Here is a 72,089-nt window from a genome sequence, read left to right as displayed (position 1 = left end):
TGGTTTCATTTTTTCACCATTAAGTATAATGTTGGCTGTAGGTTTGTCATATATAGCTTTTATAATGTTGGGATACTTTCCTTCTATTCCTAGTTTTCTTAGAGCTTTTATCATGAAATGGTGTTGGATCTTATCAAAGGCTCTTTCTGCATCTATTGAGATAATCAAGTGGTTTTTGTCTTTGCTTCAGTTAATGTGGTTTATTACATTTTTGATTTTCATATGTTGAACTACCCCTGCATTCCTGGGATGAAGCCTACTTGGTCTTCGTGAATGATCTTTTTGATGTGTTGTTGAATTTGGTTTGCCATTATTTTATTGAGGATTTTTGCATCAATGTTCGTTAAGGAGATTGGCCCATAGTTCTCCTTTTAGGAGGTGTCTTTTCCTGATTTTGGGATAAGTGTAATACTGGCTTCATAAAATGTGCCCTTCCCTTTCTATTTCATGGAACAGTTTAAGGAGGGTTGGTATTAGGTTCTTCTTGAAAAGTCTGATAGAATTCAGCAGAGAATCCATCAGGTCCTGTGTTATAGATGTATTCAGGTGATTAATGTTCTCTTGGTTCAGTTTTGGAGACCATAAGTATCTAGAAATCTGTCCATTTCTTTAAGATTTTCGAATTTATTTGAATATAGCTTCTTAAAGTAGTCTCTGATGAATTCCTGGACTTCCATGGTGTTTGATGTTAACTCCTCTTTTGCATTCCTGATTTTACTAATTTGGGTTTTTTCTCCTCTCCTTTTAGTTAGGTTTGCCAGTGGTCTATCAATCTTGTTTATTTTTTTCAAATAACCAACTTTTTGGTTTCTATTTCATTGATTTCAGCTCTTCTTTTTATTACTTTGTCCTTCTATTTATTTTGGAATTTGCTTGTTCTTGTTTTTCTAGGAGTTTGAGATGTATCATAAGGTCATTGATTTGGGATCTTTCAGTCTTTTTAATATATGCACTCATGGCTAAAAGCATTTCTCTCAGGACTGCCTTTGCTGTGTCTCATAGGTCCTGGTAGGTTGTGTTTTCATTTTCATTGACTTCCAGGAACTTTTTTATTTCCTCTTTTATTTCATCAATGACCCATTGTTCATTAAGCAATGAGTTATTCAGTTTCCAGGTGTTTGCATGTTTTTTGTCTTTATTTTTGTTGTTGGGTTCTAGTTTTATTGCAATGTGATCAGATAGAATGCATGGTATAATTTGTATTTTCTTATATTTTCTGAGGCCTGCTTTGCTCCATAGAATATGACCTATTTTGGAGAAGGTTCCATGGGCTGCTGAGAAGAATGTGAATTGTGTAGAAGTTGGATGAAATGTTCTGTAGACATCAACTAGGTCCATTTGGTCTATGGTATATTTTAGATCTAGGATTTCTTTATGGATTTTTTGTTTAGATGACCTATCTATTGATGATAATGGGGTGTTAAAGTCTCCAACGAATTAATATATGCTTTTAGGTCCTTCAGCGTATGTTTGATGAAATTGGGTGCATTGACCTTGGGTGCATATAGGTTGAGGATTGTTATTTCCTTTTGGTCTATTTCCCCTTTTATTAGTATGGAATGTCCTTCTTTATCTTGTTTGATCAAGGTAGGTTTGAAGTCTACTTTGTCAGAGATGAGTATTGTTACTCCTGCCTGTTTTCGGGGGCTGCTGGCTTGGTAAATCTTCTTCCAGTATTTATCCTAAGCCTATGCTTATTTCTGTAGGTGAGATGGTTCTCCTCCTTTTTAATCCACTTCGTCAAACAGTGCCTTTTGATGGGGGAATTAAGACCATTAACATTAAGTGTTAGTACTGACAGGTATGTGGTGATTCCTGTCATTTAGTTGTCTTAGTTGTTTGAAGGTTTGATTGTGTGTACCTAAGTTGAGGTTACTTGCTACTTTCTTGCTTTTTCTTTTCCTATTTTTGGTGCTCCCTGCCCTTTCATGGTTATGTTGGCTTTCACTTTCTGTGTGCAGAATCCATTGAAGAATCTTTTATAGTGGTGGCCTTGTGGTCACATATTGTTTTAGTTTCTGCTTATCATGGAAGACTTTTATTGCTCCATCTATTTTGAATGATTGTTTTGCTGGGTAGAGTATCTTAAGGTTGAAGTTATTTACATCGGTGCCCAGAAAACCTCACCCCAAGCTCTTCTTGCTTTTAATATTTCTGTTGAGATGTCTCTTCTGATTTTGATAGGTTTACCTTTGAATGAATTTTGGTTTTTTCTCTCTTACAGCCTTCAATATTCTTTCTCGAGTCTCTGCACTTGTTGTTTTAATGATAATATGGTGTGTGGTGGTTCTATTTTGGTCAGGTCTGTTTGATGTTCTGGAGACCTCTTGCATCAGTATGGGCATAGATTTCTCTAGATTTGGGAAATTTTCAGTTATTATTTTGTTGAATATATTACTCATTCTCTTTTTTTGCACCTCTTCTTCTTCTTTAATGTCCATGATTCTCAGGTATCATCTTTTGATGGAGACAGTAAGTTCTTGCATTTTCTTTTCACAGGTCTTGAGTTGTTTAACTAATAGTTCTTCAGTTTTCCTTTAATTACCATTTCATCTTTGGGCTATGAGATTCTGTCTTTTGCTTGTTCTCTTCTGCTGGATTGCCTTCCATTTTGTTTTTCATTTCTATTTCATTCTTTTTTCTGAGGTTTTCCATATCCTGAGTGCTTTCCTCTTTAATATTGTCTATTTTCATCCTGAGTACATTTATCTCTTTATTTATCATGTTCTGTGTTTCACCTTGGTGTTTATAGAATCACTGTGTAAACACAGTGATTCTATAGTTTCTTTTATTTGTTTTTGGGCTTTCTCAAATTCTCTATTTTTGTTGTCTGGAATTTCTTGAATGTCTCTTGTACATTTTGGTTGACCATATCCAGTATCATCTCTATAAAATTCTCATTGATTACTTGCAGGATTTCTTCTTTCAGGTTGTTCTTTTTGGCTTCATTGGATTCTTTGGCATAGTTTATCTCCATTTTGTTGGAGTCTGGATCTGGGTATCTGCTTTTTTCTGTTCCCTCTGGTTCCTGTACTAATTTATTACTGGGGGCAAAACTAGTTTCCCCCTTTTTTCCATTTTCCCATCATTGCTCTTGCTATTGTTAATGTCCCTGTATTGTGTGCAATTAAGTATTTTCTAGCTTGTAATAATAACAATGGTGATATCTCAAATGGGAGGGTAAGAGGAGAGGGAAAGCAAAGGAAGTAAAGGAAAGGGAAAAACAAACAAACAAAGAAACCACTAAACAAACAAACAACAACAAATCAGTGCCAATGAAATAAACAGGTAGAGATAGTATACTAATCAACATGAAGCTAAACAAGCATTAGAGAGACAGAGAGAGGATTAAAAAAAATCCCCAAGTTCAAATGCAATAGAGTTTCAGTCTTAATAATTTTGTTGTTAATCCCTCAGCCTACAATTCTAGAGATGGTGTCTCAGAAGTAGTTCTGTTGTTATCTCATCAAAGGGTGAAAACAAAAAACAAAAAACAAAACAAACAAAAACCCCAAACCAAACCAAAACAAAATATCCCAAGTTCAAATGCAATACAGTTTCAGTTAGACCTTCAGCATGCAGTTCTAGTTCAGTCATTGCCTCATCAAAGGAAGTGAGAAAAAAAAAAGTAAAAGGGTCTGGAGACAGTTCTGTGAATGTCTATCTGAGGCTTCGGCTCACTTGCTTGCTACTGTCAGCCAGATGTTGCTTGAGGCTTTATTGATTTCCAGTCTCAGGAATGAGCTTATCACTCACCTAGTCCCACAGGCTTTGTTTATCTAGAGTTCTCTTAGGCATGACAGCCACTGCTACAAGGTTTCCCCTCTCCAAGCACACTGGGTAGGTGGTGCTACACCTGCATTCTCTGGCCCAATTGTTTATTTACAGTTCTGTGAGGGATTGCCCCTGCCCCCTCTTCAGTGCTCAGGGTGCCCTGCACTCTTTGCTATGTGTCTTTTTTGTTGTTGTTATTGTTTATTCAGTTTGTTTTTTGTCTCGCTTTTCCCTCTGTCTGGGTCAGTCTGTCCAGGGGGCTATGCTGATCTGGCCCAGGGTTGTTTGTGGGAGTACTGTGTGCCACTTAGCTCACCTGGTGGTCAGTTTCTCTCAAGCCAGTAGGAGCTGGCATCTGGCAGTGCAGGATTCCTCCTTGTTTCTCCATTTAATGTGGAGTGGGGATGCTATGGGCAGGTGGGGGAACTGGAGTTTTGCCTCTTCTTGGTTGTTTATCCTGCAAAGTGTTTCTCCAGCGTCTCTCCAAGATTTTACTTTACGAAGCACAATTTCTGCTTCCTCCCTGTAGTCACCATCTTGGAATCTCTATCCTGAATCAGTCTTGACTTGGTAGGAAGAAAGTTCGTGCTTTGTGTCCCTGTTTTCACTGAGTTCCATGCCTCTACCTGCAGCTCAAGTCCAGTAGAGAATGTGGATGTAACGTTTACTATGGTGGGAAGGAGAGTGTATGTAGCACCTTTTGTCCATAGACCAAATAGGAAAAGGAAGGAGAGGAAGTTGAGGAGGAGGAGGAGGCAGAGAAGGTAGGGGAGGAAGGGGGAGGTGGAAGGAGAGAAGAAGGAGAAGGAAAAGATTAGGGAACAAGAGGAGAAAATGAGAAGGAGACAGAGACAGAGGAGGAAGGAGGGAGGAATTGAGCTTTCTCCTGCTTGTATTTGCTTATGTATATGTGACTCCATCCCTAAACAAGTTTCTGTCTCCAGAACCTGTCTGGCATGAAGCTCTCCTCTAGGCATATGCTTCTGAGACTGGTTGGCATGATTCAGTCAGCAGTGGGGAGACCTTGGGTGGTGCATGTGCCCGAGTCAAATCATGTCAGGGACAGAAAGGCACCTGTCCCTGGCAGGCAATTCTCATTCATTCAGACAAAAGCATAGTCTGTCCCTTATTTCTTTTCCCAGAGCAGTAGTTAAGAAAGAATTTTCCCTCCCTCTCCCTTTCCCTTCCATTGTGTCCCTCTCCCCTTCCTTCCCTCTATTTCTCCTCTCTCCTCCCACCCATACACCCTCCCTTTTTCCTTCATTTACTTATGAGCACTTTCATTGAGCTCAAAAGATTCATGGGAAACCTTAAAAACAAATCTGTCAAGAATCTCTGGTTACATGGAGCTGAAAGTTCCACAGCAGTCATCAGAACAGGAAAAGTGTACCAGAGGTATTAAAGCCATGTATGCAAGGCTGTCATATGTGCTGGGTAGCAACAGCAGGGGAGTGTGTGCTGGGGTACCAGAGTTCAATGGGACCATGGGCAGAGTCCACCAGGCATGGGATTTTGTGCACCCCATAAGAAATTCTGGGCTCATCCTGTGAACTCCAGACACTGGCCTGGGGCTCTGGAGTCACTGTCTGTGGGTCTTTGCTGCCATGATTACCTTTGATCTTATGGTTTATTGCGGTTCTTCAGGGAGTCAAATGTGAGAATTGCCATTCAGTGTTTAGTACTGAGAAGAATGCACAGTGCTCATTCTAGGCCTATATGTAGATATTTAAGATGTGAGTAACACTTTTCTAAGTGCAACTTTGTATCGAGGTATAGAATGTGGCACATTGTTCCATTCTAAGAACAAACTCTGTTTTTAGTGGATCTTCATTGTACCTTCAAGTATTTTCTTTTTAGAAGCACATATTTCTTGAGCACAATGTGCACAAACATACCGTGACTGAAAGGCCTACAGAACTCCTGTCTCGAAAGCAGCCTTGTTAACAAGGTATAAAATGTGGCACAATGTCCCATTATAAAGTGGCATTCTGTTCTTGACAGATCTCAAATGTAACTTCTAGCATTTTACTCTTAAAAGAGGTTATATTTTATTATTCGCTGCAGGCATATATGCTGTCATTCAAAGAACAATGTAAATGATTTTGTAAATGCACTTTGGCAATAGGCTTAGAATGTGGCAAAATTTTCCATTCTAATAAAGAACTCTGCCACTGATGCATCTTCCAAGGGACATGGAGGTTTTGCTATCTTGGAGTAATGAATCATGTATCCTCATTTTAGGCCTATAATTCTAATGATGGAAGGCTATTCTAAAAGCAGCTCAGTAACAAGGTTTATAATATTGGTCAATGTTCCACTCTGTGAATGAATTCTGTATGCTATATCTTGATTGTAACTACAAGTGTTTTCCTTTTAGAAACACATATAACTTAGAGCTCATAACATTTAGTATGTAATAGAGAGGACTATGTAACTGCTACTGTGAAAGCAGTTGGTAAATAAGATTTAACGTTCAATTCTAAGAAATATGCTATGGTAGATAGACATTGATTGTACTTTCACACATTTTCCTTGAATTTTCACATATTTCTTATAGTCCCTTTTACACATATGCACTCTCATTGAAAGGAATATGTAACTGCCACTCTAAAAGAACCTTAGTAACAGAGTTTATAGGTGTCACAATCTTCCATTATTAGAGGAGCTCTCTCCTAAGTTCATGACTGTACCTTCCAGCATGTCCCTTTTAGAAGGACTTCTTCCTTGTTGTTCAGCTATAGGCCTGTATGGTGTTATTAAATGTACTATGTAGTGCTCTTCTGAAAGCAGTATAGTAGAATGGTGTAAAATGTAACTTACATAATTATAAAAGGAACTATGTAACTGCTGTGGTAAATCCAGCTTAGAAAAAAAGTTTATGCAAATAAGTGGCACACACTGCTCCTACAGCCATCCATGGGATAAACCTGTGTAGCCCCCTGGAATACTGATCCTGCTGGGCAAAAAATCCCCCAAAAAAATCATAAACAAGGACTGAAAAGGACACACAGCAGAGGGGGAGGGGTGTTCTGAGTGCACTGGAGAAGGGGGAAGGAGCAAGGAGCTGCTCTGTAAGTGAACTTTTAGTAAACAAAGTCTGCAATAGTAGCCAGCAGGCAAGCCACTCCACCAGAGAAGGGAGGAGAAGGCAAGGCAATGTTTTCCATGAGAACTGTCAGTAAATAAAGCCTGCAAAAGTAGATGGCTGACATTAGGCAGGAGGAGAGCCACTGCCTAAAATAGGGCAGATAGCGGTTCACAAAGTTGTCTCCAGACCCAATCACCTGGTGAGACAACAGAGTTACTGCTTAAATACCAACACCAGGACTGAATGCTGAAGGAGTAACACCAGAAATACCATGACTGAAACTTCACTGTTTCTGAACTTGGGATTTTTTTTTTCTTTTTCTTTTTTCTCTTTCTAAGTGCTTGCTTAGTTCACTGTTGCTTAGTACACCATCTCTCCCTGTTGATTTCTTTGCTTCTCTACTTTTTCCCTTTTCTTTCTTTTTCTTGTTTCTCTTTCTGTCTTGATCTCATTACTTTTAATATTGTAGGCTAGATAATACTAAATTACACACACACAGGGACAGAAAGAAAACAAAGGGGAATGATGGGAAGATGAAAAGGGATGGATACCAAGTTCCAGACTCTGATGGAATGCAACGAAGCCCACAAGAACACTCTGAAAGAAGAAATCCTGCAGGAAATCACAGAATTTCATGGAGATGTTACTAGACAATGTGAACCAAAACGTACAGGAGGCACTCAAGAAATTCCAAGACAATAAAATTAAAGACTATGAGAAGACACAAAAACATAAGTGAACTCATAGGAGCCCTAAATGAATACAAAAGTGAAACAGAGAACACCATAAGTAGAGAGATAAGTGAATTAAGGATGAAAATAGACAATATTGAGGAGGAAGTGACCCATGATATGGAAAACCTCAGAACAAAGTGAAACAGAAATACAAAACACAATGGAAGAGCACTCCAGCAGACTAGAACAAGGAGAAGACAGAATCTCAGAACTTAAAGATGAAATGGAAATTAAAGGAAAAAATGAAGAACTATTCCAAAAACAACTCAAAACCTGTGAAAAAAAATGCAAGACTCACTCACTCCATCAAAAGACCAAACCTGAGAATCATGGGCATTAAAGAAGAAGAGGTGCAAGCAAAAGTTATTTGTAAAATATTCAACAAAATAATAACAGAAAATTTCCCAAATCTAGAGAAAAGTATGCCCATTCAGGTACAAGAAGCCTCCAGGACACCAAAGAGACTTGACCAAAAAATAACTACCCCATGGTATATTTTCATTAAAACAGCAAGCACAGAGAATAAAGAAAGAATATTGAAGGCTGGAAGAGAAAAAAAATAACATATAAAGGTAAACCCATCAAAATCACAGCAGATTTCTCATCAGAAATATTAAAAGCAACAAGATCATAGAGTGAGGCATTCTGGGCACTGAATGAAAATACCTTCAACCTTAGGATACTCTACCCAGCAAAACTATCATTCAAAATAGTTGGAGCAATAACAAACTTCCATGATAAGCAGAAGCTTAAACAATATATGACCACAAAGCCACCACTACAAAAGATCCCTAAAGAATCCTGCACACAAAATATGAAAGCATACAAAACCATGGAAGAACAGGCAGTACCAAATGACAGAAGAAGAAAAGACCAGAAAGTAGAGAGTAACATTGATTCAGCTGCACACAATCAAACCCTTAAACAACAAAAACAACAAAATGACAGGAATCTCCACATACCTATCAATACTAACACTGAATGTTAATGGACTTAACTCCCCCATCAAGACACCATTTGACACACTGGATTAAAAAGGAAGATCCATCAATCTGTTGCTTACAGGAGACACATGTCATCAACAGAAACAAGCACTGGCTTAGGGTGAAAGGCTGGAAGAAGCTTTACCAAGGCAATGCCCATACCCCCTGAAAACAGGCAGGAGTAGCAATGCTTATCTCGAGCAAAGTAGACTTCAAACCTACATTGGTCAAAAGAGATAAAGAAGGACATCCTATAGTAATAAAAGGGGAAACACCAAAAGGAAGTAATTACTATCAACCTATATGCACCCAATGTCATTGCACCCAGTTTCATCTTACACACTGTGAGGGACCTAACAAAATATAGAAATTCCAACACAGTGGTAGTGAAGACTTTAATACCCCTGGTCACCAATAGATAGGTCGTCCAAACAAAAAATCCATAAAGAAATTCTAGAACTAAATTACACCATAGATCAAATGGACCTGGCCTATGTCTACAGAATATTTCATCCAACTTCTGCACAATATACATTCTTCTTAGCAGTCTATGGAACTTTCTCCAAAATTGATCCTATCTAGGGCACAAAGCAAACCTCAGCAAATAAAAGGAAAACGAAATAATCCCATGCATTCTATCTCATCACAATGCATTAATACTAGAACTCAACAACAAAAACAATAGTAAAAACATGCAAACAGTGGGAAGCCGAACAACACATTGCTGTATGATCAATGGGTCATTGATGAAATAAAAGAGGAAATTAAAAGGTTCCTGGAAGTTAATGAAAATGAAAACATGGCCTTCCAGAACATATGGGACACAGCAAAGGCAGTCCAAAGAGGAAAGTTTATAGTCACAAGTGCGTATATTAAAAGGACGGAAAGATTGCAAATCAATGACCTAATGCTACATCTCAAACTCCTAGAAAAACAAGAACATGCAAAACCGCAAAAAACAGAAAGAGAGAAATAATAAAGTTAAGAGCTGAAATAAATGAAATAGAAACAGACAAACAAGTACAAAGAATCAATGAAACAAAAAGTTCATTCTCTGATTAAATAAACAAGATTGACAGACCCCTGGCAAACCTGACTAAAATGAGGAGAGAAAAAACCCAAATCAGTAAAATCATGAGTGCAAAAGGGGAGATAACAACAAACACCACAGAAATCCAGGAAATCATCCGAAAACACATTGAGAACCTATATTCTAATAAATTTAAAAATCTTAAAGAAATGAACAGATTTCTAGATACTTATTATCATTCAAAATTGAACCAAGAGGACATAAAACACCTGAATAGATCTATAACACAAAATGAAATTGAAGCAGCAATAAAGAGTCTCCCAAAAAAGAAAAGTCCAGGAACTAATGGAGTCTCTGCTGAATTTTATCAGTCATTTAAAGAAGAACTAATACCAAGACTCTTTAAACTGTTCCCCAAAATAGAATGGGAAAGAAAACTGCCTAACTCATTCTATGAAACAAGTATGACACTCATCCCCAAACCAGACAAAGACACGTCCAAAAAGAAGTATAAGCTGATCTCCTTAATGAACATCGACACAAAAATCATCAATAAAAAATGGCAAACCAAATTCAACAACACATCAGAAAGATCATTCACCATGACCAAGTCGGCTTTATACCAGGAATGCAGGGATGGTTAAACATATTCAAATCTATAAATGTAATACAGCACATTAATAAAAGAAAGACAAAAACCACTTGATCATCTCAATACATGCAGAAAAATATTTCGACAAGATCCAACACCACTTCATGATAAATTCTCTAAGAAAAATTGGAACAGAAGGAAAGTACCTCAACATTGTAAAGGCTACAAATGACAAACCTATAGTCAACATTATACTTAATGGTGAAAAACTGAAACCATTTCCCATAAAATCAGGAATGAGACAAGGGTGCCCACTATCCCCACTCCTATTCAACATAGTTCTGTAATCCCTAGCCATATCAATGAGGCAAGAAGTGAAATAAAAGGAATACAATTAGATAAAGGAACTGTCAAAATATCCCTCTTTGCAGATGATATGATCTTATTCCTTAAAGACGTAAAAAGCTCTACCCAAAAATTCCTAGACAACATAAACAGCTACAGCAAGGTGGCAGGATACAAAATCAACTTACAGAAATCATTAATAAAAATGAAAAAACTGAGAAAGAATACATGGAAATAATTCCATTTACAACAGCCTCAAAAAAAATCAAACACTTAGGAGTAAACTTAACAAAGGATGTGAATAACCTCCAGAAGGAGAACTACAACTCCATGAAAAAAGAAATCAAGGAACACTACAGAAAGTGGAGATATCTCCCATGCTCATGGATTGTTAGAATCAACATAGTAAATATGGCTACACTCCCAAAAGTAATCTACATGTTTAGTTCAATTCCCATCAAAATCCCAATGACATTCCCCACAGATATTGAGAAATGTACCCTAAAATTCATTTGGAAACACAAGAGACCACAAATAGCCAAGGCAATACTCAGTAAAAAGAGCAATGCTGGAGGTATCACAATACCAGACTTCATAGTATATTACAAAGCAATAGCAATAAAAACAGCATTGTATTGACACAAACACAGACATGAAGGCCAGTCGAACAGAATAGTTGACCTGGATATGAGTCACACACCTATGCCCATCTTAATTTTGACAAAGGTGCTAAAATGACTCAATGGACAAATGACTGCCTCTTTAACAAATGTTGTTGGGAAAAGTGGTTATCTGTGTGCAAAACACTGAAGCTAGATCCATGTTTATCACGCTGTACTTGTATCAACTCAAAATGGATCAAGGATTTATTTTCAGACTCGATATTCTAAAGTTGGTACAGGAAAAAGCAGGAAACACTCTGGAACTAATAGGTATAGGCAAGGACTTCCTCAATAGGACCCCAGCAGCTCAGCAACTAAGAGAAAGAATGGACAAATGGGACTTCATAAAGTTAAAAAGCTTCTGCACAACAAAAGAAATGGTCTCTAAACTGAAGAGACCACCCACAGAGTGGGAGATAATATTTTCCAACTATACATCAGACAAAGGACTGATAACCACAATATACAGGGAGCTCAAGAAACTAAACTCTCCAAAATTAGTGAACCAATAAAGAAATGAGCAAGTGAACTAAACAGAAATTTCTCAAAAGAAGAAATTCAAATGGCCAAAAAACACATGAAAAAATGCTCACCATCTCTAGGTATAAAGGAAACGCAAATCAAAACCACACTAACATTCCACCTACCCCTGTTAGAATAGTCATCATTAAAAACAGCACTAGTAACAGGTGTTAGTGAGGATGTGGGGTAAAAAGGACCCTGTCCAATGCTGGTGGGAATGCAAACGAGTGTAACCACTCTCAAAAAAACATTTGGAGGCTTCTTAAAAATCTAAACATAGATGTGCCATATGATCCAGCAATCCAACTCCGGGGACATACCCAAAGGAATGTGGCACAGGTTACTCCAGAGGCACCTGCACGCCCATGTTTATTGCAGTGCTAGTCACAATAGCCAAGTGCCCCACTAGAGACAAATGAATTAAGAAAATGTGGTATTTATACACAATGGAATTTTACTCAGTCATGAAGAAAAATGAAATCTTATCATTTGCAGGTAAATGGATGGAACTGGAGAACATCATTCTGAGCCAGGTTAGCCAGGCTCAGAAGACCAAAAATTGTATATTCTTCTTCACATGCTGACTTTAGATCTAGGGCAAATACAGCAATGTGGTCCGACTTGGGTCACATGGTAAGGGGAGAGCACCTACGGGAAGTATTGGGATGGCTAAGAAACCCAAAACATGGTAGTATTTGATGTCCCCACTGAAGAGGTACTAATACAGAAACCTTAAAGTGACAGAGGTCAATATGAGAAGGGGATCAGGAACCAATGTAAAGATCTGTTAGAGACAAATCAACTTGGGATTTAACACATTTGTACATGGAATCAACACTCGTAATCTCTCTGTATAGCTATCCTTCTCTCAACTGGCAAAAACATTTTGCCTTTCTTATTATTGCTTACATTTTCTCTTCCACAAAATTAGAGATCAGGGCAGAACATTCTGCCTGGAAGCGAGTGGCAGGGTAGAGTAAGAGGTGGGAGTAGTGGGGAGAAATGGCCAAAACAATGTATGCGCATATGAATAAATGAATGAGAAAAAAGAAAAAAATTTAGAATTTGCCACAATTTCCCACTCTGAGAAACAACTTTTTGATTGATAGAAGTTAAATATAAGATTCTGGCATTTTCCTTTAAGAAGAACAAATTCTTAATTGTTCAGTATAGGTTTCTAGGCTGTTATTCAAAGAACTATGCAACTATTGTTCTTGAGCCACCCAAAAACAATATTTGAATGTGGCAGAACATTCCATGTTATGTAAGAACTCTGTGGTTGATATTTCTTGATTGCAACTTGAAGCATTTTGTTTTTAGAGGCAGAGCATGCCTGTCTTTCCAGATATTCAAAGAAGCCCATATGGGTAGACTGAGGTTCAGGCAGCTCAGGGATAAAGCCAATGTAAAATTCAAAGGGTATGGCACCAGAGGGGCAAACACCAGTCCTGGTGTTCAACTGCCAATGCTGCAAAAAAAAAATTAATAAAACCAATGAAATCTACTCAGGGAATGCAAAGCAGAGTGATCTACATATGGAACATCATACATTTAAGAAATTAGGCATAGTAAATACAAACAGTATGTACTCCCTTTTTCACAAACATTACAGCAACAGAGTATTTGTGACAAACTTGATTTCACGTTACTGTATTACTGAAACAGCAAAAGCATACAGCAATGAACTCCTTGCAAATCTTTCCAGGGCTCCACGTAGTGGTTAAATAGTGGAAGTAATTATAGGCTCAGACAAAATATACAAAATGCTTAGAGTTTCTGGAAACACAGGCACAAAGGAAAGCAGCGATGGAAGACTGGAGTAAATACCTAAAACATGAAAGTGTTATGAACTTTCAGGAAACTAGGACCTCACCTAGAACTCCAAACAAGGTGCCTATAACTGACCAGGAAGTATTTGGAAGGGTAGACAACTCAGAGTTAAAACAATTGTTTTAAGCAAAAACAATGAACTGGAAGAAAGCACAGTAGTTATTCAGTACCATACAGAGAAATACAAAGAAAAATTTAAAACATCAACAATAATTGGGAACTGAAAAATACATGCAGCAAAATTATATGAGCTCAGTGATCATTTCTTTTCATTTCTTTATAGTTCAAAATTGAATTCTTTGGTCAGCACACCAAATACTTTGATGTTACACTACAGTCATTGGACAATCATTCTTCACATGTCTCTGAAAATGTCATCGTAGACTTTAATTGTTTTCACTAGATTCTTATGAATTCATCATGACTGCATCTCTGTACTTATCTCAAACCACCATCATATCTCTCCAGAATGTCTCCATCAACATCTTTTGTGAGATCTGTAAAAATACTGTTGTATTTCTCCCATCTATTCTAAATATGAATGGTAAACTACTGTTTCTGAAATATAATTGGAATAGATCAATTTCTTGATAAAGTTTTCTGTCATTCCCTATTACTCTGTGAGTAAAAGTAACTATTCCTATAGGAATTCAAAGAACTAAGTCTCACCCTTCTTTCAAGTCTCATTTCACTTCCGCTGTACTTCAGACTGACTTATCTTATTTTCATTTTCAATGCACACCAAGATCTTTATCACCATATTCATTACACAGAGATCAATCTATTGCTTTACTCTTCTCAACATGTTAGCTGACTGTAATATTTTCTATTCCAGGGAAACTCCCACTTATCCTACAGATCTTGATCAGAATAGATTCAATATGTTATTATATTTTAGGGCCAAACTACTTTCTCTTTCCATGATATTTTGCAAATTGAAATAATAGTTCATGTATAATTTCCTATTGAAAGTGTCCGTCTCATTTCAATCGAGAGTCATGACATGAGACTACATTCACAAAAATACACTCAGGGACTGAAAGTGTAATTGAGACAAAAAGTCACTCTTTGGCTTGTTGTTTGTTGAGCAAATACACGACTAAGTGCATTTTGATTTCAAGCAAAAGTCAAAATAGCAAGCAAAAAGTTCTTGTAAAAGATGCTATTTCTGGGAGATGATAACAATAATCCTAAAGATTGTTTATAATTTTGGCATACTAGCATCAATTGGGTGGCTCCATTTCCTCTGCACTGAATCCTGGGTAGGATTGTCACTCTCTTCAGAACAACAGGTGATTAACTCAGCATAGATAAAAGAAGATGTCAATAGTGAAAAAAGTCATAGCTCAGACTGCAAATATACAACTTGATTTCTGCCTCTACCTTGTGCTATTGATTTGGAATTTCCTATGTCAACCTAATTATTGGTTGATTATTGTGAAACACATGTGTCTGTGGATGTCTCTGCACATGCAATAGATATGTGGAGACCTGCCTAAGTAATACAAGGAATATTAGGGGAATGCATGAACCTTGGGTGTGTGAAGCTGTCTCTCCTGTGTACTTGAATGGGAGGATGTGATGCCCCATTGACTTTGCTTAAGCCCTCACTGGGCAGAGCCATTTATTACTGAGTCACCTTGCACCTTCCATGGCATCCAATGAGGTAATTCAATTTCCACATCCCAAATATCTTTTCTGCACATCTTTTTTAGATGCATACTTCAGAAGAACTCTAAGAAAGGTTAGTTCGTCCCTGGGGCCTTACCATCTGTGGGCTTGGATGAAATTGTTACACCTGTGTTGGATAGTAGGATCCTCACACTTATTTTCCAACTCTTGTTTATCTCATGGATGCAGGACCTCAGATGCAGAGCCCAAGGCACAAATATTTCCAGATTCCTCCATGGGAATGGAAGCCACTGGGCTGAAAGAAATTGCGGAATTAGAATGGACTTTCCAGTTGACATAAACACATATATACAGAGGTACATAGGAAACATATATACTTGACTGACACTGTAGTCTAAGCCTCTACTCAGAATTGTACATTTCTAGACATGTTCCCCTTGATTTTTATTTTCCTTCTCGTCCAGCTTCTCCTCCATCTCAGTTCATTTACTAATCTAGACTGCTTTCCTGACTTTAAACCCAGTATATACAAAGATGGAGATGTAGTGATTGCAGGGTTTTTCCCACTTTATTCTTATGTTAAAGATGACAGAAACAATGATCCTGTCCTGCAAGGAATTTCTGCAAAGTAAGTTATCGCTTTATGTTACATTTTTGTATTTGATTTCTGGATGAATACTGCCCAAGTGATCTGTAATACATAGAGCAATGTTGATAATAACCCCTCCATGGCCCTTCCTCCCCTACCTTCCCAGAAACATCCCTAACTTATTTTGTGGAGCAAGTATACTCTTTTTTCTCTTTCTCTTTTCCCTAACAAGGCTGAATTCTATGCATTTGCTCCACCATCACTGGGACTCCTCCAGCCTGGGCTGAAAGCTAGCACCAAGAGATCATCCTTAGAAAAGCAATCCAAGTCATTTGCATGTGCTCTGGTCTGATACGATTTCTTTACTCACAAATGTACCTAATAATCTCCCTACAGAGAAGTTCTGTACTTGTGCCCCTGGTCATGAAAACTCTTATAACTGTAGACATCCAGTTACTGTTTCAAATAAGATGCATGTCATGCTGGGATGCTGTGTCAAATCTGGAAATGCACACATAGCCAGAAATAAATGGTAAACCCTGTGAGATTTTTCCCCTCTAATTTATTACTGCTTCACATAGACACATATCTGTGCTCAGTTTTGGTTATGAACAAATGCCAGGTCTGCAGCAGAATGTCTAATTAATAAATTGTTAAGGCACAATTCCATGGAATTCTAGCAATGTATTTACAGCCGTATTAGCAGTGAAAACTTAATTGGAAGTAGTGATTCCTTGCATCTCTTTTCAAGTGCTGTTGTAGTGAGTGTTACCTGTCGTATCTGCACACATTTGGGAGCAGGGTTGATGGAGTAGGACTTTGAGTTTCTTCCCTGCTGTGGAAGGTATCAGAACATTGCTCTTATTGCATGCGTAGATATTTGTCTGCTTATCTTTGTTAGTATTCAAATTTTCACCAGGCATACTTTTTTTCTCCCACAATTTTATAAATCATATTTGAATATAGTTACTTATGCTTTTGTCATACATTTGATGCTTTCCTTATAGTAGTCCTTTGCTACTTTAAAATTAGAAAAATTTGAAATCTGTATTCTAGGAATGTGGTCTGACTCTCCTAGACTTAGAGAAGAGAAATGTTAAGTGTGTTACTAGTTGAGGAGAGTAAGGAATATCTTATGCCATGAAGGTGTTGCATTGATACATGGACTACTGCAATTGTGTTTTTGCTGTGGGGGAGGGAGGTTGTAGTCAAGTTATATTGGATGTTATAACTTTATAACTTTTTGTATGGAAGCTTGTAGCTCTTCTAACTGAGGAGAATTTGTATCTCATCATGGTAATGATTTTAAATTCCCTGAGAGCAAGCTAAATTAGTCTGCACTAAATTCCTTGCACAAATATGTCTTCTTTACAGATAATTCGAACTGATCATTGCCTTTAAATTGAACTATTTGGGGGATTCTAACCGAGTTCATGACATATTCTTGATATGAGTTTCCTTTTAAATGAAAGATTGTGGAAAACGATTCCTCATTCTGTAGGTTGTCTCTTCTCTCTGTGATTTTTTCCTTTGCTCTGAAGTAACTTCTCCACTTAATATGATCCTTTTTCCTTTTCTTTGGATTTTTGTGTTTTAAACTTTTACCTGAAATTTGTTTTCTAATCCCTTGTCTTGAAAGGTTTCCTTATTTTTTTTCTGGTGGTTTCTTAATTTATGGTGTTGAAATATAGGGATTCAATTTTGTGTTTATTTTTGTATTAGGTGAGGGATGGGGTCCAGTTTCAAGTATTTAGTTTTCCCCACAGCACTGATTAAATATACTGTCATTTCTTCAAGTACATGTCATTTTGCCACATACTTGTGAATCAGTTGATTTTAAATGCATGGGATAGTTGGGGCATTTCAATCTTCCATTGATGTGTGTGTTTGCAATTAGGCAAATAACCTTTTTTTCTTTCCATACTATTGCTTGAACACAGGGCCTACAGTTTCAGTGACTCCACAATTTTTTCTAGATAGGGTCTCATTAACTCTTTGCCAGAGCTGAGTCAAACTGAGTACTAATGATTTCTGCCTCCTGAGTAGCTAGGATCACAGGTCTGAGCCACTGCCGCCTGGCTGTCATGCAGTTTTATCCCAATAATTTTACATTAATTCCTGGAATCTGGTAGTGAATTCTCAGTGTTCATCTTTTGCTCAAGATTGCTTGGGCTGCCAGGAATTCAGTGAATTCCGTGAACTTTCTGTGATTGTTTTGCTACTAATTTGAATAATGTCACATTTTTCATCTTTTACATATTTTCTTGATGTTATTGTGTAACTGATGTATAAAAGGTAAATTAGACATATTTAATGGGTACCATGTTATGTTTCAGTACATATAAATATTTCATACAATTTATGTTAGATTAAACATTACTTATCTTCAAAAAACTCCAACACTTCTTTAAGATGAAACTTACAAAAGCATTTGTGGTAGGTTTTTGGAATATCATTAGTTTTGAAGACATTACCATGAATCTATAAATCACTTATGTAGATGGACATTTTGACATCTTTGAGCAACTTTTCCTTTGAACAAGTTCCATTAATAAAACTTGTTCATAAACATTGAAATCTATAATTTTTAAAAAATAATTTGTTGTTCCTGGGTAAGGTTTTCTGGTTGGTTAGGAGCCAGTTATATTGTACTTGTGTCTATTGCTACAGTATTCCTATTTCCCCCTCAGGCTTAATGTGATTGCTTCTTCGAGTAATTGGCAATTGCACTTTTTCTCTTTGTTTGGCTGTGGTACCTCTGTATTGATTGTGCAACCTCTACATATATTCATTTGAATTTCCAAGTGAATACACTCATTTTCTGCAAAATAATGTGACCCACTTTTTACTTTTCATTCTTTCTTTACTACTAGTTTTTTGTATGTACAATAGACTAAGAAATTCTAGAAGGATATTAAATTCTGGTGTTATGTTAATGATAGTCTTTATTCTACTGCATGCTGTCTTTTGGCACTATGACTGTGTACTATATTTTTGAGTCAGATTTAATGTAGCTCTGCTAGTTTTGCTTCTCAAATGATTTGTTAATTACTATTTGTAATTTTTGGACAATTTTTGTGTCTATGTTTCAAGGATATTTTTGTATTATTTCCTTTTTTGTTTTGTCCTTTTCTGGTTTTGTTATCAGGTTAACACTGTATTGGTAGGATGTATTCAGTTCATTCTTTCCTTTTCAATTTACAAGATAGTTTGAGAACCATTGGTGTTGTTTCTTTTGTTTAAGTTCTGGGAGAATTTAGCAGTGAATCAATCTGGTCCAGGGTGTTACTTTGTTGGGAAGTTCTGTTAACACATCATATCATTGCACAGTATAAATCTGTTTGGGTGTTTTAGATTCTATATTTTCAATTAGTTTGGTCTTACATGCCTAGAAATTTATCCATTTTGTCAAATTTTCAAATTCATTTTAATACACCTTTCAAAATATCCCCTATTGATCCTCTGGATTTCAGTGGTATCCAAAATTCAAATATCCACTTTTTCACATTTCATTTTATTTACTCGATTCTTCTCTCTTTTATGGGGGTGCTAAGTATAAGTGAGGGATTGTCAATCTTGTTTATCTTGTAAAGTTCCAACTTTTTTCATTGATTATTTATATTGTTATTCTATATTCCACTTCATTACTTTCACATCTCTTTAATTCCCACTTATTCAACTTGGAGTCTTGTACTTTATGATATTCACCATCTGTGATTCTTCCTTCATTCTGATTTGATTGTATATTCTTCTCATGGGATTTAGTCTGTCCCTGACTCTATTGGTTTTGACCATATTTGTTCTTCATCTGTGATTGGGATTCCTGTGAGTGTCTTCTGCAATATTGGCTTAATGAACATGACAGATTTCTTTATTTATGGCTAATCATAATGTTATTTGAAATTCAAGACATTTCTTTTCTACATTTTATCATTATTTAATATGTGTATATGGAGTTTCAATGTGACATTTCCATATATGTGTACAATATACCCCAGTTTTGTTCATCCCCTCACTTATTCTTTCTGTGCCCTGTCCCCCTTCTTAAATTGACTTCATCACTTTCATTATTCCGTATTCATACATGTGCAGAATACACATCCACCATCTTCAACCTCCATTGCCTTTTTCATCTTTCTCTCCACCTCCCACTGTTACCCTACCCTTAACAATATGTTTACATTCCTGACCTTCACTGTCTAAGGGTCTTTTGATTGTAGAGGGGCATTTCCCTTGGTATTCTGTCTCTAAGCATATCACAATGTAATCAGTCTAGTCTCCTTATTACTTTTCCTTGTCCTTTATCCATAACCCTCTATTGTTCAGCAGTTTTCAGAGTGTGTTCCATTGTGTCTTTTTCCTACACAGATGCAAAATATTTTAATATTATTCACTCTCTGTCATGCTCTTCTCCTTTCCCTCCTCCCTAGTGTCTTTTAACACTCCCACATTTCAATGATGCTATATTTATATTGAATATACATACTGCTTGCTAGTATTTGTATTTGGACCTATGTTCCACATGTTAGAGAAAACATGTGACCTGTATCTTTCTGAATGTGGCTTACTTTGCATAACATTATGCTCTGCAGTTCCATACATTTACCTGCACAAAAAATGTTTTATTCTTCTGTATGACTGAAAAATATCCATGCTATATAATACCACATTTTCTTAATCATTTCCTCAGTTGTAGAGAACTGGGCTTGTTTCCATAGCTTGGCCATTGTGAATAACATTGCATTAAACATGGGTGTGCAAGTGTGTTTATTGTATCCTGATATACAGTAATTTGAATATATGCACAAGAGTGGTATTGCTGTATGTTATGATAGTTCTCTTATTAGTTTATTGAGTTACCTCCACACTGCTTTCCATATGGTTGTACTAATTTATACAACCAAGGAACAGTTTACAGTTCCTTTTCACATCCCATCCTCACCAACATTTGTTGTTTTGTGTTCTTGATGACAGCCATTCTAAGAGGAGTGAGGCAAATTCTTTTTTTTATTCATGTGTGCATACAATGTTTGGGTCATTTCTCCCCCCTTCCCCCACCCCCTCTATTAACCCCCTGACCCACTCCCTCTACCCACCCCCTGGTACCCGGCAGAAACTATTTTGCCCTTATCTCTAATTTTGTTGAAGAGAGAGTATAAGCAATAATAGGAAGGACCAAGGGTTTTTGCTAGTTGACATAAGGATAGCTATACAGGGAGTTGATTCGCATTGAATTCCTGTGCATGTGTGTTACCTTCTAAGTTAATTCTTCTTGAACTAACCTTTTCTCTAATTCCTGGTCCCCTTCTTCTATTGGCCTCAGTTGCTTTAAAGTATCTGCTTCAGTTTCTCTGCGTTCAGAGCAACAAATGCTAGCTAGTTTTTTAGGTGTCTTACCTATCCTCATTCCTCCCTTGTGTGCTCTTGCTTTATCATGTGATCAAAGTCCAATCCCCTTGTTGTGTTTGCCCTTGATCTAATGCCTGCATATGAGGGAGAACATATGATTTTTGGTCTTTTGGGCTAGGCTAACCTCACTCAGAATGATGTTCTCCAATGCCATCCATTTACCAGTGAATGATAACATTTCCTTGTTCTTCATGGCTGCATAACAATCCATTGTGTATAAATACCACATTTTCTTAATCCATTCTTCAGTACTGGGACAGCTTAGCTGTTTCCATAACTTGGCTATTGTGAATAGTGCTGCAATAAACATGGGTATGCAGGTGCCTCTGGAGTAACCTGTGTCACAGTCTTTTGGGTATATCCCCAAAAGTGGTATTGCCGGATCATATGGTAGATCAATGTTTAGCTTTTTAAGTAGCCTCCAAATTTTTTTTCAGAGTGGTTGTACTAGTTTACATTCCCACCAGCAGTGTAAGAGGGTTCCTTTTCTCCAATGCTTGGTGTTAATTGTGTTGCTAATGATGGCTATTCTAACAGGGGTGAGGTGGAATCTAAGTGTGGTTTTAATTTGCATTTCCTTTATTGCTAGAGATGCTGAGCATTTTTTCATGTGTTTTTTAGCCATTTGAACTTCTTCTTTTGAGAAAGTTCTGTTTATTTCACTTGCCCATTTCTTTATTGGTTCTTTAATTTTGGGAGAATTTAGTTTTTTAAGTTCCCTATATATTCTGGTTATCAGTCCTTTGTCTGATGTGTAGGTGGCAAATATTTTCTCCCTCTCTGTGGGTGTTCTCTTCAGTTTAGAGACCATTTCTTTTGTTGAGCAGAAGCTTTTTGATTTTATGAAGTCCCTATTATCTCTCTATCTCTTAATTGCTGTGCTGGTGGGGTTCCATTGAGAAAGTTCTTACCTATACCTACTAATTCCAGAGTATTTCCTATTCTTTCCTGTATCATCTTTAGAATTTGGGGTCTGATATTAAGATCCTTGATCTATTTTGAGTTAATATTGGTGTATGGTGATATATATGGATGTAGTTTCAGTGTTTTGCAGACTGCTAACCAGTTTTCCTAGCAGTTTTTGTTGAAGGGGCTGTCTTTTCTCCATCATATATTCTTAGCACTTTTGTCAAAGTTAAGTTGGTTATAGTTGTGTGGCTTCATATCTGGGTCCTCTATTCTGTTCCACTGGTCTTCATGTCTGTTTTTGTGCCTGTACTATGCTGTTTTTATTGCTATTGCTTTGTAATATAGTTTGAAGTCGAGTATTGTGATACCTCCTGCATTGTTCTTTTGACTGAGTATTGCCTTGGCTATTCATGGCCTCTTGTGTTTCCATATAAATTTCACGGTAGATTTTTCAATCTCTTTAATGAATGTCATTGGGATTTTGATGTGAAATGCATTAAACATGTAGATTACTTTTGGGAGTATAGACTTTTTTACTATGTTGACTGTAACAATCCATGAGCATGGGTGATCTCTCCACTTTGTATAGTTTTCCTCAATCTCTTTCTTCAGAAGTTTACAGTTTTCCTTGTAGAGGTCATCCACATCCTTTGTTAGGTTTACACATAGGTATTTGATTTTTTATGAGGCTATTATAAATGGAATTGTTTTCATATATTCTTTCTCAGTTTTTTCATTATTATTGTATAGAAATGCTAATGATTTTTCTAAGTTGATTTTATATCCTGGTACCTTGCTATAGCTATTGATGGTATCTAGGAGCTTTGGGGTAGAGTTTTTTGGGTCTTTAAGGTATAGAATCATGTCATCTGCAAATAGGGATATTTTGACCGTTTCTTTACCTATTTGTATTCCTTTTATTCCTTCTTCTTGCCAATTGCTCTGGCTAGGAATTCCAGTACTATGTTGAACAGGAGTGGAGAAAGTGGGCATGCTTGTCTCTTTCCTGATTTTGGAGGGAATGGTTTCAGTTTATCTGCATTAAGTATAATGCTGACTGTAAGTTTGTCATCTATAGCTTTATAGTTTTAAGGTAATTTCCTTCTATTCCTCATTTTCTTAGAGCTTTTATCATGAAATGGTGTTGGATCTTATCAAAGCTTGTTTCTGCATCTATTGAGATGATCAAGTGGTTTTTGTTTTGCTTGTGTTAATGTGGTTTATTATGTTTATTGATTTTTGTATGTTGAACCACCTTTGCATTCCTGGGATGAAGCTTACTTGGTCATGGTGAAAGATCTTTTTGATATGTTGTTCAATTCAGTTTGCCATTATTTTATTGAGGATTTTTGCCTCAATGTTCATTAAGGAGATTGGCCTATAATTCTCTTTTTTGGAGGTGTCTTTTCCCAATTTTGTGATAACTGTAATACTGGCTTCATAAAATGCGTTAGGCAGTTTTCCTTCCCTTTCTATTTCATGGAACAGTTTAAGGAGGGTTGGTATCAGTTCTTCTTTAAAGGTCTGATAGAATTCAGCAGAGAATCCATCAGGTACTGGACTTTTCTTTTTGGGGAGCCTCTTGATTGCTTCTTCAATTTCATTTTGTGTTATAGATCTCTTTAGGTGATTAATATACTCTTGGTTCAGTTTTGGATGATCATATGTATCCAGAAATCTGTCTATTTCTTTAAGATTTTCAAATTTGTTTGTATATAGGTTCTCAAAGTAATCTCTGATGATTTCCTGGACTTCCATGGTGTTTGTTGTTATCTCCACTTTTGCATTCCTGATTGTACTAATTTGGGTTTTTTCTCTCCTCATTTGAGTCAGGTTTGCCAGGGGTTGTCAATCTTGTTTAATTTTTCAAAGAACAAACTTTTTGTTTTATTAATTCTTTGTATGGTTGTTTTGGTTTCTATTTCATTGATTTCAGCATTTCTTTTTATTATTTCTGTCCTTCTATTTGTTTTGGGATTTGCTTGTTCTTGTTTTTCTAGGAGTTTGAGATGTAACATTAGGTCACTGACTTGGGATCTTTCAGTCTTTTTAATATATGCACTCATGGCTATTAACTTTCCTCTCAGGACTGCCTTTGCTGTGTCTCCTAGGTCCTGGTAGGTTGTGTTTTCATTTTTATTGACTTCCTGGAACTTTTTAACTTCCTCTTTTATTTCAACAATGACCCATTTTTCATTAAGTAATGAGTAATTCAGTTTCCAGCTGTTTGCATATTTTTTGTCTTTACTTTTGTTAATGAGTTCTAATTTTATTGCATTGTGATCAGATAGTATGTATGGTATAATTTGTATTTTCTTATATTTTCTGAGACATTCTTTGTGCCCTAGCATATGACCTATTTTGCAGAAGGTTCCTTGGGATGCTGAGACGAATGTATATTGTGTAGAAGTTGGATGAAATGTTCTGTAGACATCAAGTAGGTCCATTTGATCTTTATATTTTAGATCTATGATTTCTTTATTGAGTTTTTTTTTGGATGACCTATCTTTTGATAATGGAGTGTTAAAGTCTCCCATGACCACAGTGTTGTAGTTAATACATGCTTGTTGGTCCTTCAGGGTATGTTTGATGAAATTGGGTGCATGATATTGGCTACATATAGGTTGATAATTGTTATTTTCTTCTTGTTTATTTCCCCTTTTATTAGTATGGAATGTCCTTCTTTATCTCACTTGATCAATGTAAGTTTGAAGTCTACTTTATCAGAGGTAAGTATTGCTACTCCTGCCTGCTTTCAGGGTCCATTGTCTTGGTAAATCTTCTACCAGACTTTCATCATAATGTTTTGCTTATTTCGGTTAGTGCGATGGGTCTCCTGACAACAAATTATTGGGTCTTACTTTTTAATCAATTTCATCAAATGGTGCCTTTTGATGGGTGAATTAAGTCCATTAACATTAAGTGTTAGAACTAGGAGGTATGTGGTGATTCCTGTCATTTAGTTGTCTTAGTTGTTTGAAGGTTTGATTGTGTGTACCTAAGTTGAGATTACTCTCTACTTTCTTGCTCTTTCTTCTCCTGTGATTTGGGACTGCCTGCCCTGTCCTGGTTTTGTTTGCTTTCAGTTTCTGTGTGCAAATCCCTTGAAGAATATTTTGTAGTGGTGGCTTTGTGGTCACATATTGTTTTAGTTTCTGCTTATCGTGGAAGACTTTTATTGCTTCATCAATATTGAATGATAGTTTTGCTGGGTAGAGTATCCTGGGGTTGAAGTTATTTTCATTCAGTGCCCAGAAGACCTCACCCTAAGCTCTTCTTGCTTTTAATGTTTCTGTTGAGAAGTCTGCTGTGTTTTTGATGGGTTTACCTTTGCATGTTATTTCTTTTCTCTCTTACAGCCTTCAATATTCTTTCTCTAGTTTCTGTACTTGTTGTTTTAATGATGATATGCTGTGGGGTATTTCTATTTTGATCTGGTCTGTTTGGTGTCCTGGAGGCCTCTTGCATCTCTAGGGGACTAGATTTTTCTAGACTTAGGAAATTTTCAGTTATTGCTTTGTTGAATGTATTATGCATGTCGTTTGCTTGCATCTCTTCTCCTTCTTTGATGCCCATGATTCTCAGGTTTGGTCTTTTGATGGAATCAGTGAGTTCTTGCATAATCCTTTCAGAGGCATTAAGTTTTCTGAGTAATAGTTCTTCCGTTTTTACTTTAATTTCTATTTCATCTTCAAGTTCTGAGATTCAGTGTTCTTCTTGTTCTAGTCTGCTGGAGCTGCTTTCCATTTTGTTTTGTATTTCTGTTTCATTTTTTTTTGAGTTTTTTGTTATCATGTCTCACTTCCTCTTTAATATTGTTAATTTTTGTTCTTAATTCATTTATCTCTCTATTTACGGTGTTGTCTGTTTCACTTTGGTATTTATTTAGGGCTCCTATGACTTCATTTATTCATTTTTGTGTCTGCTCATATTCTTAATTTTTGTTGTCTTGGAATTTTTTGAGTGCCTCTGTGTACGCTTTGTTTGACCTTGTCTAGTAACATTTCCATGAAATTCTCAGTGATTACTTTCAAGATTTCTTCTTTCAGAATGTTCTTGTGGGCTTCGTTGGGTTCCTTGGGTTTGTTTATCTTTGTTTTGTTGGAGTCTGGAAGTGGGTATCCATTTTCTTCAATTCCCTCTGAATCCTGTATTAATTTATTTTTTGGGGGAGAAAGGTTTCCATGTCTTTTTTGTCTTCCCACCACTGCATTTGGTGCTGTTTCTGTCTTTGGTCTGTGTGTAATTTAGTATTAGCTAATTTACAATATTAGACCTAACAAAACAAAGAAAGAAAGAAAGTAAAAAGAAAAGGAAAAAAAAAGAGTACCCAAGAACTCAACTGGGACAGGTGGTGGACACACAAACAGGGAACAAAACAAACATACAAACACATAAATTAAATTCCAGGTTCAAGAACAATAGAATTTCAGTCTTAGTAATTCTGGTGTTACTCTTTCTGCATCCAGTCCTGGTTTTGGTATGTAAGCAGAAGCTCTGTCTAAGTTTCACCAGGTGGTTAGGGAGACTCACCAGTTTTTTTCCCCTGTCTTTCGGTGGCAGCTGCTTAGTTAGCTCCACCCTCAATGAAGTGTGGCTTGTCCTCAGATTCCAGAGATCAGCTCTGTGGACCACTAGCCATCCTGCTTTGGAGTTGGGTTTTCACTGTGTTTGTTTACTGGGGGCTTGTTTCTTTGCTTCACACCTTTTCTTTGGGGCAAGGTCAGAGATCCATCAGCTGGCTCTCTGCTGTCAGCATGTTATGCTGGTTTTCTGACTGTTTTCCAATTTTGAAATGTTGTTTGACTTTGGATGTTACTCACTGGTTCAGGAGATGAGCTTTGTGGATAGCTATCTGCCCTATTTCAGGCAGCGGCTTATCACCTGCCCACTGTTGGCCCTTCTGCATTTCCAGTCTTTGTTTACTGAACTTTCACATGGAGATCAGCTCCTTGCCCCTCCTCCATTCTCAGATGTGCTCAGAGCACCCTATCCCCTCTGCTGTGTGTTCCTTTTCAGTTCCTTGTTTATTATTCTTTTTTTTTTATTGTGGGGCAGAGTTCAGTCTGTCCGTGGGCTATGCTGGTTTATCTCAAGGGTAGCTGTGGGAATACCACGTGCCACTTATTTTCTCACCAGTTGTTTTTTTGTCTCCAAAGCAGGTTTGGAGCCGGCATCTGAGGTGTGGCAGCCATCCTGTTTTCTCATTGTAATGCATTGTAAACAAGCTTTGTACAGGCTGGGGGTCCAGGGTGTCAGAATTTAGATTCTTCTTGGTCAAATACCTTTAAATAATAGCAAATTAACATAAAAATTATACAAACATAGAAATAAACAAAAATGAGAGACTGGATAGTCATAAGAAATATAGGGGTAAAATACAACAAATATACATATAAATGTATCAGAATGTCATAATGAAAACCATTCTTTATATATATATATATATGAATATACATAAGTATATTTATATGTGTGGATACACAATATACAATAAATGCAGCGTGTATTTGTATATATATATATTTCCATGTGAAAATTTCACCATGGTATTTCTTATATAATGTCAGTGTTGATACATTCTGTCATATTTGTTTCCCTAGGGAAATCCTTATTCTTCCTTCATTGCAAATGAAGAGCTCTTTGTCTTACAGGTTTTTGTTTTTGCTGTTGTTCTTATTGTTGTTGTTGTTGTTCTTCTTCTTCTTCACTATTGTGAAATTCAACTAGCACTACTGCTTCTATGTTTGTGCTGAAAACCCATCTCAGGGCAGCAGTGTTAAACTTACATTTATTTTTTACTCTTCTTTTTAAGGCTTGAGAATCTTCTCTTTATCTTTCACCTGTGAGAACTTCATTATACTATGGCTTCAGGCAGACTTGGTTTTGCTTTCTTGTGAATGGTTAATTTTGATCATCCTGTACCTTGATATTTGTGTCTTTCTCTATGTTGGGGAGTTTTAACATTATAATTTATTTGAATAAACTTCTTACATTTTTGTCCTTCTCAACTGGTTCTTGAATTGCAATAGTGCAAATATTTGGTCTTTTATACTTTTTCAAAGAAGCAATAAGCCTTTGTCAACTTCTTCATTATTGTTCTCCTTCAATTGTGTATTTTAAATAGCCGGTCTCTACGAACATTCATCTTTCTTTTGTTGATCTACCTTGCTATTTTTCTCTTCTATCACATTTTTTGAGTTTGTTGAATGTATTTATCAGCTCAAGAAATTCTGTTTAATATTTTTTATTCTCTCTTTGTTTTAATTAAGTTTTTCAGTAGACTAATGAAATATTTCTCTCTTTTTTTAAATTCCAGTTCATGTATTTGTTTCCTTAAAATGGCTTGTTTAATTCTCTGACTTTTCTCCCCTAACAAATAGTTCCTGATTATACACTGTTGTCTCATCTGGAGAATGAGGTGAGGTTATAATTTCCTGAAAGGTTCGTGATGCTTTTTGACATGGGAAATCATTTGGGCTTTCAACTATCACGTATTTATTTACTTCAGTCTTCCTTCCTTTTCTGGCTTCTTTTCGGCCTGTGTTTCCAGAAATTCTAAGAATTTGGTATGTTTTGTCAGAGCCTGTTGTCAATTACACTATTTCTCTGGAAAGGTTTGTAGGGAACGATTTGGTGATATATTATTATTGTATCATTAATGAACACAAAGAAAAATCCAGTTTGTCACACATAATCTGTTGCTGTATTGAAAATGAAAACCTCAACAATGGAGTGCATAGAGAAGTATATAAACATATGAACCTCTCCCTGGGGATAGGGTAGGCCCAGATACCTCATCCACAGTTACTAGTCTGAGGTTGTAAACTGTGTGATGCTGCCTGTTTCTGAAACTAATTACTGTAGTTTGACCAGTTCCAAGTTTCGCTGTCATTCCTATGGCCACCAAAGCGATCAGGCTGTGTCACATAAAAATCCTTTACTCACCAAGACTAACACATCCTGAATTAAAACAAGGCCTACTCTTCTCTTCACTTCCTATTGTTGAAGTTGACCTAGACCCAAAACTGCTGCCACCAGCCACAGATGATGTGAAAGGGAGTAGTAAATGTGCAAGATATGGGCACTACATTTCTTCCAGATGCAGTACAGGTATTCTAGAAGCTCTACACTGCAGGGCTGTGTGATTTATATCAGCCCAGTGTTTGAAATCAACACACTAAGAATGAGTTCAAGAATCAAAATTATAATCTTACTATCTGGACTTACCCACAATAAACATTGTCTCACACCACATTATGAAGACTGAGTTTGAAGTAGTGGTTATAAAGAAGACCACTGGCCACCTAGGCTGATGTTAATGGATATGTTCAAGTCTGAAGGTCACAAGGATCTCTGATAGTGGTTAGGCAAGCAAAAACAAAATTTGTATTCCCAGGGAGTAGGTGAATGTTAAGAAGTTGTGATTTCTTATAATCACATAACAGATTGGGTCAATTTAACAACACATATACACTTTCACACATGTGGCACAGGAAAACCAAAGCATAATGTACCACAAATTTGCATTGAGATAACAAAGCATCTCCCCTTCATTCTCCCTCACTCTCCCTTCCCTCTCCCTCTCCATCTTCCCTCTTCCTGTCCCTCTACAGCCCTTTTACTCTTGCTTTCCCCTTCCTCCTCTCCCTACACTTTTCTGTCTCAACCCACTTTCTTTCTCTCTCCCTCTCCCTTCCTTTCCTTGTTCATACAAGTACTTGAATCTCATTTATGGAAGATTATTTTTATGACCTCAACTAAACTTAAATAAGAACCTACATTCTTAATGAATATGCATAGACACAGATTATGTGACATATTATTTTAGAGACACATGTGTTCAATGCACAGAAGTCATTGATTTGAATTTAAACATATCACATATTTATTATTCCTAATGGAGAAAACAATGGTCTCTATTTAGGCTTTCCTTAAGGAACTACCAGTTTGTACTTGCCATGGATTTTGCCATTGAGGAGATCAACAAGAACCCCCTTCTTCTACAGAACATGTCTCTGGGATTTGATATTTATAATGTCCTACACACTGAATGGAGGACATTAGAGCCACCCTTCATTTGGCTTTTTCTGTCCGACAAAGTTTTTCCTAATTACAACTGTAGAAGAGAGAGCAAATCTGTAGCAGCACTTACAGGACCTTCACGGATAACATCTGCCAATACTGGGACACTGCTGCAGCTCTACAAAATTCCACAGGTAAGGGTGTGGGTGGGATGGGAAGAGATGAAACCATGGCTTCTTTCGTGCAATTGACAGGTGTCACGAAGAAGAAAAGGAGGAGGCTGTTTTGATGAAGTTCTCCATTTTTAATGTCAAAGAGTTTTTGGAAGACCCATGTTCCTTTTGTTTGGAACACAGAAGAGGGAGAAATTGAAGCAGACACAGGGCTTTCTTAGATTTCTGAGACTGACGTATGGTTTTCCAGAGAGTTCTCATAGAGTGTAATGAGCAAGCCTTACTTTCTACCTCTTTTCCTCAGGCTTAGTATGTACCAGGCCTCAGCTTGTACTTCTTGACTGTCCTCTTTTTCATGTGGCTTCAATTTCCTTCTCCCTTTAGCTTACCTTTGGGCCTTTTGATCCTATCCTGAGTGATCATGACAAGTTCACATCTCTCTATCAGATGGCTCCCAAAGAAACATCTCTGGTCCTTGGCATGGTCTCCTTGATGCTTCATTTCAGATGGACCTGGGTGGGGCTCTTCATTTCAGAAGACTACAGAGGTTTTCAGATTCTCTCAGACCTGAGAGAAGAGATGGATAAGCACAGAATCTGTGTAGCCTTTGTGGAAATGATCCCAGTTTCTATAGTGTCCTTTTTCCCAAAAACCTGGTCAAAACATCACCATATTATAAAATCATCAGCAAATGTGATAATCCTTTATGGTGACAGTGATTTCCTGGAAGTTTTAATGAATACTTTGAGGGAGATTTTAATGACAGGCAAAGTCTGGATCCTGAATTCTCAATGGGATGTAATTAGAAGTCATATCCATCTCATTTTAGACTCATTCCATGGACAACTCATTTTTTCACACCACCATGGAGACATTTCTGGTTTCAGAAATTTCATCCAGTCAGCTAACCCTTCCAAATATCCAGATGACTTTTACCTGGTTAGTCTATTTTTAGTGTTTTTAAATTGCTCATTTTCTGAGTCTCAGTGTGGAACTTATAAGAAATGTCCACACAATGCCTCCTTGACCTGGTTGCCTGGGAATCGTTTTGAAACAGCCATGAGTGAAGAGAGTTACAATATTTACAATGCTGTGTATGCTGTGGCCCACACCCTTCATGAGATGCTACTTCATCAAATCCAAATGCCAACAGTTGGAAATGGAAAGTGGATGGTGTTTTCCCCTTCTCAGGTAAAAGCTTTTTCACTGGAAGGTACATGACATCAGGAACATCTCTTTGTGAACTGATTTCATAGACAAGCTAAGTAGTTTGTGATACATTTCAGAAAGCACAATAGAAAGTATACATTTTTCACTTCCTAGGAGATAACTAGACCTGGGCAGATGTATACTTGAATACCAGGGAGCCATGTGTCAAAAAGAAATATGTTTTAGTTCCACGTCAAGGTTTTCTGTTTTAAATGACTTCAACAACCTACATGGAAAATGATTTCAATAGGATAAAGCCAACATTGAACAAACAGTTTCTTAAATAACAAGAAAGAGAATGAGGTCTTCGAGTACCTAAGACCTGCTAGAGGCTGTAGTGGGTATTTTATATTAATGATTTTATTTAATTCCAGTTTAGGTGTTAATGAACCCATTTGATAGTTGAATCTCTAGATTCATTCATAAAATACCTGCAACTAGGTTTTTCCAGGAAGTTAAAAATGATCGAATTCCCCAGAATCACTCATTATAGTTAAGTGTGACATAGGTGTTTTGTGTTGAAACTGTAATTTTGATCCTCTGATGTGTGTCTAGCATTTGATATCATGATATTTTAGTTCTCTAGCTTTTCCTTTGTACTACATCATTTCTGTAATGCATTATGAACACAATTAGGAACTTTGCTCAGTTCAGATTTTCTGTCTTAACCATGGAATCCACTTCATCTTAGGATGATGCATCTCTTTTAGCTGCACCCCTTTATGAAGAGCATTCAGTTTAACAACTCTGCAGGAGACCAAGTGACTTTGGATGAGAAAAGGAAATTGGAGGCAGAGTATGACATTCTCAACTTTTGGAATTTTCCAGAAGGTCTTAGACATAAGGTGAAAGTAGGAAAGTTTTCCCCATATGGTCTACATGGTCAACAATTATCTCTACATGAGGATCTGATAGAGTGGAACTCGGGAACTTTAGAGGTGGGTTGGATCAAGTCATAAAGCTTTGAATTTCACACATCAATAAGCTATACTTGTTCACAGTTAATATTCCTAATATTGATTCATGATCCAGCAATTTAATAAGTTCCAATTTAAAGATTTTTCTTATTAATTCAATCATAGGTGAGAAAGGAACACATTTGTTTACCAATATGTTTCTGTGTTCATATTTTGCAATCCTAAAATACACACAATATCTGTTTTTCTTGGCTGTCCCTCACTGTGACAAAATGAATGAGAAAATCAACATCTAGGGATAAAGGGTTTATTCAGCTAAGAGTTGTGAAAGTGTCCGTCTTGAACTGGGCCTGGTCCTTTAAGGTCTATGGCAAGGCAGACCATTATGGTTGGAGCAGGTAGCATAGCAAGTACACACCTCATGGCAACAGAGGTACCAAGAGAGAGAGAGGATTGCCCCTGGGGTACCAATATCACTTATAACTGAATACTTGTAATTACCAAATTTCCTCCCACTAGTTTCAATGCGTAAAGGATCGATACTTTCTAAAAAAACAGCAGTCCTTGTGACCAAGACTTTTACACATAAGCCATTGTGTCATGTCATGGCTAGAGTCTAATAATGTACAATGAATTTGAAGTATTTTTGTAGAGAAAATTACTATTTCTTATTGATCCAATTCAATAAACACTGTAATTTTTGAAATACTATGGAAATGTCTGAGCAACCACCAATACATATCTGATTTTCCTCAGAATCCTCACTCTGTTTGCAGTGAGAGTTGTGGACCTGGATTTAGGAATTCCCCTCAGCAGGGAAAGGCTCCCTGTTGCTTTGATTGCATCCCTTGCCCTGACAATGAGATTTCTAATGGGACAGGTAAGTCTGTGACTTATGAAGAAACTCCCACCCGTCCTCAATAGTTTCTGATATTCCTTGAAGAGGGAAATGCCCTACAAGTGGAATGCATAGGCAAGAGCTTCCTACATCCATTGGCAAGTGAAATTATACAAAGGATCACAATGACCTTTGGAACAACACAGCCCCTATACCATGATTTGCAATTTGATTCATTGCTATATTAATTGTATGCATTACCTTCTCAAGAAAACACATTCCCCCACTTCTCTTTATGCAATTTTCTTCTCTGTCATGGAATTTGGGAGAACTATTATGGAAAAACATCTTCCTATTTATACCTCACAGTGAATACATGGTTCTTGCACATGTCTATTTTCTGAGTGCTTGTCAAAATGCCTGACAAAGACCAAGAGTTCAGAAAAATTTTGTTTGGTTTAAGGGATAGGTTTATGTATATTGTAAGAAATTTTTAAAAACTTCAGCTGGCAGACCTGGGTGCTGGTGTATTACACCTATAATCCTACCTTCTTGAGAGCTGAGATCAGAGGATTACAGTTCAAGAGCAGCCCAAGCAAACAGTGTGTGAGATCCCATAGCAAAAACAACCAGATGAAAATGGACTGGAGCTGTGACCAAGTGGTAGAGTGCTTGCTTTGCAAGTACAAAAACCTCAGTTTCAATCCCAGCCCCTCCAAGGAAAGCAAACCAACATTCCATATGTAAAAAGAAATACAACTCATAATGACATGAACTCAAACCAGCGTAACAGGTCTACAATGAATACACAAAGACCTACTGGAAAAGTGTCATAAATTTGTACAGAGATACATGCACACTAATAATATGTTAGATGAATGGGGGAAATGTCAACTAGATTTTTATGGTATGAATTCTTGTAACAATCACAAAACCTGAAAATGTTACCATCTGTCAGAAACCCACAGAAAGTTGAATGGAATGATGTAGAATAGAGATACCAATGGATAATGAACATTTCAGGATGCCACAGTTAGCATATTACATTTACAATGTCCAGATTTATGTTAAATAATACATGCTAGAAACACTTCTACATCACAGTTTTTCATTTCCTTAATGATTCATATGTACCTTAGTTAAGCAGCATAGTTGCATGATTTCAGTTTCACTTTAAAATATATTGAGATTGATACCACAGTGCAGATGCAATTAATTTGCATTTTTAATTCTTTATGACCACAGGGTTTAATATAGGTTCACTCTGCTCAGATAAGGAACTCTCTATAAACAATTCCACTATTTTCAAGTTCACATATTAACAAATACTTGTTTACACATATCACAGTTTAAAGAACACTTTAAATCAAGATTATAAAAAGTGAAAACATGAAAATATTATGAAAGGGCTTGAGGGGTAGGAATAAATACTCAGGAATAAAATCAGGAATGCCAGACATTGTTTATAACAAGCGCCTATCATAATACAGAAAAGGAAAAGCAACCTAAAGACAAAGAAACAAGAGACCCAATACAACAAGAAAATATATTTAGTAAATTAACACAACAAAGGAAAATCAAACTTAAGGGGTATTCTAATATAAATAAATGTGATAAAAAATCTTAATAAGACTGTTCACCAAGAAAGGAAAACTTTGTAACAGGACATCAGTTGTGAAATTCTGCAGCCCAAGATAATACTTTCAGTAACAGAAGTGAACACATAGTTTATGAATTGACTTATTGATTAATTGATTGATTAATGGCTCCAGGCTCTAAACTCGAAAACTTGGTCTTGCTAGGCAAGTGCTCTATCACTTGAACTATACTCCCAGTCTTTTTTTGCTTCAGTTAATTTGTAGACAGATACATGCTTTTTGCCTTGCAGTGTGATCAGTCTAAACTGGGAACACAGGTGCCAACATCACTCCAAGCTTATTTGTTGACATGGGATCTGAGTCTTTCCCCAGGCTGGCCTTGAAATGCAATCCACCCTGTCTTTACCTGTTGAGTGCTTGGATTTCAGCCTTGGTCCCGTGCACCAAGCATAAAATATTTTTCAGAAAAAGAACACATAACATGAATATGTTCATATGGTAGTGTTTTCCATGAAATTGAGGTAAATTGTGAAATTAATCATTGAATTTACTTATGATGTAATATGAGGCTAATATATATGAATGTATTATATTCTACATAGTAGTTGTAAGTCATAAGTGATTTTTTTAAACAATGACATTTACTATATCTTAATGTATATGCTCCCTAGGCCAAAAAATCATGCTTGTTTTGAAAGACTCTTGACATTAACAAAACACGTGTAGAATAATGACAAATAGACTGGAATTAGTGCAGGTCTAAATAGGATTATGAAAGGACAAACTCATAGTAGAAAGACCTTAGTACCCTACAAATAAATGTATTAATTCAGTGCAAATTTACTCTACCCTAGAACATGCATATGGTGAAAATTACATTGAGTTACAGGATGTTGAGACTTCTTCACCCAGTTAAAAAGTGTTATTGATTGCCTCTATTTTCTGGAAATTATTAATTATCTATCTCATAATAAAAGGGAACATAATTCTAAATAAACTTGGGGTGGTTGTGAATAAAACATGATATAATTTATAGAGGTTTTATTTGGTGAGCTAGGAATAACTTTAGTGTTTTTTGAGAGTTCCAAAATGGTGTCATGAATATGCCAAATAAGTCAAGGAAGTTAAAGTGACATTGTTTGTGCTACCATAACAAAAACGGGAAGTGTTTGATTGGAATTATTTGCAGTGTAGAATTCATTTTTAACTAAAGCAACAAAAGAGGAAAAGTTTACCATTGTGCTGGAGGGGAGGGGTGTCAACTGAACCTTGACTAATGGTAACCTGCACTCATCACCAGACATGGATCAGTGTGTGAAGTGTGCAGATCATCAATATGCAAACCGAGACAAAAACCACTGCCTCCAAAAATCTGTGACCTTTCTGGGTTATGAAGATCCCTTGGGTTTGGCTCTGGCCTGCATGGCTCTGATCTTCTCTGTACTCACAGCTGCTGTTCTTGTGGTCTTCATGAAACACAGAGACACTCCCATTGTCAAGGCCAATAACAGGGCTCTCACCTACATCCTGCTCATCTCCCTCACCTTCTGCTTTCTCTGTCCCTTGCTCTTCATTGGCCGTCCTAGCATGGCCACCTGCATCCTCCAGCAGACCACATTTGGAATTGTGTTCACAGTGGTTACTTCCACTGTCATGGCCAAAACTCTCACTGTGATTCTGGCATTTAATGTCACGTCTCCAGGGAAAAGGATGAGGTGGCTGTTGGTATCAAGAACACCTAACTACCTTATTCCCATCTGCACACTGATCCAACTGACTGCCTGTTTAATCTGGCTTGGAACCTCTCCACCCTTCATTGACACAGACACAAACTCGGAACATGGCCACATCAACATCGTGTGTAACAAGGGATCAGTTGTGGCCTTTTACTGCATCCTGGGATACCTAATTTTCCTGGCTTTTGGGAGCTTCACTGTGGCTTTCCTAGCAAGGAACCTTCCTGACACATTCAATGAAGCCAAGTTCCTGACGTTCAGCATGCTGGTGTTCTGTAGTGTCTGGATCACCTTCCTCCCTGTCTACCACAGCACCAAGGGAAGGGTCATGGTGGCCGTGGAGGTCTTCTCCATCTTGGCCTCCAGTGCAGGGATCTTAGGCTTCATCTTTGGTCCCAAGTGCTACATTATTTTGTTAAGGCCAGAGAGGAACACTCTATATGGCTTCAGGAATAAAACCCATTCTATGTACAAGGAGGCTTCTGAAGGTTAAATTCATGTGTATATTAAACAAAAATCAAAAATAAAAGTAAAGCATTCTAGCAGTTAGATATGAGATGAAAACTTGTGGTTTACTTCAATCTACTGAAAACTCATGCTACTTCTTCTATCAGGATTAGAATTTCTATACGTTGCATTTCTCATTTTCAACATTTGATTGCATTGTGATGTTGTTATTCACTTTGTCTCACTGATTGTGCAATCAACCCTGCAAATACTACTGGCTTATACTTCTAATCTCCACAATGATATTTTCTGCCTTTTGGTATTTATGGTTACTTTCCTCAATTTTCAGATTATGTGAAATTCAGTGTCCCTCTGTTTTATATTCCTTTGGTATTTTTCATTGATTTTTTTGGCAATAGTGAAAAATTCCAGGCAATTCCTGTACCACATGAGGAAAACCACCATCCATTTTTGTATTTCTTATTTTTGAGATAGAGTATTTCTTTTTGCTTGGGCCAGCCTGGTCCTCCACCCTCCCATTTAGTGTGTCTCTGTATAGTGAGGAAACAAGCACCTTCTGCCTCTAAAAGAAAATGCTTCAGGTTCCAATGAAAGTGGCAAGCTCAGCATTCTTCCTTAATGAAATAGTGCCTCATTTAATAAATTGATGTTAGCTTGATGTAGCATATTAGTTCTAATTCAGCAATGCTGAATTAGTTCTGTGAAGTCAGCATTGGGGCACATAATGAGCAAACAGAAATATGGTCTTCTACAGGGGAAATATAGTAAAGACCCCCTGGTTTGGAAGGTTAGCTCAACTGGAAATTGGTCACTGAGAGCCCCGATTTCCTATATTCTTCTAGGGATACTGGAGCAGTGGCCATTATTCTTCTTTATTAAGGTTTTCTATTTTCCCATGGGTGGTGTTTGTCATGGTTCTGCAGGTAAGCTTTCTTTCCCAGTGTGGAGTTGGGGGCTGGACCCAGTGTTTTGAGCACTGCAGTTGAATATGATTCCTGAGCTACAACCCCTAGTACAGTGATGAAAAAACACACCCCAATGCATTCATGTCTAGTCTCCCTAAATTTGTGAATACTTCAAGTGAAAGTACACAGTAGACTAGTTTCCTCCAGCTAAAAACTTGGCTTCAGGTATCAAAGCCAGTACTCTTGACCACCATTGTCACTTGAGGCATGTGTCAATCACATTCTCCAGTCATGGAGCCAAAAGGGTGTGCATTCAAACACACACACACATACACACACAGACACACACACAGAATGAATAGTTATGGAGGTAAAGAAGTCACAAATGTATCTACTATCAACAAGTTAGAAACCCAGGTGAGCACATGGTATAAAATCCTGTCCAAAAACTCACTCAAGAGCCAAAAGCAAGAGTTGACAAGTCTCTTCAAGGCAATAGCAGGATAAAGCAATGCTGTAACTAATACAGTCAGACAAGAACTACATGTTACTTAGTGGTTTAATTCTACTCTGGTCTTGAACTGCTTAGACAAAGCCCATTCCTATTAAAAGGGCCAAGTGCTTTTCTCATTTAGTACTTTGAAATATTCACATTGCTCAGAAACAGCCACACTTAGAATAGTGCTTGATCAACTATCTGAGTACTCAGTGGCCCATTCACATGTCACATAAAATTAACCATCCATCATAAATCCCTTTGTTGTGTTTATCTGTGAATAAAAATCTTGCCAACCTCAGATTGCTGAAGAACTAGAGACAGTTGCTGTGACCTCCTTTCACGAATGAGGACAAGGTGCAGTGTCACTGGCTCATTTCATGAAGCCATCAACTAGAGGGAGACATGTGCTCTTATTTCTCTTTTAGAACACACTGGCCCATTCATTAGATTCACCAACCCCTGCCTGAAAAACTGTTTAATTTGCTCTCTAAACTGCACCAGTTTTAGTTAATTAATTGCAAAATGAATGTTGTAGGCATCATAAGACTTTATCAATAACATTAGATAAATAAATCCCACTGGAGTAACATTAATTGGAAATCTCATGAAATCCTTTTATAATCCATAAAGCAGCTCTGTGAATCAGAAAGCTAAGGCATGCTTGGATTGCTGATGCAGGCTGGGCCAGTGAGGTGGGGTCACTCTTCCAACCTATATCAGTCTTGAATGCCATTGTCCCTCCTCCCCCACATGCCACCTCAGTCACTGACTGTCAGGGGTGGAAATTTGCGAATCTTCTTGCCAAGGTCCTGTCCCACACATGTCACCACTTCACTGCAGTGTCTATTACTCTGTATCTGGCCAACCTGGGCACAGGATGTGGACATGAGTATACACAGGGACATTCACAGCTAAGCAGGGGAGACAGAGTTAGGAGAGTGCCTTTTGGGTCCAAGACTGGGCTGGGGACCCTGACAGTCCCTTCATAGCACCAGGGCTAATCAGGTTATACCAGCTTCTCGTGGATCTTTGAACATGCCAAGGTAGGCTTGGAAGCATGGATATAGATGAGAACCTGTCAATGCTGTCACAACTTATTCCCTCCATGCTGTTCCCACTATACTGTGCCTAACCATTTGAACACGTTTCCTTCTGACTAAACAGACTGCAGTGTCTGGTCACTGACTATGCTGGACCTGCATGAGTTGCTGAATGTGGGCCAAGAAGTTGTATTCAAGTTCAGAATCCAAGTCTCCAGATGCTCTACCTTCAGTGTGGACTCTATGGGATTCCCAGTATGTGGGCAGGGGGTGGAGAATCCTGAAGCAAGGTCCTGCCTGAGCTAACATCAGCCCTGGTGCATATCTGTGCAGGTGGGTGATGAAAGGGTCCTCTGAGTTAGAGAGTTGGTTCACAGTCCTGTGTCTTGGGGCCAAGAAAGACTATGGCTGGTTCAAGTCCAGGGCTTGGATAAGGGAACCAGAAGGGAAGTCATTGTGGAAGTGTTCTCACCCTGTCATATATACTCAACCTCACATGCATGAACACACATGTATGCACACAGATGGATGTATGTTCACCATAGTGGGCTTACTCACCCAAATACACTCATACACACACACTTAGGACAAATTTACTCAATACACACACTCTTGCATGTGCGCACTTGTGTGTACACACACAGCACTCATATGCACATGTACACACTCTCTTGCACTTACTCACCTGTGTAATCAGACAGGAGCCAAGTGGGATGTGAGAAGAAGGTCGAATGTGTTGTTTCTCTGTGGCACAGCAGTGAAGTATACACAAAAGCAAAACTGCACAAAGAGGTGGAGGTGTGCTGAGGGTGACAGGATAATGCCGGCATAGATAATCAAGGAAGAACTGAGAGTTTGTCTGGCTAGTGCACTATGAGTAGGTCAAGATAGGGTGAAGGAGAGGCTCATTCCCACAGATAAGCCATGCTAATTATGCACATTAATCTCCTGGACAACTCCAGCAAGCCCAGGAATGGGAGCTCAGGATGTCTAAGGTAGTGAGAGTTCTCGCTAGCCCAGACAGTCACCTGCAGAGGACTATGGGACTCCTTGTGGATTGGGGTGTCCCTCAGGACCCCTTTCATGAGGGTTTGTGTGGACATGAGCAGCTTCAAACAAAGGGGAGAAAAGCACAAGGGCAGCTCTGTAGTATCCCATGCAGACTCCAGGGAAATTTGCTCATGTCCACATTCTCATCTTGTAGAAGGAGCTTAAAACTGTGGGTCTGGTGTCTACACAGCACACACATCCAGAAAGTCTGTTTCTACTCTGTGGCCTTGAGAAAGTTGCTTGATGTCACTGTGCCTCTTTTTCCTCCCCTCTAATATGTAAGTGATAATAATACCTATTTCATCATTATGAGGTGGGTCAAATAGAATAATTCTACTATGAGCTTAGGCTACAAACTGGCTCCCATGGTGCTGTCAAAATGTTTCCTATGGTTATTCATCACTGGCCAGTAGCAGGAGAGGTTGTGAAGCTTAAATGCATGACGGATGAAGGCCACCTTCATTATGTCAGCACATAGTAGGTGCTAACAAAGCTCCAATCTCATGCACCCCTATCGTGAAGTAAGACTTTGGCACAAAGGGAGAGTGGCCACCTCATCCTGGACACTAGAATCAAGGCTCATAACCCTTGCTTCTGAGAAAATCCATGGAAAACAACTGTCTAGGCTGTTGAGCTCTGGGTGTTTCAGTGAAGGGAAGGGGCTTTCTGGGTGACACTGCAGGTTAATCTGTGACAGGAGGTATCATTTTACATTAACCATGGGCCCCAAGGCACATAGCAGTAATACAAATCCCTCTCCTCAAAGTGGAACACAGCTCCCCACACACACCCACCTTCCCCAGGTCAGCCAGCCATTGGGGTATTCTAAAGATGCAAATGGTTTTATGGAGTTGCCCAACATTCCCTCCATGTTACAAAAAAGTAACTGCAGCCCCAAGATGAGGCACAGTCCACATCACCCCATTTACACCTCACTCACCTGGGCTCGCTCCAGCCATGCCCCTGCATCAGGTCCTTTGCACTGTCTATTAATTACTTATCTGAACTGATGAGAGAAAGAATACATCCAGGACTTCCCAGTCAGGCTCAGGATGCCCCCTCTCCACAGATGATTCTTAGAGAAAGGTCCAAGGCTGAGGGGTACATTAGGTGACCCATATATTGGTGGAACTGAAATTTCAAGTGTTCCATTCCTACTTTAGTTTTTCCTTTACCTTCAGGTAATGCTTCTAATGCATCTAAATTTCTTCAATTCCTCACATTCTGTAATCAACATTATTCATTGATGGGGAGAAACATTAAACTGAGTTTCTTAGTTGATTTGATGACTTTGTGTTCCCAGAATTTCAATTTGATTTCTGACAGGATGGCTATAACTATTGAATCTTTACAATTTAAGCCCTGCATTGACTTCCTTATTTCCATTTGGTCTTTATTTGTGTTCTCTTGTCATCCACTCATGCATTCATTTTTTCCTTCTTTAACTATTCTTTTCTTTAAAAATCACTCATAACCATTTTTAAAGAACCGTTTATCTAACATATCTTCTTCTTTATTATTGTTAGTGTTCCTTTGGAGATACTGAGTTTAGGATGAGTCATGTGGCCTTATTTGTTTCATATTACTTGGGTTTCTGCATTAAGATTTGTACATATAAACCAAGCTATTTCTGGGAAATTTTTTACACCTGTAGTCTTCATTGAAGTATTCTCAATGTTTACATAGGAGAACGTAGTGGCAAGGTTGTGACTCATTTTCTCCACATTGGTAGCTGTGAATTTGCCCATCTGATCAGAATATTGAGCCTGACAGTACTCACATTGAGCTAAACCACTTAGAATGTCTGATAAAATGGTTATCTGACTTCTTCTAGACTGCTTTCACTATAGAAGCTCTCTCTCTTTGGAGCCACTGTTAGCCAGAAGGAGCTTAACCACCTGTCAGTTGAGTAAGATTTTACTTGCTTCACAATGTCCCCAACTTGTTTCTAGGAATAGCTAGGGTTTAAGCTGATCAGTGGCCCCAAATACATTATAGACAGGGATAGTGCACTGAATTACCTTCATGCAGAGATTACCTTTGGAAACAAGAAATCTACTTGCTGGTTTCAGTGCTTCCATCCATGTCCAGGAATTCATCTTCTTCTTGGGGTGAGGATATGTACATCATGTGATTTGGAAAAGTGCAGGTCTTTCAGCAGCACCGACCAACAAACTGGATAGTGTAGATTTTCATAGAAAGAATATATAATTCATGCCCTGCTGAGAAATTCACTTCCCTTTGGAAGCCCTGGAAGTCATGTGGTTAGGAAGACTTGGGCTTGATGCATTCAGGACCACACGGAATCAACACACTGGTCCAAGATGCCCAACCTAAAGGACAACATTAACACAGACATAGCAGAGTCAGTGATTTGTCTCCATATGACCATCATGTTATGGAACTCTCTCTCTTCCACAGGTGGTAGAATGTCTGGACCATACTTTCTGTTCACACAAGTCTCTGCTACTTCACCTTCTCTAAGGGTTCACACCAGACCCTCCCACTCTGCATGCTCCTCTCTCATGACCATCTCCCACTCAAACGTGATGGCAGGGATGTTCCAGTGTATTTCCTACTAGTTTGTGGAGTTGCTTCAAAGTTTCCTGACATATTATGGTCTTTGATCCACTGGAGTTGTTTTTGGTACAGGTTGAGAGACAGGGATCTAGTTTCAGCCTTCTATATGTGAAATCCAGACTTACTTGCAGCATTTGTTGAAGAGGGTGTCTTCACCCCATTATGTGTTTTGGGCTATGTCGATTCAAGTGCACTGGCCTTGCTGCTCAACAGGTGGCCTCAACTTGCTACACATTGCCAGGAGCCTGCCACCACACACAGAAGTGCCCCACAGGCTCCAGGCTTTGCTATTTGCAGGCACCAGGAGGCTTCTCTCCCCACAGAGCATGGAGATCCACACCTCCCACAGTCCCTGATAGCAACAGAACCCTTATTCCCACAACAAAGATTGAAAATGCCAGATATCCTACTGAGGAGGGGTAAGCTAAAATCTTCTACTCTGCATGTGGTACGATAATCCCTGTTTCCCCAGGCTCACAGAAACTGAGCACTTCACACTGCATCTCCCTGCAGGAGATTCCCATCTCTCCCTACCAAGAGCTAGAATCCCAGCTCCTCCACTGAGTGGCAATCTGCTACTCTGCTGGTGCTAGGAGGCCTGGCCCCCACAGTGCACTGAGACCTGGCATTCCCCACTGCACTGCAGAAGAGCCCCTCTGTCCCCATCCAAGAGCAGGAACTCGAACCCCTCAATGATGTGAGAAAAGACATAATTTGCAACACAACAAAAACCCTGCAATGGGTTACAAATCCAGCATACCCTGCTCTGAGGAACACTACTGAAGCTCCAAGAGACAAAAACTCAAAACCATACTACAGGGTCACAAGGGATTAAAATCCTAACCAAAACCAACTCCAGATGTGTACGTCTCAATGCAGAATGAAATAGCAAGACAATCACTCTCCATAAAAAGGCCAGTTCCACCTGCATAGAAGAAGAGCTATAAAAAATAATTTAAAAAAAATAGCAAAACTGGTTAATGACATCAAAGGAAGAATATAAAAGTAAGCATTTGACCTCAAAGAGAACATGAGAAACCAATTAAATGAGCAGTAAGAGTCTCCAAAAAACTGATGACTTTAATTAAGAAAATTATCCAGGATATGGAAGAGAAAATCAAAAAAGATAATGATACCCTTTAAGTTAATCAATACTAAATAAAAAATTCAATATCCCAAACAAAAATCATAACTGGAAACTTGGAGAACAGAGTGGAGAAAGTTTTAAATAGAGTATCAAGAACAGAAGACAAAGTAGAGAATTTAGATCAGACAGTGAAAGATTATGAAAGAATGCTATGAAAATATGAATGGCAGATGCAAGATATCTGTGACACCATGAAAAGACAAAACCTACAAATCATGGGTATTGAAGAAGGAGAAGAGGATAAAAACTGAAAGCCTTGACAATGTATTCAATAGATTAATAGTTAAAAACTTCCCTCATCTCGAGAGAGAGTCCCCCAAGTGCAGGATGTTTATAGAGTATCAACCCATCGTGACCAAAAAAGAAAGACACGCACACTGATTATAATCAAAACTGTCAGCACATAGAACAAAGAAAGAATTCTGAAAATTGCAAAAGAGAAAAAACAAGTCCCATAAGCAGGCAAACCCATTAGAATAACAGCAGATTTCTAAACTCCAACTCTAAATACAAGAAGGTCATGAAAAGACTTAACTCAGATGTAGAAAGAAAGGAACTGTCATCCTAGACTTTCTACCCAGCATAACTATCCTTCATCATTGAAGGAGAAACTGAAACCTTTGTCAACAAGGAAAAACTAAATGAATTTGCAACTACCAAGCCAGCCTTACAGAAGATACTTAAAGGACTTTTACATATAGAAGTTGAAAATAGAGTGAGGCAAGTAGACTCAAGAAAGAATAAACACTTTTGAGTAAGCAGACCAATACACAAGGACTAGGTAAAACTAAACAACAAGTAAACAAAAATGACTGGAAACAACAGGCACTTCTCAATACTAACATTGAATGTAAATGGCATCAATGCCCCAATCAAAAGACACAGAACAGCAAATTGGATGAAGAAACAACACCTAAGCTTACAAGAGACTCGTTTATCTGAAAAAAAAAATACTGGCTTAGAGTCAAAGGTTGGAAGAAAGTTTTCCAAGCAAAATGGACCCCAGAAACAAGCAGATATGAGTAGCTCTACTCATATCTGACAAAGTCAACTTCAAACTAAAATCAGTCAGGAGATACAATGAAGGTCACTTCATATTAATGAAAGTAACAATTCATCAAGAGGAAATATTATATACAACAAACACTGGGGCACCCATCTACATTAAAAAACTCCAACGGCCCTCTGAGCACAGACAAACACTAACACAGTGATAGTGGGGGACCTGATTATCCCACAGTCACCAACAGACTGATCATTCAGACAAAAGATAAAGAATCTTTAGAACTACTTCACACATTAGACCAAATAAACATGGTTGATATCCACCAAGTACTTCACCCAACAACTAGGCAATACACACTCTTTTCTGCAGCTTGGAACTTTCTCCAAAATAGAACATATTTTAGGACACAAGGCATGTCTCACCAAATTCAAGAAAATCAAAGCAACCTTCTGCATCATATCAGATCACAACAGAATTAAACTAAAACTCAACAATGAAAGAGTCCCCAGGAAATACTCAAACACATGGAAACTGAAAAACATGCTGCTAAAAAACCAATGGGTGATTGAAATCATAACAGAAGAATTCAAAACATTCCTAGAATCCAAAGAAAATGAAATACAACCTACCAGAATCTGTGGGTCAGAGCAAAGACCATCTAAAGGGAAAGTTTATAGCTCTATGGGCCTACATTAAAAAAACAGGGACCTCTCAAAGAAAGAATATAATGCTGCGCCTTAAGCTCCTCTCAAACAAGAACAAAGCAAATTCCAAACCAGTAGACAGAGAAATTTAACAAAAAGCAAGGCTGAGACTAATGAAATAGAAACCAAACAAAGTATACAAAGAAACAATGAAATAGAAAGTTGATTCTTTGACAAAATTAACAAGATCAACAACCCCTTAGCCAACAAGACAAAACAGAGAAAGGAAAAAACCCAAATAAACAAAATCAGAGATTAAAATGGGGACAAAACCACAAATATCAATGAACAAAATCCAGAAAATAATTACAGAGTACTTTTAAAACGTATAGTCATGCAAACAGGAAAATCAAAATGAAACTCATAAAATCTGAAATGCATGCAACCAGTGAAAACTGAACCCAGAAGATATTAACCACTTAAACAGGCCTGTTGCATGTAATAATATTGAAACAGTAATAAAGAGTCTATCTATTAATAAGAGCCTAATAATAAGAGCTATATAAATAAATAAATAAATAAACAAGAGCTAACAGAAGGCACAAACCAGAAGGATTGGTTCCCTGTGCTGGCAGTAACTGCTGTACCAAACTCCCAGAAGCCTGTGCCAGCAAGCAGGCCCCAGGAGTCCTGCTGACCACAGGCTTTGTTCTCTCGCGCTTTCATCACCTGCTGTGGTTCCTGGACAATGGCACCTGGCAATTTGGACCTCGAATTCCAACTGCCCACAGGCTTCGATTGTCCATACCTGCAGCAGCTGCTGATGCTCCTCATAACCCATGCCAGAAAGCAGTTTCCTAGGCTTACGTTACCCAAATGCTTGGTTCCCCCTTGCTTGCAATGCTACTGTACTGCCCTCCAGAAGCCCACACACACAGCAAGCAGCGTCCAGGGTTCCCGCTTGACAAACGCTAGCTTCCTCTGTGCATGTACCAGATGCTGTGGTTCCTGGTAGCCCACACCTACAAGCAGGCCCCAGGGCTCTGCTGCCCACAGGCTTAAGTTCCCGTGCCTGCAGCAACAGCCATAGCTCATGGTAGTCCACATCAACAAGAAGGCACCACAGCTCACGCTATTCGCAGGCTTTGTTCTCCCATGACTGTAGCAGCTCCTGTCGCTCCTAGAAGCCAGCATCTGTCAAATGGACACTAGAACTAATGCTGCCCATAGGATTGGATCCCTCGTGCCTGAAGCTGCTTCCATGACTCCTGGTAGCCTATACCGTGAAGCAATTTGCAAGACACCTGCTGCTGGAGGCTTAGTTCCTTGGGCCTGCAGCTCCTCCCATGGATCCTGGAAGCTCTCAACACAACACAAGTAGATCCCTGAGCTTCTGCTGCATTGTGGACACCAGAGGAATGAAGCCTGCAGTTTGCTATCCCACAGCCACCCTCAAATTGCTACTCAGTGCCAGGAGTCTACTAGCACACAGGCAAGTCAAACCCATACTCCACAATTTGCTATTCTGCTTGTGCTGGGTGGCTTCTCTCTCTACAGAGCACTGTGGCACAATCTAACCACTAAGCTCTCCCATAGGTGAGGCCCTGCTCCCGTGCTATGGAGCAAGAATCCAGCTCTTCCACTGAGTGGTAATCTGCCATTCTGTAGGTGCCAGGTGACCTGCTTCCCTATGGCACAAAAGGCCCATACTTCCCACTGGGCCCAACCATTGGAGAACCACCACTTATCAATTAACGATCAAAATGCTACATTCCCCACGGAAGGGAAGGAAAGCTGTAGCCTACTACTCAGTGAGTGGTACTAGAAAGTCTGCATCATGAGGTGCACAGACCCAGTGCTTCCACTGTGCCCAACAGCTTGATAGCTCCTGCCTCACTTCAGCAGAGTCCCATCTCTCATTTCCATGAGCTGGAATCACAGCTCCTCCACTGATTGGCAATACACTACACTGCAGGTGCTAGGAGGCTTGCCTCCAACAGTCCACAGAGAACCAGCACTCCACACTATGACTGGAAGAGAGTCTCCTCAGCTCCATCAAAGAGCAGGAACAACAGCAATTTCACTGAGGGGAAAAAAAGCTAATCTGCACCACAGTAAGATCTGTGCAAGGAGGAATATTTCCAGCATACTGCTCTCTGAGGAAAACTGCTGGAGCTCTTGGAAAAAACCCCTCAAAATCCAACTCCAGGGGCTCAAGGGAATAAGACCATAACCTAAAACAACTTGATATGCACAATTCTCAACCCAGAATGGAACCCCAAGAAAACCACTCTATCTCAAAGGCCAAGTCCACCACTAAGGATGTAAACACCTGCATAGGGGACAGACATCAAATAACGAATTCCAAAAAAATATAAAAATGATTAACGGCCTCTAAAAAAGAAACACAAAAGTTAGTATTTGACATCAAAGACGATGTGAATAAACAAATGAGCTCAAAGATAACAGAAACAAACAGGTGAATGAAATTGAGAAGACTTTCCAGGATATGAAAGAGGACATCAATAAAGATAAGGAAAACCTGAAAAATAATTCAAAATAAACAACTCAAAATTCCAAATGACAATCTCAACCAAAAGCTTGACAAAGAGAATGGAACAAATTGAAAAGACAGTTTCAGGAACAGAAAATAAAGTACTGGAATTAGACCCACAGAAAAAGATGAAAGATGAAGACGAGTGTTAGAAGGCTAAAAATATAAATGGAACATAAAATATATCTGGGATATCATGAAAAGACATATTCTATGAATCATTCTATGCAGAAGAAGGAGAGCAGTTACAAACTACAGGCATCAACAACCTGTTCCATAGAGTAATAGCTGAAACATTCCCTAACCTTGAGAAAGAGAGAACCACCAAGAGGCAAAAACCGTACAAAACACCAAACCATCAGACAAAAAGAAACACCCCCAGACACATCATAATCAAAGCACTCAGCACACAAGACAAAGGAAAAATTCTGAAAGCTGCCAAAGAAAAAAGACAAGTCACATGTAGATAAAACCATTTGAATTACAGCAGATTTCTCAACTCAAACTCCAAATACAGGAAGGTCATTGGAAGATATAATTCAGGCCCTGAAATAAAGCAACAGTCAAACTAGAATAATCTACCCACTAAAACCATCCATGCTAATTGAAGTAGAATTTAAAACCTTCACAACAAGGAAACACTAAAGGACTTTGCGATCACCAAGCCAGCAAAACAGATGATACTTAAAGGACTTTTACACTTTTACATAGAGAAGAAACTAGAGTGTGACAGGAAAACTCAAGAAAGCATAAACCCTTTTGGGTAAGCAACAAACCAGGAATAGGTAAAACTGAACAACAGGGGAATAAAAATAGATGGAAACAACCGGCACCTCTCAATATTAACACTGAATGTAAATGCCCTGAATGCCTCCATCAAAATACATAGAATAGCAAACTGGGTTAAAAAAATGCAAGACCCAACCACATGTTGCTTACAAGAAATTCATCTCACTGAAAAAATAAACACTGGCTTAGAGTAAAAGGGGGGAAAAAGTTTTCCAAGCAAATGGACCCCATAAACTGGCAGGAGTACCTGTACTCATATCTGAGAAAAAAGACTGAGTAAAATTAACCAGAAGAGACAATGTAGGTCACTTCATTTTAAATAAAGGAACAATTAATTTATCAAGAGGAGATATCAATCCTTAACATATATGTACCAAACACAAGGGCACACGTCTACATTAAAAAACCTATAATGGCCCTAATAGCACGGATAGACACTCACAACGTGATAGAGGGAGACTTGAATACTCCACTATTACCCATGGATAGGTCATCCAGACAAAAGCTTAGCAAAGAAACATCATAGATAACTTTAAACCAAATAGACATGGTTGATATCTACGAGTATTTCACTCAACAACCAGGCAATACACATTGTTTTCTGCAGCTCATAGGACTTTCTCCAAAATAGATGATATTTTAGGACACAAAGCAAGACTCGACACATTCAAGAAAATCAGAACGATCCCCTGTATTATATCAAATCACAATGAATGCAACTCGATACAACAAACAAAAGAAACCCCAGAAAAATTTCTGAACAGCACACTACTGCAATGCCAATTGTTGACTGAAGAAATAAGGGAAGAAATAAAAATTTCCTAGATTCCAATGAAAGTGAAAATGCACTCATAATCTGTTGGACACAGAAAAATTCATGCTACAGAGAAAGCTTATAGCTATACATGCTTACATTTATAAAACACAGAGCTCACAAATAAACAACTTAATGATGCACCTTAACCTCCTAGAAAAGTAAGACAAGAACAAACCCAAAACCAGCAGACAGAGAGGAATAATGAACATCAGGGGTGATAATCTATGAGATGGAAACCAAACAAACTGTACAAAGAACCAATGAAACAAAATCGGTTCTTTGGAAAGATAAACAAGATCGACAAACCTGTAGCCAACATGAAGAAATGGAGGATGGAAGACACCCAAACTGATAAAATCAGAAGCGAAAAAGGGGACATATCCATAATGCTAATGAAATCAGCAGAATCATTGCAAAGTACTTTGAAAATTTCTATTCAATAAACAGTAAAATCTAGATAAAATGGATAAATTGCCAAATACAGATAACCAACAAATATTGAACCAAGAAGACATTAAACACCTAAATAGTCCTATTACATGCAATGAAGTTGAGCAGTTATTGATTCTCTCTACAAAGAAAAGCCAAGTGCATGATGCAGGGAAGGTGAGAAAAAGACAAGGGACAGCTGTGTCTCCCCAGATGGCTCTGGCAGGAGGTGACATATCCAAGCTCATTGATCTCATGCATGGGAGATGTGATGCATGCCCAATAGGTATAGTAATCTATGCAGTGGTGGCTATGTCCCCTTAAACCACATTCATGGTGGGCTCACTCTACAATAAAAGCCACATGGTCAACACCATGGATGGACACTGGGCAACACTCCTTCCTCAGAGCTAAGGGCAGGCAGGACTGGGCACAGGTGCCAAGACTAGCTGAATTTTGCTGTGGATAAAGAGTGCAGCAAAGGCCTGAATAGGGGTCTAGGGCTGGTGTTAGGGACTTAATTCTGCTTCTGGCCTATGGGAACTCAGTGAATTCCTCTAGGAAATTGCTCAACCCAAATGGCTCCCAGGACTCTATTCTCCTGTCTTTATAATGGGACCACTAATGTCAGCTTCACAATATAACATCCAGTGGGCAGCTCCTACTGTGTGACCTTGAGCAGTTTACTCTACCTCTTTACTGGTCTGTTTCCTCATCTCTAATATGTGAGTGATACTGGTATCTATCTCATCATTATTGGGAAGATTAAATAAATGAATCCTATCATGATCTTAGACTAGATCCTGGATCCCAGAGGTGCTGTCAAAATGATTCTTGTTATTCATCACTAGACAGTGGCAGGAGAGGGTATGAAGTGTAAATGCATGATGGATGACTGCCATCTGCACTGTGCAGCACATAGGAGGTGATCAGCAGAGCGCCACTCTCTCTGGTCCCTCCCCTGGATTCAAGCTTGAGCATGAAGTGGTTGTGGCCTCCTCATCCTGGACACCAGAACTGACTCATAACCTGTGCGTCTGAGAAGGATATTGAAGGCCTCTAGGCCTCTGAGCTCTGGGAGGTTCAGAGAAGGGAATGGACTTTCTGGGTCACACAGCAGGTTAATCTGGAAGACCAGGTTGCACCCCACATAAACGTTGGTCCTCAGGCACATAGCATTATACAAATAACTCTCCTCAAGCAGAACCCTGGTTCCCACCTCCCACTTTCCACCCACAAACCATTCTGTGGGCATTGTGAAGATGCAAATTGCATCATAAAATTGTCATGACAACTAACTCCCTCCATATGACAAACTCATGCACTGGAGATCCAGGTGATGTTCACATCACCTCACTCATAGCTCTCTCTCCTGTGATTGCTACCTGGTGTGTCCCTGCCTCAGATCCTTTGCACATTCTCTTCCCTCTGCCTGACTGTGAGAGGAAGAAGAAGCCAGGGCTTCCCACCCAGGTGCAGGATGCCCCCTTTCCAAAGGTGATGCTCAGAGAACGATGGAGGGCTGAGGGGGACATTTGGTGACCTGGACAATGTGTACTCAATTTTTAAATGTTCCAGTCATTTCAGGAGCTCTTTGTTTCAGATTTCAATTTGACTTCCATCAGTATTTTTATATAATTACTTTAAATTTATCTTTTGTGTTCTGCATTGGCTTTTTCAGTATTGTTGGGTCTTTATTTGTGTTGTCTAGTTATTTATTTTTGCATTTGTTCATGCCCTCTTTCACTTCATTAATTATTCTTATAATCATTTGACAAATTTCTTGTCTGTGATTTCTTCCTCTTCACTCTTCTTTGTGCATGTGAAGGGAGGATAAAAGATGGAAGTTCAGAAGGTGAATATGGTTGATGTACTGTCCATGAAAAATGAGCTATAGAATTTTTAAGCTTGCTTAAGCCACCATACAAAGGTGACTAGAGAAAAAATCAGAAAAACAAAGGACATGAACCAATTCAGTTTATAATACATACATATGTGGAGAGTCACAAGGAAATTCCCTTTGCAAACATAAATTTCATTTTATCTCATTTACAAAATTGAAGGACAGGAGGGTGGAAAAACACCTTCTCAGGAGTTCAGTACTAGTCAGCGCGGGAGGGTTAAGGGAAAGGAATGGGAGGGTGAATATAGTGCAAACAGTATGTACACATGTATGGAAATTGACAAGTGAGACTTGTCATTCTATTCCCAGAATGTGGGGGACACGGGTTGGAAAACACAATGATGGAGGATGTGAATTCAGGTATGATAAATCTGACATGTTGTAAGAACAATTGTAAATCCACAATGTACACCAAACCCAGAACAACAGAAAAATAAAAAATAAAATTAAAAACATTCTCTGTCTCAGATTTCCTCTTCTTATTATTTATTGATAGTATATGTTACTTTGTAGATATGGAGTTTAGGATGAGTCAAATGGTTTGTTTTTCTTTTTTTTTTTTCATATTTCCTGAGGTTATGCATTAGAATTTGCACCAGAAGCCAGCCCGTTGTTGGGAAATTTTCGTCACTTGTAGTCTTCAGTTGAAGTATTCTCAGCATTCAGGCAGGAGAGTGTAGTGGCAAGATTGAGGCTCTATTTCACAACAGTGGTCTATGGCCTAGCTCAGTACCCAAGAGTTTTCCCAGGTGCTCAGAACACTGGGCCTGACAGGAGTCAGAGTGAGCTAAGCCACCAAGAGTCTCTAGCAAAAGGGTCACTTGTCTGCTATGGACTGCTTTGAGTAGAGAAGTTTCCCCTGTTTGTGTATTTGGAGCCACTGTCAGCCACAGGGAGCTTTACAACCTGTCATGTGAGTAGGATCTTCCTTGCTTCACAAGGTCCCCAGTTTGTGACCAGGGACAAAGTGTGGCTAAACCTATGAGTTCCCACCAAATGAGTTACAGAAGTTGACAGAACACTGAGTCGTCTACATGCAGAGGTGTACATGAGGAGCCAAACCAACATACCTGCTGGTTTCATTGCTTCCATCCATGTTCAGGAGTTCACTTCCTTGTTAGGATAAGGAAGACATGGAAATCATATGATTGGGAAAATTTTGGGGCTTTCAGCACACCTAGCAACAAACATGGGATTGAATGGATTTCCATAAAGACTCTATGTACTTTCATTCTCTGCCCAGAAATTCACTTCCATCTTGAGGCCATGGATATCATGTGATTTTGGGAATCTGTGCTTGGGGCTTTCTGTTCCACCAGAAGAAACATACAGATCCAGGATGCCCATTCTGAATGACATGGTTAACTCAGTCAAAGCAGACTCAGTGAATTGTTTCACCCTGACCTTCACGTTATGGGATTCACACATTTCCAGAGGTGGAAGAATGTCTAACCACCATGCTTTTTGTTCACAAAGCTCTCTGCTACTTGACGTTTTCTAATGGTTCACACCACAGCCTCTCACTCTCAATACCTAATATTCATGACCCTCTCCCACCCAAACATGATGTCAGGGATTCGAAAACTCACTGAGCATTGATTCCTCCTTGTTTTCACTCCCCCACAGTAGCTAAATCTCAACAAGTCCTCCCTCCAGATGGCATCTTTCCATAGCCCTCCAAGACAAGGGATGTGACAAATGTATTGCTTTGCCAAGGCTGGCCTTCACCCTGGACAGTCTTAGTCTCACCAAATGCTACACAAGGGTTTAGACTAAAGGAAGTGCAGGTAGAATTTCCAAATCTACCTTGGGGTTCAGAAATGTAGCAATTTGGCTTCCCTTGTGAATGCATCTTCATCTTCCATCCACACGTAAGATTGCGGTTGCATTGCATGGCTCTGCATTGCTTTTTTCTTCTTCTTTCTGTTTCTTTGTGGTTTCCATCTCCCCAGTTTCTTCTTTTGTGATGCTCAGTGTTTGTTATTTCTTTCTCTATTCAGATTAAAGTCTGCCCTTAGTTATCTGATTCTTGTCATTCAGGCAGTGAAAACAAAACATGGTTCTAGTCTACCATCTTGCCCCACACCTAAAGTCTGATTGTTTTGGACAGTTCTTCTAGGAACTTTTTTGATTACATATGCAATTTTCCTTTTTTGAATTTGTATATGTCTCTGTATTGACTCTCAATGATTGTGCATATTTAGAAGATACAAAAATGTGACACTTGCATACAATGCTTAATGACCAAATGAGAATAATCAATATTTGCATCTTTTCATCATTTCTTTCTTCTTCATAATTGGGTCCTTTGGTCAGCCTTTTATTAGTTACCCGCACAAACTCATCATTTTATGTTGAACTACAGTCATTGGGAATCACTGTTTAAGCATGCCCTGTTAAATTCATGTGCTCTTTTCTTCATTGAGTTGTTGATTCTTTAGGGGTTGTGTTTTTTGGGTTCCCTGTATATTCTAGGTATTAGGCCTTTATCAGATGAAGGTGGTAAAGATTTTCTCAAATTCTGTGTCCTGTCTCTTTAGCCTGGTGGTGTTTTTTTTTGCTGTGCAGAAGCTCTTTCATTTGATGTAGTCCCATTTGTTGGTTCTTTCTCTTAGATACTGAGCCTTTTCAATTCTACTTAGAATGCCATTCCCTATATCTGTATGTTCCAGTGTATTTCCTACCACTTGCTGGAGTTCTTCAAAGTTTTAGTCCTTATATTAAGGTCTTGGATCCACTTTAAGTTGATTTTGGTACAGGTTGAACCATAGGGATGTAGTTTCAGTCTTTTATATGTGGATATCCAGTTTTTACAGCAACATTTGATGAAGAGGCTTTCACTACCTAGAGTGTTTTGGTATCCATTGTCAAAGATTGGTTAGCTCTAGATGCATGGGTTTATCTCTGGGTTATCTACTCTAATCCATTGGTCTTCTGTGTGTTTTGTGAGAATACCATGCTGTTTTTAATGTTAATGTTATGTGATGAGGTGTTTTGTGTTTCCATATGTTTTTCAGGATTGGTTTTTCTATTTCTTTGAAGAATGTCATTGAAATTTGTTGCTATTGCCTTGATGGTGTAGGTTGTTTTCAGTAGTATGTCATTCTTACAACTTTGATTCTAATCCATGAGCATGGAAGGTCTTACCACCTTCTGATGTTGTCTTCAATTTCTCTCTCCAGTAGTTTATAGTTTTCATTGAAACGTTTTTCTGTTTCTTTTGCTATATTTATTCCAAAGTAATTTATTGTTTTTGAGGCTTTTGTAAATGGGATGTTTGACCTGATTTTTTTCTTAGTGTATCCATTGTCGGTACATAGAAAGGCTACTGATTTCTGTATGTTAATTTTCCATCCTCCTACCTTGTCAAAAGCTTTTATGATTTCTAACAGTCTTTGGTAGAATTTTGAGGGACTTTATGAAGAGTATCATGCCATCCTCATATAAGGATAGCTGGAATTAACCTTCCCTATTTGAATCCCTTTTATATCTTGCTTTTGTGTTATTGTTCTGGCTAGGAATTCCAAATATATATTGAATAGGAGTGGAGAAAGAAGGCATCCTGTCTCATTCTTTACTTTAGCAGGAATGGTTTCAGTTTTTTTTCCATTTAGTATAATGTCAGCTATTGGTTTGTCATATACAGCCCTTATAATGTTGAGAAACATTCCTTCTATTCCTAGTTTTATGATGAAAAGGTCTTGAATTTTATGAAAGGATTTTTCTATATGTATTGATAGGGTCATGTGGAATTTGTCTTGCTTCTGTTTATACGCTGTATTACATCTGTAGATTTACATATGTTGAACAATTCTTGTATCCCTGGAATGAAAGCAATTTTGTCATGATCTGTGATCTTTGTGATGTGTTGCTGAATTCTCTCCACCAGCATTTTGCTGAGAATCTTTGCATCTGTATTCATTAAATATTGGTGTGTAATTCCATTTTTTGTCATATGTTTACTGGGTATCTGAATGAGTGAGATACTGGCTTACTGGAATGAGTGAGCTAGGGCGATACAGGCATGCATTTTGTAATGACCAAATCAGAGTAATTAGTGTTTGCATCTTCTCATCATTTCTTTATTCTTCAAAATTGAGTTCTTCAGTCAGTCTTCTAGTAATTACCCCACACCTAAATGATGATGTTCAACTGCAGTCATTGGAGAATCATTCTTGACATATCTCAGAAAATGTCATCGCAGACTTTAATTGCTTACACCAGATTCTTATGAATTCATCATGACTGCATATCTGTACTTAGCTCAGGTCACCATGATGTCCCTCCAGAATGTCTCCATCAACATCTTTTCTGAGTTCTGTAATAATACTTTGCACATATCCCATCCATTCTAAATATGAATGATAAATGACACTTTCTGAAATATAATTGAAATAGATCAATTTCTTGGTAAAATTTTCTGTCACTCCCTATTTCTCTGTGCATAAAAGTAGCTATTCCTATGGGCAATTAAGAGAACTTACGTCTCATCCTTCTTTGAAGTCTCATTTCACTTCCAATATACTTCATACTAATTTATCTTATTTTCATTTTCTATGCACACCAAGATCTTTATCACCACATTCATTACACAGAGTTCAATCAATTGCTTTACTCTTCTCAACTTGTTAGTTCACTGCTATATTTTCTATTTCAGGGAAATTCCCCTATTACACTGATCTTGATCAGAATAGGTACAATCTTCTATTGTAAGTTAGGGCAAATATTTTCTCTTTCCATGATATATTGCAACTTGAAATAATAGTGCATATGTATAACTTCTTACTAAATGTGACTGTCTGAATTTAATTGATAACCATGACCTGGGACTGTATTTGTAAACATATGCTCAGGGACTAAAAGTGTAATTGAGACAAAAAGCCACTCTTTGGCTTGTTGTTTGTTGAGCAAATACATGACTAAGTTCATTTTGATTGCAAGTAAAAGTCACATGAGCAAGCATAAAATTCTCATGATTTTATGCAGTATTGTGACTTTCTTCAGAAAACAGAAAATGATTAACTCAACATAGATAAAAGAAGACATCGATAGTAAAGAAAGTCACAGCTCAGAATGCAAATATACAAGTTGATTTCTGCATCTATCTTGCACTAGTGATTTGGAATTTCAAGCGTCAACCTAATTATTGGTTAATCATTGTGAAACACGTGTCTCTGTTGATGTTTCTGCATGTGCAATACGTATATGGAGACCTGCCTAAATAATGCCAGGAATATTAGCGAGTTGCCATGGACATTTTGTGTGTGAAGATGTCTCTCTTGTGATCTTGAATTGGAGGATGTGATGTGCCCCATTGGCTTTGGTTAAGCCCTGACTGGGCTGGGCCCTTTATTACCAATTCACCTTGGTCCTTACATGGCATCCAATGATGTAATTCATTTTCCACATCCGAAATAGCTTCCTTGCAAATTATTTTTTGACCTATAGATCAGAACAACTCTAAGAAAGGTAAATTCATCCCTGGGTCCTTACCATCTATGGGCTTGGATGAAATCATATAACCTGGTTTGGAAAGGAGGATCCTCAAACTTATTTTCCAACTCATGTTTATCTCATGGATGCAGGACCTCAGATGCAGAGGCCTGGGCAGACATTGTTCCAGATTCCTCCAAGGGAGTGGGAGACACTCGGGTGAAACAAATTGGGAATGAACATTCCAGTTGACATAAACACATGTATACAGAGGCACATAGGAAACAGTTACACCTGCTTGATACTGTAGGCTCAGCCTCCACCCAGAATTGTACATTTCTAGACATGTTCCCCTTCAGTTTTGTTTTCCTTCTCCTCCTGCTTCTCCTCCATCTCAGTTTATTTAGTAATCCAGACTGCTTTCCCAGCACTAAACCCAGTGTATACAAAGATGGAGATGTAGTGATTGCAGTGTTTTTCCTACTTTATTCTTTTGTTATTGAAGACACAAGCAGTGATTCTGCCCAGTAAGGAATTTCTACAAAGTAAGTTATAACTTTATGTTACATTTTTGTATTTGATTTCTGGATGAATAGTGCCATAGACCAATGCTGATAATAACCCCTATGTGGCCCTTCCTCCCCTATTTTCCCAGAAACATCCCAAAGTTATTTTGTGGTTGTGGTGTATTTTTCTTTCAACAGGAACAACTATATTCTTTTTTTCTTTTTCAGTTTTCCATAACAAGTCTGAAATCTATGCATTTGCTCCAGCATCAGTCAGACTCCTCCAGTGAGTCCGAGTCAAAGCTAACACTAAGAGATAATCATAAGAAACACAGTCCAAGTGAATGGCATATAGTGTGTATTGAGAGACTAGAACAAAGTTTCATTTCTTGTAGCTCAATGGAGTAATAAGATGTCTTTACTCACAAATTTATCTAATAATTTCTCTACAGAGAAATTTTGTACTTGTGTCCATGGTCATGAAAACAATTATGACTGTAGACATCCAGTTCCTGTTTCAAATAAGATGTGTGTCCTGCTGGGATGCTGTGTCAAATCTGGAAATGCAAGCATAGCCAGAAATAAATGATAAGCCCTGTGAGATTTTTTTCCTCTCCAATTTTTTCTTCTTCACTTGGACACATATCTGTGGTCAGGTTTTCGTATGAACAAATGCCATGTCTGCATCAGAAGGCCTAATTAATACATTGTTAAGGCAGAATTCCATGGAATTCTAGCAGTGTATTTATAGCCCTATTAGAAGTGAAAATATGATTGGAAGCAGTGATTCCTTGCATCTCTTTTCAAGTGCTGTTTGTTGAGTATTACATGTGGTATCTTCACTCATTTGGGAGCAGGGATGATCGGGTAGGAATTTGAGTTTCTTCCCTGCTGTGGAAGGTATCAGTACACAGCTCTTATCGCATGCCTAGATGTTTGTCTGCTTATCTTTGTTAGTCTCCAAATTTTTCCCAGGCATACTTATTTTTTCCCACAATTCTAGAAAACATTTGAATATTGTTACTGATGAATTTGCCACACATTTGACTCTGGTTCATGTTGCTTATAGTAGTCCTTTGCTACTTTAAAATTGGAAAAATTTGGAATCTGTTTTCTAGGAGTCTGGTCTGAATCTTCTAAACTTCGAGAAGAGAAATGTTATGTGTGTTACTAGTTGAATAGAGTAAGGAACATTTTATTCTATGAAGGTGTTGCATTGATACATGGACTACTGCAATTGTGTTTTTGCTGTGGGGTAAGGAGGTTGTAGTCAAGTCTAAACTCAACATATTGTCAAATATAATTGTGTAACTTTTAGACTGTGGCTCTTAACTATTCTAAATGAAGAGAATTTGTATCACATTATGGTATGATTTTAAATTCCCTGAGAGCAAACTAAATTAATCTGTACTACATTCCTTGCACAAATATATGTCTTTTTTACAGATAATAAAAAAGATTATTGCCTTCAAAATGAATTATTTGGGGGATTCTAAGCAAGTTCGTGATATATTGTGGATATGAATTTCCATTGAGAAGAAAGTTTGCAGAACATGATCCCTCATTCCGTAGGTTGTCTCTTCTCTGTGCAATAGTTTCCTTTGCTCTGAAGAAACTTCTCCATTCAATATGATGCTTTTAGTTTAACTTGTTTTGAATTTCTTAGTTGTTAATTTTTTCTGAAATTTGCTGTCTATTCCCTTGTCTTGAAAGGTTTCCTTATGTTTTTTTCCTATGGTTTCTTACTTTATGCTGTTAAACTATAGGTTTTTAATTTTGTGTTTATTTTTGTATTTGGTGAGAGATGGGGGTCCACTTTCAAGCATTTAGTTTTCCCCACAGAACTTATTAAATAAAATGTCGATTCTTCAAGGTAAGCTTTTGCCACATACTTGTGAATCAGTTGATTGGAAATGCATGGGGTAGGTCAGGTGTTTCAATCTTCCAATGGTGTGTGTGTCTGCAATTATGCAAATCACCTGTTGTTTTTTTGGGTTTTTTGCCCTACTATGGTTTGAATTCAGGGCTTACAGTTTCAGTGATTCCACCAGCCCTTTAGTTTCTGTGATGTGTTTTTTCAAGATAGTGTCTTATGAACTGTATATCAGGGCTGGATTCAAACTGAGTGCTAAGGATTTCTGCCCCCTGAGTAGCGAGGATCACAGGCTTGAGCCACTGCTGCCTGACTGTCAATTTGTTTTATCCCAATAATTTTACATGACTTCATAGATTCAGGTAGTATATTCTCAGCATTCATCTTTTGTTCATGATCCTTGGGCTGCCAGGGAATTCGGTGAACTTTGTGAACTTTTTGTGATTGTTTTGCTACTACTTTGAACAATGTTATATTTTCCATTTTTATATATTTTCTTGACATAATTGTGTAACTCATGCATAGAAAGTAAATTATACATTTAATGGGTACCACGTTATATATTTCCTTAAATATAAATATTTCATACAATTTTTATTACATTAAACATTACTTATCTTCAAAAAAATTCCAACACTTCTTTATGATGAAACGTACAAAGTCATTTCTGGTAGGTTTTTGAAATATCATTAATTTTGAAGACATTACCATGAATCTATAAATCACTTATGTAGATGGACTTTTTCACATCTTTGAGTAACTTTTCCTTTCAGTTTTGCTAACCTTAATTGAATTTGGTCATATCCATTGAAGTGTATAAGTTTTAAAGAATAATTTGTTTTCCTGGGCAAGGTTTACCAGTTGGTCTGAGGAGCCAGTTATATTGTACTTATGACTATTGCCACAGTATTCCTATTTCCCCCTCAGGCTTTATGTGATTAATTCTTATTTGAGTAATTGGCAATTACACATTTTCTTTTTGTTTGGCTTTGGTACCACTATACTGATTGTGTGACCTCTTCATTTGAATTTCCATGTGAACACGTTTATCTTCTGCAAAATAATGCTACCTACTTCTTACTTTTCATTCTTTCTTTACTACTAGATTATTGCATACATAATAGACTAAGAAGTTCCAAATGGATAAAAATTCTCATGTTATTTAAATTATGGTCTTTATTCTGATGCATGCTGTTTTTGTCACTGTGAGTATGTACTATAATTTAAGTCAGTTTTAATGTATTGTTGTTATTCTTGCTTCTTAAATGTTTTGTTGATTACTGTTTGTAATTTCTGGACAATTTTTGTGCCTAGATTTCATGGATATTTTTGTATTATTTCCTTTTTTCTTTTGTCCTTTTCTGGTTTTGTTAACAGTTCGTACTGGACTGGTAAGAGGCATTCAGTATCATCCTTTCCCTTTCAATTTACAGGATTGTTTGAGAACCATTGGTGTTATTTCGTTTTTTAAGTTCTGTGAGAATTTAGCAGTGTATCAATCCAGTCCTGGGTGTTAGTTTATTGGGAAGTGTTTTAGTGCTTCATATCATTGAGCAATATAAATCTTTTTGAGTGTTTTAGATTCTATTCTTTCCATTTGTTTGATCTTACATGCCTAGAAATTTACTCATTTTGTTAAATTGTCAAATTTATTTTAGTACACTTTTCAAAGTATCCTCTACTGATCCTCTGGATTTCGGTGGTACCCAAAATTCTAATATCCACTTTTTCATCTTTCCTTTTATTTACAAGATTCTTCTCTCTCTTTTATGGGGAGGATAAGTATGAAGACGGGATTGTCAATCTTGTTTATCTTGTAAAGTTCCAACTTCTTTTGTTTTTTTCTTTATTCATTTATTCGTATGTGCATACATTGTCTGTGCCATTTTTCCCCTCTGTGCCCCATACCCTTCCTCTCACCCCACAACCCCATTGCTTCCAGGCATAATATGTTCTTCCTGCTTTTCTAATTTTGTTGAAGAGAAGACATAAGAAGTAATAAGAAAGACATAGCACTTTTCCTAGTTTGTGATAAGGATAGCTGTATAGAGAGATTCCTATCATTGCTTCCGTGCACAAGTGTACTACAACCCGAATTGATTCATCTCTTCCAGACTTATTCACTACTTTCCAGTCACCTCCCATAGTAACCTCTGTTGTTTTAAGGGTACTATATTCTCTTTTTGAAATGGAAAGTGCATAATTATAATTTATAGTCATCAGACTGTAAAATAGCCCATTAGAGCTCTTTGGACTGATGTAACTGTGACCTCGATCTTCTTAAATGACTGGTGCAATTCATCAGTGAATCCTTTAAGTCTTTGGGTTTTATTTTTTGAGGAGGCTTTCTATTTTCATTCCATCTGTGTTATTCATCTGTCCAAGAATTCTATGTCTTTCTGAGTCACTTCCAGTAAGATGTATGTCCCTAATTTTTTAAAATTTCTTTTAGACTTCCAATTTATTGGCATATGGTTCCTTATGATCATTTTGATCTGTTTTCTTTCTGTTGTGGTTTTCATTATTGGTGTTATTTACTTCATTCTTGTGTCCATTTCTTAATCTAGGATCTTCTCAAATTATGAATATGTTTTTGTCATTATATTTTTTGGTCTCCATTTGACTCCTCTCTTCTCTGATCATAATTATTTCTTTTCTTATACTAATTTTAGATATAGTGAGCTCTCTTTTACGGTTCATTGAAGAGGCAGTTAAAGGTTATTAGTTGCAGCTATTCTTAACTTTTTTCAACTTTTGCATTGATTACTGTGAAGTTTTCGCTTGGTGCTGCCTACACTGCATCATACAGTGTGGTGTTGCACTTTTTTTTTTGTTGCAAGAAACATTCAATTTCCTTTCTGATTTTTCCTTCAATCCATTGGATGCTCAAAAGTAGTTTTAAAATTATCACATATATCTTCAATCTTGAAGTTTTTCTTGTTGACCTCTTTTTATGGTTTTGCCTGAAAGTAAGCCTTACATATAGTTATATTTTTTAATTTTGACATTTTCCTATGTTTTAGGTTATGATCCATCTTTGAAAATTTCCAAGTGCTGAAAAGAAAAGTGTGTATTTGGAAGATGATTCTGGATGGTAAAGTAGATATGTATTAATTAGGTTTGGTTAGCATGCAGTTTAACTCCGAATATTTTGGTATTGAGTTTTCAGTCTGGATCTCTGTCTATTGCTATCTGTGGGTATGAAAGGATTTACCAGGTTCTGAATCTGAGAATTTCTGAATTGAGAATCATTAAGATATTCTTTGCATATTTGAGTGTTTTGATATTTGATGAATGAATTTTTTAATAATTTTGTCTTGCTGAAGTAACTCCTTTTTCATTCATGACATTCTGTATACTTTTATATTGCACTGAATTAAGTGTATTTTTTCTGATGTTAGTATGGTATTTCCTGCTTTATCACAGCTTCCGTTTGCATGGAATGTAATATCCCATTTCTTCAATTTCAGGCCAAGTTTATCATTAAAGTTGAAGTAAGATTCTTGGGAGTAACATAGATTTGGGTCTTGTATCCATTCATGCACTTTGTTTCTCTAAATGAGGAAATACATTCCATCCACATTCCCACTAATTCTGTTTGAACAGATTTCCCTGTAGCCATGTTCTACCTTGTTCCCCAGTTTGTTGCAGCCCCCCCATTCATCCCCTCTTTTATAGTCCTTTCCTATGATAAGAGAATTGTTACTGGTTTTGATTCTGTACTCATTATTTTTGGGTAGTCTACAGAAGTATTTCAATTATTGACCCACATGGGTATTATGAAAATATCAGTGGATAAAAATAGCTCATGGGAGTACTTTTAACACTAACAAACTAATATAATCATGATGCAAACATAGTAATAAACAAAAAATAAGAGACTGGATACTCATAAGAAATGCAGGGGTTAAATACGCATATTAATGTATCAGAATGTCATAATAAAAACCCTCTGATAGGTTGGTATATATATATATATATATGAATATATATATAAGTATAGTTATATGTGAGCATGCACAATACACTACATATATGTGTGTGTGTGTGTGTGTGTGTGTGTGTGTGTGTGTGCAAATTTCCCCACGATATTTCTTAGAAAACATGTCTGGTGTTGATACATTCTTTCACAGTTGTTTGTCTAGGAAAGTCTTTATTCTTCCTTCAGTGTTAAAGGAGAGCTCTTTTGATACAGGTTTTTATTTTGTTGTTGTTGTTGTTCTTCCTCAATACTGTGAAGCATAAATAGCACTCCTTGCTTGTGTGTTTCTTCTGAGAACTCCAATCTCAGGCCAGCAGGGTTGAACTTAAATTTATTTGTTACTATTCTCTTTAAACCTTGAGAAACTTCTCTTTATCTTTCACCTGTGAGAGCTTCATTATACAATGGCTTCTGGCAAGCTAGGTTTTGCTTACCTGTGAATGGTTAATCCTCCTGCACCTAGATATTTGTATCTTTCTCTAAACTGAGGAGTTTTAATGCTATTATTCATTTGAACAAGCTTCCTACATGTTTGTCTTTCTCAACTTCTTCTTGAAATGCAATAGTGCAAATATTTGGTCTTTTATACTTTTTCAAAGAAGCCATAGTCATTGTGAACTTCTTCATTATTGTTTTCCTTCAATTGTGTATTTTAAACAGCCTGTCTGTAAGAATGTTCTTCTTTCTTTTGTCAATCTGTCTTGCTATTGTTCACTTCTGTCACATTTTTTGATTTTGCTGAATGTATTTATCAGCTCAAGAAATTCTGTTTAATATTTTTTAATTCTTTTATTGTTTTTATTATGTTTTTCTGTAGAGTAATGGAGCATTTCTCTGTTTTCTTCCAGTTGATGAAATTTGTTTCCTTAAAACAGCTCATTTAATTCTGTGAGTTTTCTCCCCTACCAAATAGTTCCTGATGACATACTGTTACCTCATTTGGAGTACTAGGTGAGGTCATAGCTTTCTAAAATGTTCATGATGTTTTCTGACAAGGGATATCATTTGGGCTTTCAAGTATCACATATTTATTTATTTCAGTCTTCCTTCCTTTTCTGGCTTCATTTGGGCTGGTGTTTCTGGAAATTCTAAGAATTTGGTATTTTTTTGCCTTAGCTTGTTGTCATTTACACTATTTGTCTGCAAAGGTTTGCAGGAAATGATTTCCTGGTAGATTATTACTGTACCATTAATGGACACAAAAGAATATCTGGTTTGTCACACAAAATCTGTTGCTGTATTGAAAATGAAAACCCCAAGAATGGAATGCATAGAGAGAGTACTACAGACATAGGAACCTCTCAATTGGGACAGGGTAGGCACAGATATCTCATCCATAGTAACTAGCCTAAGGTTATAACTTGTGTGATGCTACTTGTTTCTGAAAATAATCACTATGGTTAGACCAGTTCCAAGCTTCCTTGTAATTCCTGTGGCCACCAAAGTGATCAGGATGTCACATCAATAAACTTACTCACCAAGAATAACCCAACCCTGAGATATAACCAAGGCTCACTCTTCTATTCACTTCCTATTGTTGAAGTTGACTTAGACCCAATGAAGCCAAGTTCCTGACGTTCAGCATGCTGGTGTTCTGTAGTGTCTGGGTCACCTTCCTCCCTGTCTACCACAGCACCAAGGGAAGGGTCATGGTGGCCGTGGAGGTCTTCTCCATCTTGGCCTCCAGTGCAGGGATCTTAGGCTTCTTCTTTGGTCCCAAGTGCTACATTATTTTGTTAAGGCCAGAGAGGAACATTCTGTATGGCTTCAAAAAATCAAAAAATGAAGTTACTCCATTCTAGCAGTTAGATACGAGGTTAAAACATGTGCTTTACTTCAGTGTACTGAAAACCCATGCAACATCTTCTAACAGGGTTAGAATTTCCATACTTTGCATTTCTCTCATTTTCAACATTTGATTGAATTGAGATTTTGTTATTCATTTTGTCTCATTGATTCTGAAGTCAACTCTGCAAATATTACTGGCTTCTACTTCTAATCTCCACAATGATGTTTTCTGCGTTTTGATATTTATATTTATTTTTCTCAAATTTTAGAATATATGAAATTCAATGTTGTAGGTGTCATAAGAATTTATCAATAACTTTAGGTAAATAAATCCTTCAGGAAGAAATTCCATGAAATGCTTTTATAATCCATAAAGCAGCTCTGAGAGAGAGATGATTAAGACACCTAAGGCCTGCTTGGGTTGTTGGTGTAGACTGGATCAGGAGAGGAGGGGCCACTGCCCCAACTTACATCAGTCTTGAATGCCATTCTCCCTCTTCCCCCACATCGAATACCCTCCATATGACAAAAACATGCACTGGAGCCCCAGGTGAGACCCTGTACATATTATATCACTCACAACTCACTCTCCTGTGATTGCTACCTGGTGTGTCCCTGCCTCAGGTCCTTGGCACTTTCTCTTTCCTCTACCTGACTGGTGAGAGGAAGAAGAAGCCAGGGCTTCCCAGCTTGGTGCAGGATGGCCCCTCTCCTCAGGTGATTCTCAGGGAAGGATGGAAGGCTGAGGGGGACATTTGGTGACCTGGACACTGGTGAACTCAATTTTTAAGTGTTCCAGTCATTTCAGGAGCTCTTTGTGCCCAGAATTTCAACTTGATTTCTGTAAGTATTTCTATATAATTAATTTAAATTTATTTTTTATGTCCTGCAATGACTTTTTTAGTATTTTTGGGTCTTTAGTTGTGTTGTCTTGTTATTTATTTTTGCATTTGTTCATGCCTCTTTCACTTCGTTGATCATTCTTATAATCATTTGGTAAATTCCTTGTCTGAGATTTCTTCCTCTTCACTTTTCTTTGTGCATGTGAAGGGAGGATAAAAGATGGAAGTTCAGAAGGTGAATATGGTTGATGTACTCTCCATACAAAATGACTATAGAATTTTTATTTTATTTTTTTAAATTGTTTTATTATTCACATGTGCATACAAGGCTTGGGTCATTTCTCCCCCCTACCCCCACCCCCTCCCTTACCACCCACTCTGCCTGCTCCCTTTCCCCCTACCCCCTCAATACCCAGCATAAAGTATTTTGCCCTTATCTCTAATTTTGTTGAAGAGAGAGTATAGGCAATAATAGGAAGGAACAAATGTTACTGGTTGAGATAAGGATAGCTATACAGGGAGTTGACTCACATAAATTTCCTGTACATGTGTGTTGCCTTCTAGGTTAATACTTTTTGATCTCACCTTTTCTCTAGTTCCTGGTCCCCTTTTCCTATTGGCCTCAGTTACTTTTAAGGTATCTGCTTTAGTTTCTCTTCATTAAGGGCAACAAATGCTAGCTAATTTTTTAGGTGTCTTACCTATCCACACCCCTCCCTTGTGTGCTAAAGCTTTTATCATGTGCTCAAAGTCCAATCCCCTTGTTGTGTTTGCCCTTGATCTAATGTCCAAATATAAGAGAGAATATATGATTTTTGGTCTTTTGGGCCAGGCTAACCTCACTCAGAATGATGTTCTCCAATTCCGTCCATTTACCAGCGATTGATAACATTTCATTCTTCTTCATGGCTGCATAAAATTCCATTGTGTATAGATACCACACTTTCTTAACCCATTCATCTGTGGTGGGGTATCTTGGCTGTTTCCATAACTTGGCTATTGTGAATAGTGCCACAATAAACATGGGTGTGCAGGTGCCTCTGGAGTAACCTGTGTCACAGTCTTTTGGGTATATCCTCAAGAATGGTATTTCTGGATCAAATGGTAGATCAATCTTTAGTGTTTTAAGTAGCCTCCAAATTTCTTCCCATAGTGGTTGTGCTAGTTTACATTCCCACCAACAGTGTATGAGTGTTCTGTTTTCCCCACATCCTCGCAAACACCTGTTGTTCGTGGTGTTGCTAATGATGGCTATTCTAACAGGGATGAGGTGGAATCTTAGTGTGGTTTTAATTTGCATTTCCTTTATTGCTAGAGATGCTGAGCATTTTTTCATGTGTTTTTTGGCCATTTGAATTTCTTCTTTTGAGAAAGTTCTGTTTAGTTCATTTGCCCATTTCTTTATTGGTTCATTAGTTTTGGCAGAATTTAGTTTTTTAAGTTCCCTGTATATTCTGGTTATGAGTCCTTTGATGTGTAGCTGGCAATTATTTTCTCCCACTCTGTGGGTGTTCTCTTCAGTTTAGAGACCACTTCTTTTGATGAACTGAAGCTTTTTAGTTTTATGAGGTCCCATTAATCTATGCTATATCTTAGTTACTGTGCTGCTGGGGTTTCGTTGAGAGAGTTCTTGCCTATACCTATTAACTCCAGAGTATTTCCTACTCTTTCCTGTATCAACTTTAGAGTTTGTGGTCTGATATTAATATCCTTGATCCATTTTGATTTAATATTGGTATAGGATGATATACATGGATCTAGTTTCAGTTTTTTGCAGACTGCTAACCAGTTTTGCCAGCAGTTTTTGTTGAAGAGGCTGCTATTTCTCCATCATGTATTTTTAGCTCATTTGACAAAGACAAGTTGGTTATAGTTGTGTGGCTTCATATCTGGGTCCTCTATTCTGTTCCATTGGTGTTCATATCTGTTTTTGTGCCAGTACCATGCTGTTTTTATTGCCTTTGCTTTGTTATATAGTTTGAAGTCAGGTATCGTGATACTTCCAGCATTGTTCTTTTGACTGAGTATTGCCTTTGCTATTCATGGCCTCTTATGTTTCCATATAAATTTCACGGTAAACTTTTCAATCTCTTTAATGAATGTCATTGGAATTTTGATGGGAATTGCATTAAACATGTATATTACTTTTGGGAGTATATACGTTTTTACTATGTTGATTCTACCAATCTATAAGCAAGGGAGATCTCTCCACTTTCTATTGTCTTCTTCAATCTCTTTCTTCAGAAGTTTATAGTTTTCCTTGTAGAGGTCATTCACATCTTTTGTTAGGTTTACACCTAGATATTTGATTTTTTTTGAGGCTATTGTGAATGGAATTGTTTTCATACATTCTTTTTCAGTTTGCTCATTGTTAGTGTATAGAAATGCTAATGATTTTTCTATGTTGATTTTATATCCTGCTACCTTGCTGTAGCTATTGATGATGTCTAGCAGCCTCTGAGTTGAGCTTTTTGGGTCGTAAGGTATAGGATCATGTCGTCTGCAAATAGGGATATTTTGACAGTTTCTTTACCTATTTGTATTCCTTTTATTCCTCTTCTTGCCTAATTGCTCTGGCTAGGAATTCCAGTACTATGTTGAATAGGAGTGGAGATAGTGGGTATCCTTGTCTGGTTCCTGCTTTTAGAGGGAATGGTTTCAGTTTTTCTCCATTAAGTATAATGCTGGCTACAGGTTTGTCAAATTTAGCTTTTATAATGTTGAGGTGCTTTCATTCTATTCCTAGTTTTCTTAGAGCTTTTATCATGAAATGGTGTTGGATCTTATCAAAGGTTTTTCTGCATCTATTGAGATGATCAAGTGATTTTTGTCTTTGCTTCCGTTAATGTGGTTTATTATGTTTATTGATTTTCGTATGTTAAACCACCCCTGCATCCCTGGGATGAAGCCTACTTGGTCGTGGTGAATAATCTTTTTGATGCATTCTTGAATTTGGTTTGCCATTATTTTATTGAGGATTTTTGCATCAATGTTCATTAAGAAGATTGGCCTATAGTTCTCCATTTTGGAAGTGTCTCTGCCTGGTTTTGGGATAAGTGTAATACCGGCTTCATAAAATTTGTTTGGCAGTTTTGTTTCCCTTTCTATTTCGTGGAACAGTTTAAGGAGGGTTGGTATCAATTCTTCTTTAAAGGTCTAATAGAATTCAGCAGAGAATCCATCAGGTCCTGGACTTTTCTTTTTGGGGAGACTCTTGATTGTTGCTTCAATTACATTTTGTGTTATAGATCTATTCAGGTGATTAATTTCCTCTTGGTTCAGTTTTGGATGATCATATATATCTAGAAATCTGTCCATTTCTTTTAGATTTTCAAATTTATTTGAATTTAGGTTCTCGAAGTAGTCTCTGATGATTTCCTGGACTTCCATGGTGTTTGTTGTTATCTCCTCTTTTGCATTCCTGATTCTACTAATTTGGGTTTTTTCTCTCCTCACTTTAGTCAGGTTTGCCAGGGGTCTATCGATCTTGCTTATTTTTTTAAAGAACCAACTTTTTGTTTCATTAATTCTTTGTGTGGTTTTTTTTTGGTTTCTATTTCATTGATTTCAGCTCTTGTTTTTATTATTTCTCTCCTTCTATTTGTTTTGGGATTAGCTTGTTCTTCCTTTTCTAGGAGTTTGAGATGTATCTTTAGGTCATTGACTTGGGATCTTTCAGTCTTTTTAATATATGCACTCATGGCTAAAACTTTTCTCTTAGTACTGCCTTAGCTGTGTCCCATAGGTTCTGGTAGGTTGTGCTTTCATTTTCATTGACTTCCAGGAACCTTTTAATATTTTCTTTTATTTCATCGACGATCCATTGTTCTTAAGTAATGAGTTATTTAGTTTCTAGCTGTTTGCATGTTTTTTGCCTTTACTTTTGTTGTTGAGTTCTACTTTTACTGCATTGTGATCAGATAGTATGCACGGTAAAATTTCTATTTTCTTATATTTGCTGAGAGTTGCTTTGTGTCCTAGGATATGATCTATTTTAGAGAAGGTTCCATGGGCTGCTGAGAAGAATGTATATTGTGTAGAAGTTGGATGAAATGTTGTGTAGACATCAACTAGGTCCATTTCATCTATTGAATCTTTTATATTTAGGATTTCTTTATTGATTTTTCGTTTGGATGACCTATCTATTGATGATAATGGGGTGTTAAAGTCTCCCACAACCACTGTGTTGGCGTTAATATATGCTTTTATGTCTTTCAGGGTATGTTTGATGAAATTGGGTGCGTTGACATTGGGTGCATACAGGTTGATGATTATTATTTCCTTTTGGTCTATTTCCCCTTTTATTAGTATGGAATGTCCTTCTTTATCTCATTTCATCAATGTAGTTTGAAGTCTACTTTGTCAGAGGTAAATATTGCTACTCCTGCCTGTTTTTGGGGGCCATTGGCTTGGTAAATCTTCTTCCAGCCTTTCATCCTAAGCCTATGCTTATTTCTGTCAGTGAGATGGGTCTCTTGTAAGCTACAAATTGTTGAATCTTCCCTTTTAATCCATTTCATCAAGCAGTGCCTTTTGATGGGTGAATTAAGTCTGTTAACATTAAGTGTTAGTACTGATAGGTATGTGGTGATTCCTGTCATTTAGTTGTCTTAGTTGTTTGAAGGTTTGATTGTGTGTACCTAAGTTGAAGTTACTCTCTACTGTCTGGCTTTTTCTTATCCTGTGGTTTGTTGCTGCCTGTCTTTTCATGGTTAAGTTTGGTTTCACTTTCCATGTGCAGAATCCCTTGCAGAATGTTTTGTAGTGATGGGTTTGTGGTCACATATTGTTTTAGTTTCTGCTTATCATGGAAGACTTTTATTGCTCCATCTATTTTGAATGATAGCTTTGCTGGGTAGAGCATCCTGTGGTTGAAGTTATTTTCATTCAATGCCCAGAAGATCTCACCCCACACTCTTCTTGCTTTTCATGTTTCTGTTGAGAAGTCTGCTGTGATTTTGATGGGTTTACCTTTGTATGTTACTGTTTTTTCTCTCTTACAGCCTTCAATATTCCTTCCCTAGTTTCTGAATTTGCTGTTTTAATGATGATATGTCATGAGGTAGTTCTATCTTGATCTAGTCTGTTTGGAGTCCTGGAGGCCTTTTGCATCTGTATGGGAATAACTTTCTTTAGATTTGGGAAATTTTCTGTTATTATTTTGTTGAATATATTACACATTCCCTTCCCTTGCACCTCTTCTCCTTTTTCAATGCCCATGATTCTCAAGTTTAGTCTT

At 37.7% G+C, this 72,089-nt stretch overlaps 1 protein-coding gene across 1 annotated transcript; it reads left to right on the top strand.

Annotated features, from left to right (window-relative positions):
- The first annotated feature begins 28,499 nt into the window (after positions 1-28,499).
- On the top strand, positions 28,500-37,088 carry LOC109676091 (vomeronasal type-2 receptor 116-like). The gene is made up of 6 exons (XM_074077818.1): positions 28,500-28,525; positions 30,027-30,318; positions 30,682-31,488; positions 32,217-32,444; positions 33,180-33,303; positions 36,160-37,088. The coding sequence occupies exons 2-6, from the start codon at positions 30,061-30,063 to the stop codon at positions 37,086-37,088; spliced, it is 2,346 nt and encodes a 781-aa protein (XP_073933919.1). The 5' UTR covers positions 28,500-28,525; positions 30,027-30,060.
- The last annotated feature ends 35,001 nt before the right edge of the window (positions 37,089-72,089 follow it).

This window comes from Castor canadensis, chromosome 6 (assembly GCF_047511655.1).
Source record: "Castor canadensis chromosome 6, mCasCan1.hap1v2, whole genome shotgun sequence".
NCBI classification, from domain to species: Eukaryota; Metazoa; Chordata; class Mammalia; order Rodentia; family Castoridae; genus Castor; species Castor canadensis.
This window is presented reverse-complemented; position numbering and strand designations above follow the sequence as displayed.

Coding starts and splice junctions, on each gene's coding strand:
- LOC109676091 (XM_074077818.1), top strand. CDS start 30,061: ATGGATTTTGCCATTGAGGAGATCAACAAGAACCCCCTTCTTCTACAG. Junction 31,489..32,216: donor TGGTGTTTTCCCCTTCTCAG/GTAAAAGCTTTT, acceptor CATCTCTTTTAG/CTGCACCCCTTTATGAAGAG. Junction 33,304..36,159: donor TGAGATTTCTAATGGGACAG/GTAAGTCTGTGA, acceptor ACTCATCACCAG/ACATGGATCAGTGTGTGAAG.